Source organism: Lactuca sativa, chromosome 7 (assembly GCF_002870075.4).
Source record: "Lactuca sativa cultivar Salinas chromosome 7, Lsat_Salinas_v11, whole genome shotgun sequence".
Lineage (NCBI taxonomy): Eukaryota > Viridiplantae > Streptophyta > Magnoliopsida > Asterales > Asteraceae > Lactuca > Lactuca sativa.
In genome coordinates, this window is record NC_056629.2 from 23,146,328 (window position 1) to 23,218,416 (window position 72,089).

Below are 72,089 nucleotides of genomic sequence, written 5' to 3' on the forward strand. Positions count from 1 at the left end.
ACTTGTAACCGTACACACTTCAGCAGCAAACATCTACCGCACAAGCTTTAACAGCAAATATCAACAACACAAACTTCAACAGCAAACACCAACCGCACACAACAAATATTAACCGCACACAAGGTAACCGCACACTTCTTCAAAGGATACGCTCCACCGCACACACTATTGGCAGCAAACCTTCAACAGTTGGCAGCAAACCTTCAACAGTTCTTCGATCAAAATTCTTAAAAACAGTGAAATTTTTGCACTCTCACACTCAAAAATAACTTCAATTGATACCAAATTGGCTTTGATACCAATTGTTAGTCCCAAAACTGAGGATCCAATTTAGTAATCAATGAATTTAATTGCAATTAACTTCATTGATTACTAAATTGGATCCTTAGTTTTGGGACTAACAATACTCCCCCACTAGGGTCTCGAATCGTCACCAACTGACACTCGCAGTCTATCACAGCTCCATATCGGCTGAACCAATCCATACCCACTAATAACACACACATCCCCCATCGCAATCGGAACCAGATCTATCGGAAACTCCACACCGAAGATCTCAAGGACACATCCTCGAATCACATATGAAGCATACACTGCTCGCTCATCAGCTATGGAAACTCACAGAGGTCGATCCAACGCCTCTCGACGGATACTAATGTGCTGACTAAATGCTACGGAAACAAACGACCGACTCACACCCAAGTCAAATAATACCAAAGCAGGCACATAACTCACAAGAAAAGTACCAACGCACATCATCATATAAGCATAATAACTCAACTCAAATAAAAGACGAATATATAATACATACCAGCTACAACATCGGGCACCACGCGGACCTCCTCCGTAGTCAACTGGAAAGCTCTCCCACGAGCCTTCGGTGCCTAGGCCTTCACTGGCCGAACCTCGGTAGCCCTAGCAGCAGGCGCAAATCCCTAAGCTGATCCCTGAAGTAGCTGAGGGCACTCGGCCTTCCGATGGCCGGTCTGGTTGCAATGAAAGCAAACTGAAAATCCCTTGGGGCAATCCCTCGCGATATGCCCCTCCTTCCCGCACTTGTAGCATACTCCGGCCCTGCACGACCCCTCGTGATTCTTGCCGCACTTCCCACAAGTGCGACCCTTCGCGCCTCCAGATTTCGAATCAGTGTGTCTAGCCCGCTTTGCTGTTGGCTGAGACTAAGCCGGTCACTGATCCACCCTCTGTGACTCAGCCTCCTCCCTGGCCTGAGTCTCCAACTCAATCTCCCTCTTTCGGGCATTTGCCTGGAGCTCAGCAAATGTCCGGTAAGTCGAGTTCGCCACGAACTCCCTAATATCTCTCCCCAGAACAATCAGATAACGGCTCATACGAGCCTGCTCAGAAGACACCTACTCAGGGCAAAACATCGCCCTCTCATGAAACTTCCTGATGATCACTGCCATAGAATCAGTACCCTGCTTGAGGGTCAAGAACTCCTGAATCAACCGTTCCCTCTCCACCGGGGGAACATACTCGTCTCTGAACCTAGCGGTGAACCTCTCCCAGGTCACCTCAGAAATCTCTACCAAAGTGAAGTTCGCCGTCACGAACTTCAACCAATCCTTCCCTCCCAAGCGGAGTTGGTTCAGGGCGAACCGTACCCTCAAGTGCTCTGGACAAGAACACGTATAGAAACATCCCTCGATGTCATAGATCCATCTCATCGCAGCAGTCGGGTCCTGCGTCCCATCGAACTCTGGTGGCTTCGTGTTGCTGAACTCCCGAAACAACAGTGAGTCACTTCCCTGACGTCTGGCAGCAGCAACAGCAGCCATAGCTGCAGCTGCTGCAGCCTCAGTTAGTTCTGTGTACCGCTCATCAAAGGTCTCAATCAATATGGTCTTGATGTCCCCAAACATCTCAGGAATCTCAGCCCAGATGGCAGCAGCCACCTCCTCATGAATCAATCGACAGATCCTCCTCGTCGCTGACACCACTGCTCTCATGTGTGTGTCGAGTCCCAACCATGATGCTTTTGAAATACAACAATAAATATCAGAGACTCGATCGAGCATACTCATACTCGATGACGCAACCCTACTCGTCCTCCGTTGTCCAAAGGATTCTTACTTGGAATGCCCACTGATCCGGTGTCTTCAATAGTACGGGCCCTATACTACTGACCACACCGCATCAGCATTCACCCCAAGTCCTCCTCCTTGGATCCTGGATCACAGGTACTCTACTCTCATTATGCATTGGCTACCCTCCGATAGACCTCTCATGAACTCCTAACTGCTATCTATTCGCTCTCAAAGCAACTCAGCAGAAGAAATCTCCTAGACTAAGGCATCACAAATCAGGCCACTCTAGTCCTAATATGAATACCTAGCCTACTCTAGCATGCATAATGTAACATAGCATATCTCAAAACAAATAATGTAAGGGTACTTTTGGGGATTCACCGTTCGGGCGCTGGCTGATCGTACACACGGCTCTGCTCTGTTTGTCTCAAAACTCTTTTTACTCTTTTCAAAAAATTTACTTCATTATCAAAATTTTTCCTCAAATCCTCAGTTTGAGTTCAGATATGCCTGAAGATGCATCCGAATCCCTCAAACCAAGGCTTTGATACCAACTTGTAACAACGTAAATTTCAAAACAAATTTTTCATTTTTCATCAACCAAGTTCATATAAAAATATTCTCAAATATTTCCAACACTAGTTTTTTTAAACATAACATATCCCAAGATCATAAAAATCAAACTCTCTCTCTCTCAAGTGTGTACAAATCACGCCGGCACCTTTCCACAGTCCTCGCTAGTACCTGAAACACATAACACAATAACTGTAAGCATAAATGCTTAGTGAGTTCCCCAAAATACCGCATACAACACATACGCCACTCGAGGCTATAATACGACCCTCCGGTCGATGTGTCTCAGCGGGACCCTCCAGTCCCGTAGCTCTTTGGACCCTCTGGTCCGGTCATAGCTCGTTGGACCCTCCGGCCCGGTCTGTATCGTTGGACCCTCCGGTCCGGTTTATAACATCATACAACATACATATAACATATAGCACATAATCTCATATATAACACATAGGACCCTCTGGTCAACATATAATACCACTCTAGGTACGTATAGTGAGAAGACTCACCTCATGTGTCTCGGTAAGTCTCTGACTCGGTAGAAATATGATCTAGCCTCCGCCTAATCACATAAAGTAAATACTCTCATAAATATAACTATACTCAAACATTTCTTAACACCCTCAGAAGGGTAAAAGACCATTTTACCCCTCTCTTGGCTTAAAGGCCTCACTGTTGACCAAACCCTAAAAGTCAACAAAAGTCAACGGTCAAACTTTGAACCGAATCGTCGAGTGCACTTGGGCGACTCGGCGAGTCTACACGTGTCCACTAACTCTTTAGTCCCCCTTGGCACGTAGAGTTCCTTCCCTTGCTCGACGAGTCACACCTGGCATGAATCGCGGGGCCACCCCGACTCAACTCGCCGAGTCTCAAGAACAACTCGGTGAGTTCCGCCTTGAACTCCAGTCCTCTAATTCCCCCCTGACTCACTGAGTCATCCCCAACTCGGTAAGTCTACACACTGAGTGTTTTACGGGAAACCCTAACGCTACTCGCCGAGTCTGATCTATGGACTCGGCGAGTTCATGGCATGCACAAACTCCATAGACCTCCTGAGGTTAGATCTGTTCCTTTAATCCATAGATCTGACCTTCCGAAGCATGATAATCACGAAAAGTTCAGACCTTGACACTCAAATAGCATCTAGATGGTCTTACTTGGTGATTTAGTCCTAAAATAACATCCTAAGTTCATGACTCCCAAAATAACTCCAAAAAGCCCCAAGGGTTAAGGTCTCTGGACCTCTTTGAGTCCAGATCCAAAGCATGAACTCGAGAAGGGACCAATTGCTCCACAATCCATCCTCTAAAGGGGGGGGGGGGTAGAAAACCCTAACTCTAGGAAATCAACACCACAAATGAAGAAGGTCCAAAAAATACCTCAAGATGAAGTCTATGAGCTCTGAAATCACCAAAATCACACCTCCTTCAGCCTCCTCTTGCCTTGGTTTCCTCCTTCTTGCAATTTCACTAACAAAATGATCACAAATGGCCTTTCCTTCCTCACAAACGCTCTAGATCTCTTAGGGTTTCTCTCTAGGGTTTGGTAGCCGCAAATGACGGCCCTAAGGGTCTTTAAATAGGTCCCAAACCCAGGAAATTAGGGTTTCATTAAATAGCGTGGACTCGCCGAGTCCACTCATGAACTCGCCGAGTCCGGCTGTGAACCCGGATACGAATCCGCAACCATACTCGGTGAGTTTAAACACCAACTCGCCGAGTCCCCTCACAACTTCCAAAAATAAAGGAATAAAATATTATACCTGGAAATCCGGATGTTACAGTTGCGGATCCTTAGACCGTCTTCGATTTTTGCGGCTCAAAAGTCAAGTATATTTAAACCCTACATATTTTGTAACTCATTTTTTACACTTAAACTTTCGGATTCTCTCTTATGGCTGAAGAACGAAACAATGTTTTAAGTAACGTTTTATTTAGCTTTTTATCAAGTATACTCATATTTACTAGTTATATGTAAGTTTTTGGTCGTTTATTACGAAAATCGGAAAAACTAGTTAATATAAAGTATGAAACTGAGGATGACATTGCCATCTGTAGTGGGACAAGTTGGTAATGCACAGATTATACATTACAGACTTTTACCACCACATATGGCAATGTTATATTCGGTTTTGTTCTTAATATTATCTGATTTTTTTTCAATTTTCTTGTTGTTATGTGTTGTCCCTAAAGATGTACTAGTAGCTTGTAAGATTTTAGGTTATAATACAATAGTAACTTAGATTGGATTTAAAAAATAGAAAAAACCTAGGCCACAAAACCGAAGTTGAGATGAGAGGAAACCGTAGATAACCAAATGTCAACCGTGATTTTGTCATCTTAGAAATGAAAAAAAAAATTATTGAGTTGAATGAAATCGAAGATGAGGCCACAAAACTGCAACCCTGTAGAAGAAATCGAAGGTGTGTTTGTTTGGATCTGACGAAATCCAAGGACGGAGCTTCTATAGGGTCAGGAGGGGTTGTGCCCACCCCCCCCCCCCTGTTTATTTTTTCATAACTAACCCATAACTATTAAAATTTTTACATATTAGGCCTAAAACTAAAAAATTTGACTTTCGCCCTTTCTGTTTTTCAATTTTATACATATTCTATTTTCAACCCCTCCAAATCAACACTTCAAGCTCCGTCACAGACGAAATTGAAGTTGAATACACGAAACCACAGATAAGTCTCCCTTGTCTGCAGTTTTTATGACTAATTCGTGATAACTCCTAATTTTTTTACTATTTTATAAAAAAATTCAATAAAAAATTAAGCTAAATTTATAAATTTTTTTTGAATATATAAATGTGCCACTAAAACAATAAAAAAAAACACTTTATTATGATATAACTAAAAGAAACGTGGTCACGTTTTAAACCTAGCCCTTAATTTTAGAGTACAATAACTTCCAATCATTTATTGACTTTTAATTTTGACTTGGGAAAGCTTTCCCTATAAAATCTAACAAAACCTTCCAAGCATTTTTATATCTCATTACTTTTTTTTTTCTCTCTCACAATGCTTTGTACTGCGGTTTTTGCATAATTATTATATACCCTGAAGATTTGGAAAAGGTATGTCAGTTTTTAAACTAATTCCATGTTTAAAATTGTTTTTTATTATGTTAATGGCATCAATTATCGAATTTGTTATCAGAATTTTAATTTAAATCGGTAAATCTTGTCTACTTTAAGCTATTTTTAATTATGTTTATGTCTCATAATTTGAACATTCAATTTAAAAATAATAATAATAATAATAATAACAACATCGCTAGATTACAAGCAATTTGATAAACTTGTTGCGAGATAATAACCATTGTTTGTCATTTCACAACAATTGATGCTTTAAAATGTTGTATTATACAACTCTATAATGCATAAATTGTTGTGTATGGCAAAAAACTGTTGTGTACGAATCACTTCTTTTTCTTTTAACATCAATTTCGCTTTTATGTTTATTATATTTATTTTGCATTTTTGTCGTAATCGTTATTGACTTGCTTCAGTAATTAAACTACATCACATTATAAATTATGAGTAGTTTTATTCCTTGTTTGGAGTCAAGATTAAATAACTATCGGATATGGAAAATGGGTGGGTTGATAACGTTTAGAAATGGATTGGCCATAGCATCAATAATTTTATGAGTGTATTACATGGTGAATTGATACAAACACTTAGTCACTTTGTTGTTTGTTTTATAAAATTTGCTAATAATTAATGTAAAATGAATCCACAAAATGCAATAATACTATAATCGTATTTACAAAAGTATTTTTATCTTTTAATAAGTTGAGAGATCAAGTCTCATACTTGGACAAACATATAGATTATAAGTATGATTTAGAAAGTATATGTATTACTATTCTAAAAAAATTATAACCATATTTTAAAAATATCATATCTTCAACAAAGATTATTAAACGAACACTCATTTCATAAAATGAATTTTCCTATAATAAGTCAGTTTTTCTAATCATATATTTTCACAAATTGAAGTCATCTAATATGCTAATGTCGATTAGCAAAAATAAATAAATAAATAAAATTCCAAAAAATGAATTGGATACTATACATAAAACTATTTTAATTTATCAAAAAAAAAATTATTTGATATACATTTTGCAAAGCTAATTAATTATGTTTTATGATAATATTCAAAAAGTTGTTATTCAGAATAATGTATTGTCCATTTTGTTTATTATAGTAATTAACTTGGTATTAAAAATAAATAACAAGTATAAATAATTATTTTCACTTTTCACGTCAGAGATTGGTTAAAATAGGAAAATAGGCCATTGTTATTAATTTTTCTATGTTTATTTTCTATTTAATGTTGATAAAGTTTACTAACAAATAATGATATTTGTATGTATAGAGTTTTATTAATGTTCTTTTATACTGAACTCTTTGAATTTAGATAAATAACTAATTTCGTTAATATTTAGCATCAGATAACAAATAAAATGAACATTTATTTAATAATTCATATAAATTCAAATTGTATATTTATAATTAAATAGTCATATAAAATTAAATAATTCCAAAATAACATGATTTTTAACTTATATGGATGCTTACAAATATTACATTATAATAATCGATAGTTGCATGTCGATGAGAATTGATATTTATTCCTTTCTGTCTCTGCATTTAGCTTCTTGCCCAGAATAAGAATATTAAATTGTTGAAATCAATGAAGAAATGTGGATTGAAATCAGATATATATATATATATATATATATATATATATATATATATATATATATATATATATATATATATATATATATATATATATATATATATATATATATATATATATATATTGGAAATGGTTATATGGAAACAAAAAAACCCTAAAAATCATAAAAATGCATAAAAAAAAATACTTAAAGATTACAAAACTTTTTTTTAGTTTATATATGAAAAAATCGCTGAAAAAAAATTAAAAAATCGATTTTTTTTGTTTTTTTTTCAAAAAAATTTTCAACGAATTTGAAGAAAAAACTACGTTTTTTTTCATTTATAAAGTTAAAAAAAAGTTTTGTGATTTCTAATTATTATTTTATGCATTTTTATGTTTTTTAGGGTTTTTGTTTTGTATAGAACGAAAACCTATATATATATATATATATATATATATATATATATATATATATATATATATATATATATGAATGAGTTTATTCTCCCATTGACAAGTGACATAATATTACAAATCTTTATTAATATTATATGTCACCCGTCATGTTATATGTCAACCTATTAATTATCTATTTTAAATTTAAAATTTTAGATTCCCATTTTAATTAGATTTCATTAAATTAGCAATTTATTCTTCATTTCAAATTTCAAATTTTAAATTTCATACGTTAATTACATTGAATTATTTAACATTAGAATAATAAATAAAATAAAATGAATATATATATATATATATATATATATATATATATATATATATATATATTATAAGGTGATAAAATTCCATTTATTTATTTAAATCAACAATTATAATTTTATATAACAAAAATATATCTATTATTTAATAATTTATTTAAAATGTTTTATTTGAAATAATTGATTAATAATTTTAAGTTTTTACTATGAAAGTTTAATTAATTTTATAACTGTGGATCTCACGAGTTATAAACTAATATATATATATATATATATATATATATATATATATATATATATATATATATATATATATATTGTTTAGTTCATGTGAGACGACCTAATTTTATAAGAGTGAGACCGTGAGACCAATTTTTTCTAATGAAATATTCTAATACTCCAGTGTTCATAAAAATTAAATATGTGTAATATTCTAATATTTTAAAATAATAATTTTAACATATTTTACATTGAAACATTCTAAAACATATAATGTTTGAATATATTACAAATTCTATTTTTACGAACAATAGAATATCATAATATTTCAATCAAAAGAATTTGGTCTTACGATCTCACAAAATTATGTCCGTCTCAAATGAACTATTATATATATATATATATATATATATATATATATATATATATATATATATATATATATATATATATATATATATATATATATATATATATATATATATATATATATATAGCTTATGAAATTATACTTTTGTATCTTATCATTCATTGTATTTTCAAGATATTTCAAATTCAAATATAATACACCATATAAATTATTTATTTCGTTAACAATTATTATATCTTAAATTGTATAAACACCAAACTCAATTACAAAATAAGTAATTTATTTTATACCCTTGCTAATACAATCACAAAAGCATATACAAATATATTATACTATAAAGCGACGGTGATAGTATTAATGAATTATTAATGAATTTTCATTTTACTTAAAATTGAATTTCTTATTTACTTTCCTTAATTCTAGTTTTCAAATTTTTAGCAAGAATTAATGAATTATTTATACATAGTTAATTTGTACAAAAAGCTTTATAACTCATACTTCTTAAAATTCAATATATAACTAATATGTTTTATAATATAATATAAGATATAAAATAATAATTGATAATTATATTAAACTTTATAACGATTGTTATTTCTTTTCTGAGTTGCTCAAGAAGATCGAAAAAAAGAAGTTGCATACCATGGTGACAGAAGAAACAAATTGATATTGATACCAATAATCGAATATAAATGTAAGTTTTTGTTTTTTAATATTTGAACCATAATTATATATATATATATATATATATATATATATATATATATATATATATATATATATATATATATAAAGTAAGGTAAAGCTGTGTATTTTTATACAAGAATATGTAATTTTAATGTAAAAATACAGTTTAGATGTAAATAAACATATGAAAATATGTTTTAAATATAACAAAAATATATATTAACTAGCACGACATTTGTAATTGAATCATTGGTAATTAATGGTTGATATGGAACCTGTTAATTGCTAACTGAGCGATTGGTAATTAAACCGGTCATATACATTTTAGTTAGAGTAATTACTAAAATCGTCCATGTGGTTTGGTCAAAATTGCACGTTTGGTCCTTAACTTTTTTTTACACTAGGATCGACCCTGTGGTTTGATTTTGTTGCGTTCTTCGTCCCTATGGTTTGGTAAAAATTGCATGTTTGGGCCCTAACTTTATGTATGTAAGGGACAAAAAATACAACAAAATCAAAGCACAGGGACGAAAAACGCAAAAAAATCAAACCACAAGGATGACCCGAGTGCAAAAAAAAAGTTAGGGACCAAACGTGCAATTTTGACCAAACCACAAGAACGATTTCAGTAATTTACTCTTTTAATTATGTTTTTATCAATATAATTTACATTTTCACTGTTATTTTCTACTTTTCATTATTAGTCGATTAATCTATTTATGATATCTAGCTGTAAATTATTCAAATTCAATAACAAATTGTAATATTTAACCTAAAAAATCATATTTCATTTAGTATATGTCGTGTGACTTTATTATTATTATTATTATTATTATTATTATTATTATTATTATTATTATTATTGTTAGATTTCTCTTTTTTTATTTGTTTTTTATGTTAGAAAAGAGGTTAGCGAATATCAATTATAACTTAGATATTTCAAGGATCGTCTGTGAAAACATTTTCAAAAATTTGTTATTTCGACCATAATTCATGAACTAATATGTAACCATATTTAGGATAGTTCAAGAAAACTTAATTCGGATTTCATGCAAACTTTGAAATTGAGAACCACATAATACTTTTATTTGATGTTCTTTAAGAGAAGATTTTTGCATAGTAATGTTAAGTGAAGAATAAGTATATTTGCAAGAACCAAAAACCATGAATATATATATATATATATATATATATATATATATATATATATATATATATATATATATATATATAATCACGAACTCTTAGTAATTAAAACAACCATGAATATATATATATATATATATATATATATATATATATATATATATATATATAATCACGAACTCTTAGTAATTAAAACAACCCCTAGACCCTCATGTTTCCGGCATCAAATTAGTTTATTTTGAGTGTGCACTTTGTACCTCCAATCTCATATTAAACTTGTGTATCTAATGAAAAATATGATTATAATACAATTAATACATATTTATACATAACATGATGGTTTAAATATAAAAAAAACCTTGTATTTATACAAAAATAATTATGATTTTTCTATGTAAAAAAAGTATTTATACGATTTCAAATGTCATATATATATATATATATATATATATATATATATATATATATATATATATATATATATATATATATATATATATATATATAACGATTTCAAATAGGAAACTGTTAACATTGAACGATATTGGAAAAAATGATATTCAAAGTGAAAAAAATGAAGTATCAGAATTGAAAAAATAAAATAAAACTTAATGTCAAAATTGAAGATAGTGACATTGTAATATCTTATGTGGTACATTTTTTCAATTTTTACGTGTCATCATATCAACTTAAGACCATATAATTAAATAGTGACATATCATGATGTCACGTCATCAAAGATTGACACGTCAGTATGTCATATCAGCCGATAACTGGATTAACTGATCAAGTGGCCAATATTTTAAAACATTAAAAGCTTAGAGGGTGTTTGGGATTACTTTTCAAAAAGACTTTTTAAACTTTTAGCTTTTCCAAAAATGTAAAAGTTTGAAAAGATGTTTGATAATTCTAAAAGTCTTTTGAGAATGACTTTTTGACATGAAAAAAAAAATGAGTGATTTTAAAAGCTAGAAATTGTGATTTTTTGTGACTTTTGGCTTTTTAGGTTTTGTTCCCTCAAAAGATAATCCAGATACATTTTAAAACCTTTTTTTGCAAAAAGCTACAAGGCAAAAAAATCCTTCCGTTGAAAAGGATTTTTTAGGCTAAATTGAAATAAAAAGGATTTACGCAATGTCAAAACTGGATTTTTGTGAAATCATGGTGACTTTTGAGCAATTTTTTCTTTTATATAATTAAATCCAATAAGTATTTTGTATATTAAGTACATTACATTAAAAAACATATTTAAAATTTACTATTGAACTTACTAGTTACTAACCAAAAGTAGGATCTTAAATATTGTTAGATGATTTCTAATTTGTTTAAATAATTAAAATGCATATTGTTAAATTTACTTATATTAATAACTTATGATAAAAAAAACTATTATAAATATTTTTATTTAAGTAAAGTTACTACTTTAATAGTTTTAAAGTAGTAAGAGAACTGTAAATTCAACAAACTGTTGATTAACAATTTGACGGGAAGTTTATTTATTAAACAAATGGCTGAAAATAAAAATTATTTAGTTTAGTTAAACGAATTAACACAAAAAATGTTCTCGGTTGTTAATTCATGTTTATAAACATTTATTCATATTCGTTCGTTTGAGTTTGTTTATGTTCAATATTTATATTACATTATACATTAAGTATTATAAACATCACCGTAAAACTTTTGGATCCGAAGAAAATATTAAAACGTCACCGTAAATTACAATCAAATTTTAAAATTAATTTTAAATGTGTAATTATATTTTTATGTTGTTTGGAATATAATTGTTAATGTTTACTGACATAAACAATATAATTTATTAAAGGAACAAAGGTTAACAAAAAAAAACTCATTTATATTTATATTTGTATTCGACTTATGTGGTTGGGTTGTCACTTTCTTAGGGTTTTTTTTTGAACAACATATAAATAGATCAAGTAGTCACTTAAAGAGGCTTCGATTTAAAAGCATTAAATGATCAAAATCACTTTTTGAATTAATTATAACTTTATGATATCATATTTGAATAGACAAAGCAAATCATATATAAAAAGGAATTTCACTTTTTAATTTTAGTTTTTTTTTAATATATAATACTTCTTCCGTTCCAAAATTATAATACATCTTTCCGTTTTGATTTTTCCTAAAATAATAGTCAACTTTTAAAAATAAATAATATTTTACCAAAATACCCCCTCATTATTACTTAACCAACTAAGTTACTGATAATTAATGCTGTCATTTTATTGTATAAAGTTACTGGTAATTAATGTTTCTTTAATCTGTTTGTTTTTTGTCTGTGGAAAATACTTTAGGGACGGACGGAGTATATGAGATAACGATTAAAGTTTTTTTTTTTTTTTTTTTTTTTTTTGTGGAGAATAATTTCACTTTTTTTTGTCCGTGGACATTTCCATATGTTAACAATTGTGAAAATTTAGGTAGCATGCAAAAAAGTTTTTTTTAATTAATTTTTTTTTCAAAATTTTGCATCTACATAACTGCAAAAATTTAGGTAGACTGTGTTTATAATTTTTTGTTTAATATTTTTACATGTCACCTTATGACGGGAAGAACTCAAATGGTATAATGATTTTTATGAAGTTTGTATACGAATATTATGCACTTGTTTCTTATATAATTTTCACTAAGGAGCCTAATTTAAAGATAAAAATATATGATTTTTCGACATCTAAATTGCGAGTGTAATATGTCTATTGATGACACTAGTTACAAAATAACAAATAAAAAACAGGTCAAACAAATTCTACTATGAAATTTATGAATGATAAAAATTAGGTTTTGTTTCATACTTTTCAAAGAGTAATCTATTTTGGAGCTAAAATAGTATATAACATCCGAACATTCAAATATGGAGTGTAATATGTCTACGGAAAAAATGTAAAAACTTATTTGGGGTTTTTTTTCATCACGTTATTTGTACTGATTGTCATCCATAGACATATTAGACTCTCAAATTGGATGTATGGACATCATACATTTTTAATTTCAAAATAGGTTTTCCGACAAAAATGATGAAAAATAACATCATAATAATCATTTACGACTTAACTTCTCTTGATCACAAGGGTGACCTGTAAAAATCTCAGGAAAAAAAACATTTTTGTAGCCCACCTAGATTTTTGGAGGTGTTGAGTTGTGGAAATATAAAAATAATTCGCAACCACTATGACTTTTACAAATAGAGTATGTGAAAATTATGGCTATTTTGTGGGAAAAATCTTTAAAAAGGCTATTATGTTTATTTCATATATATATATATATATATATATATATATATATATATATATATATATATATATATATATATATATATATATATATATATATATATATACTTAAAAAGAAAACATTTTTTTTTCACAACTTCACCACATTCATTTAAAACTCTCATGATTTTTCAATTTCTTTCTAATAATGATTATAAGTTGGTTAATAAGGTTAAATAAATATCAAACCTAAAATGTAATCATATATAAACTAAATTTTAATATTAAAAGAATATTTTTACTTCTACTTATTAAGTTATATTTTTTAACTTTTATCATATTATACTTAATTTATTAGTTTTAATATATTGTTGGATGTAAACCATTATCATTTTAAAGCTACAACCTTTGAACAATTTGTATAAAATACTTAAATATTAATTCAAATATAACATTACAGAGTCAACTTAAATATAAATTTTACTTGAACTTTAACAACCTAAAGAATATTTTGTAAATAGTTAAAAGTGATAAACTATAGAGTATTTCTAATAATGATTATAAGTTGGTTAATAAGATTAAATAAATATCAAATTTAATATGTAATCATAAATAAACTAAATTTAAATATTAAAATAATATATTTTACTTATATTTATAAAGTTATGTCTTTACCTTTTAGCATATGATACTTAATTTATTATATTTAATATGTTGTTGTATCTTGTATGTAAGTCATTATCAACTTAAAGCTACAACCTTTGAACAGTTTGGACAAATACTTGAACTGTTAATTTAAATATAACATTAATATAGTGTCAACTTAAATATAAATTTCATTCCAGTTAAAAACCTCAAAGAGTATTTTGTGAATAGTTCAAAATGATAAATTGTAGTGCTAAATACAAAAAATAGATTATAATCTCAATTTAACTAAAATATTTCCTAAAGATATTTTTATAATCGTTAAAAGTTTTCAAGTAAGTAGCTTAAAATAACTTACAATAACAATAGTTAAAAATAACTATATATAAATGATTATATTGTTACGTTTAAAATAAAAAACAATGTTTGATGTTTTAAATAATTATAATGATAATAATTAAAACGTTAAGCAAATAAATTTTAAAAAATTAATTAACAATAAGAACAACTGTAAATAACATTAAACTATATATTATATTTAATTTTATTCATGAGTAACTCACGGGTAGAAGTCATTCAAACGATTAAAATTATGTAGTTATGATAGATGTACATATTATCATATAATTTAAAATAATCAATATATTATATAAATTTAACATACGAATCATTATATCAAATTTAACAATGTTATTGTTATATTTAAAAAAAAAACATATATTTATAAAGATTTCAATTATATAGGTGTTTCTGCACAACGCGCACGCATTCGTCTGGTGTGTGTGTGTGTGTATATATATATATATATATATATATATAGAGAGAGAGAGAGAGAGAGAGATAGAGAGAGAGAGAGAGAGATAGTGAAATGCTATTTTGAGAAATAATATTTATATGTGAATTTGAGAAGGTTTTTTTTTTTATCGAAATCTTTTCGCTCCAAATATCACCGCATGACGTTATCTCCTCGTCTAGCTCATTTGAAACTAAAAAAATGATATAAAAACGATCTTTGTTTTTGTAATGTTCATATGTGCACATTTTCAAATGCTTATGTACACATTAAAATATGTTGGATTTGTATATGTGTACATTCAAATGTAATTGTAGGGTTCTAAGATCACATTATTCAAAAATGTGTTGGATCGTAATATGATTGTTCTCGATATGAGATCGAATATGGGATCATAAGAATAAGATCTGATCCTACAACAATAGAAATTTTAAATTCGATGGTCCTGAATTTTTACCTAATAAATTATAAGGTTTTTAGTATTGACTTTGGAATTTACCAAAAAGGACTAAAGAACACTCTGATTTCTTTCTTGTTCAGTAGTTCAACACTTCACAAGTGTGATAAATCAAACTATCACACCTTCAAAAATAGTTGATAGAATTTGAGAAATTACCTTACAATTTTATTAATTTCTTCATTTAGTGGTTCAAAATCAACAAAAGGTATGTCCCTTTTCTTTTTCCTTTCCATATTTTTGTAACTTAATATTATTTTTCTTGTTCTTGTGACTAAAATTGTATATTTATATCATCATCTAATACATAGAACTCCCGAATGATTATATGTTGGCAGAAAATAAGACAATGACTCAAAATGACATACATGTAGGGATGTCAACGGGGGCAAATGGGACGGGAAGTGCATCACCCACCCCCGCGTCCGAAATTTCCACGTTCTCTCATCCCCGCCCTCGCCCCCAAAATGTCCAACCTTCCTACCCCCGCCCTTGAATCCCCCTTATTACCCCTGCCCCCGCCCCCGTTCCCCCGCTCCCGATTGATTTTGGGATGCATTTTTTGGGCTAAAAGAAGTTGTTGTTTGGGCTAAAAGGAAGCTACTATTTAGGTAACAAATAATTATTTATAGCATAATTTTACATGTTAAAAATAAAAAGGTTATGTCATCTTAAAAACATTATACTAACAACATAAAAACATGTTTTTTTTATTGAATTATGAAAGCTCAAAATCATGTTATTGTTTATTATATTTATATAATTAATATATGTAAATATATGTATAATTTATTAACGGGGTCCCCATGGGGGTTTCGAAACGAGATTGTTGACCCCTGCCACCGGCCCCGAAATTAAAACGGGGGTTAACCTTGTCCCCGCTCCCGATTTTTTTTAATAAATACCCCCAAACGAGAAATAGCCCCTATGGAAACGGGGTCCCACATGACTTTTTGACAACTCTACATACATGTAGGCATAAATTCCTATATTTTAACAAAAAAATCAAGAAAATTAAATTTGGCTCCTAAATATATGTAGTCTTCAAAGCACAAACAAACAATCCCATATAGAAATAGAAAATAAGATGGTACCAACAAAATACACTTTTACTACCAATTTTTATGACTTTTAGTGGTATGCTTTTTATTTAAGTTGTAAACGAACCCAATGAACACAAACAAAAGTTTTTTTTATGTTCGTTCATTTAAGTTAGTCAAACAAATAAATGAACAAGAACGGATACACAAATACATTTTCTTATTCATGTTCATTCGTTTTTCAAATTACATTGTTCATGACTTTATTTGACCTAATATGATTGTGTTGAGTGTATAATGTTGTCAACATGTGTTATAACTAATGCTATAAACATTTTATAAATTTTGAATGATAACTGATTAATGAAAGTGTATTTCTCATGTTCTAAATTTAAAATTATGTTATTTTGGTAGGATCTTAAGATCCTCATCTTGAATATATATATATATATATATATATATATATATATATATATATATATATATATATATTAACTATATTATAAAACATATTTCACAAATCTTGAAATTTAAGAGGTATATAATTTAAAGCTTGATATACAAACAAATGAAGCATAGACAAACAAGTAATATTTTTATGGAATGTTGAAATCACCATTAATTTTTACCAAATTTGGATAGAGTGAATTGAGTAATTGATTATGAAATTTAAATTTGTCAACAAAATATCAATTTGTTTATCTTTTCGTTGATGTCAAAAATTAAGATTTTGTAATTTGTTTTCTAAAATGTTTGGTTGCGCGAGAATTGGTAAATTGAATTCTATTGTGTATTATCAAATTTTGGGAAGGCTACTTATATCACAATGAATTGCTAATTCGTAAATTAAAAATTAAACCTCCAATTAAGATGTCATTTAGAAAAGTTGATAAATATAAACTTTGTTGAAATTAGGAAGCAGTTAAGTTTTCATTGGTTAATATTGCTTAAAAATAAAATTGTTGTTAAGTTTTCATTAATCAATATTGCTCGAAATAATGTCATTGAAAGGGAAACGATATATTTTCAACACCATGTACGATTGATATTTTTTTCTATCTAGCATTGTTTAGAAAGAACGATTGATAGTTTTGTGTTACAACATTACCGTTAAATGTATATTACAATAAATATTAATTTTTAAATTATTTTTCTATTTTATGGTTATATAGTTTTACTAAGATCATACTTTCTTCCCTATTTCTCACATCTCACGGTTACCTCTTTTAGATTAGAAGTAGTGATGGTGAGCGAGGCGGTTTAGGAAGAGAAGAGGCAGGGGAAGGTCATTTAGGAAGAGAATAGGTTAATAGAGGTGGTTTCGGACGAGGGGAAGGGTAGAGACGAACATATCTGAAAAAAAGAAAAATGGTCATGATTTGATGGTTCAGCGGTGGTGAGGTGGTTCCAAGGGTAGTCTAATGATCAATATGGTAGGTCTCTTATACGATGATAAGATGAGAGAAGTGGTAGAGAAAAAATTAGAGAGAAATAAAAGATATTTATAAGATAGGTGAGTGGGTAGAGGATAAGCGGAGTGAAGTTTTTTAACTGTTGTTTTATTTATATAAATATTATTGTATGATTTAAATTAAAAGATAAAGTGGCCTAGATTTGTTCTCACGTTCTCAAATTTGATAATTATTCTTATTTGATATATATATATATATATATATATATATATATATATATATATATATATATATATATATATATATATATATATATATATATATATATATATATATATATATATATATATATAAGCTAAGAAATCAAATAGGAGTTTTGTCGTCCAAATTCTATGTATTGTTTGGAAAAAAAGTCAAAATTCACTTCAACAAAATCTAACTAAAAAAATAAATACATTCACCATAGTTTAATATAACATGATGTGGTTGTCCTTCCATTTCTATGCAATCAAGGGTTTAATTAACAACTCAATATAATTTCCAATTTTTTTTTCAGACCATACAAATGGAACCTTTTGATCCACCCTTCCAAGAATTTTACAAGAAACTATTTGATGATAATTTCTTCAATGGACCATGCCCTGGAGGCGATGAAATAGAATTTTCCCACAATGCCAAAGAGTGCAAGTTTGAGCTGCCATTAATCGATCTAAGCCACTTGAACATATATGGCTTCAAGCGTGAGGATTGCAAACGAGAAATTGCTAAAGCTGCGCAAGAATGGGGTTTTTTCCAAGTAGTTAATCATGGAGTTTCGCAGGAAATTCTGGAAAAGTTGATGAGTGAACAAGTGAAAGCATTCAAGAAACCGTTTCAGGTGAAGGTTAATGGCCTCCCTGAGCTAAATTTTCCTACAGGAAGTTACCGATGGGGGACACCCTCAGCAAATTGTCTCCAACAGTTGGCTTGGTCGGAATCATTTCATGTTCCATTGATTGATCTCTTAACAATAGGTGCATGTGCTGCCGCCGACTTTAGGTAAAATTCACTGATTTATTTAGTTCAAAAAGTATTGATTTGTTTGCATGCTTCTCCAATTTGAACTCTTATCATAACTCTTATAACATTTTTAACAGTTGTTCCTAAGGTCCCTTATATGTCCCTAAACCATCAAAGCATAGTTGAAAAGTATTTGTTTCACATTCTCAACCAATTAAGACAATATACTTATCCATTTTGTTATTTCCTTCTGAATCACCTCAAGATTCAAAAGTATATAACTTCTAAATTGTAACGAACCAAAAATCAAGGGTAAAAATTTCATTTTTAAATGTAGCTAAAGCATTGATACCATTTATTTAAAACATTTCGAATCATCATTAAGTAAAATATATATATATATATATATATATATATATATATATATATATATATATATATATATATATATATATATATATATATATCAGAGTTTATCCCAAAATCATTCTTTGCGGAAATCATAGGTGTGTGCACTGCGATCAATCCGAGTCCTTCTTTTTCCAAATCGATGATACCTGAAACTATAAACAAAACTATAAGCACAAAGCTTAGTGATTTCCCCATGGCATACCCCACACAATCCACATAACCATATAGTCCATATCAGCTATAACAACACATATATCGTAACAATCGCATAAGCATGCATATACACATATAAAGATGCCATGGAAACCCTACAAGGTCTTATTCACATACTCACATAAATCATATCAACTACACCAGCCATGCACATAAACATATAGGGAAGCCCTGGAAACCCTCTAAGGTCTTACATCGGGTGTCATGGGAACCCCCACATGGTCTTAGCCCAATGCCTCATGAACCCCCCGAGGTCTTTGACCTAGGATGCCAAGGAAACCCTCCAAGGTCTTACACCTAAGTGCCCCAGGAACCCCCCGAGATCTTCCATGCAAGTATCACAAAGACCACTAGCATATCACGTACCACATAATCAATTAGCATACCACATAATCACTAGCATACTCCCTATCACATAACCAACTAACATGCCACATAATACAACTTCAACTAGTGTATCACATATTATAAAATGGGTCGACATTGGTGCCTTAGACCCATTGGTATGGTGAGGAGACTCACCTAGCACTCTTGAAGTCCCGTGGATGCAACTCCAGCTGCTGGTTGACAGATTCCCGAACTGAGAACATCAAACAATACCCTACTAATATTTGGGTCCAATGCATAACCACAACTCTATACTTGGGGTAAAAGACTACTTTACCCTAACTTAGCTTCATTCAGCACAGGGCCCAATCCAAAGGCCCAAAAGTCAAACCATGGACCAAAGCCAAACATATGGCCCAATTTTCCAAATTGGGCCCAAACCTTTACATGGTCTCACTTTAAGGCCCAACCATTTATCTCAGTCCAACATTTGACATTCTAATGGCCCAATATCATATAATCATTAAGTCCCAAACTATGGCCCATCTATGGCCCAATTTTCCAAATTAGGCCCAAACTCTCATATGGGCCTTACCTTAAGACCATCAACATATTCTAGTTCATATAATTATTCTTGGATGGCCCATTAATAATCCAATCACCAAAGCCCAACGGAAAGACCCAAATCAAGACCTAAGTGAAATTAGGGTTTTCACATAAGATGATGATTAGGGTTAAGTTTTCTTTCTTAACCCATTAAGGACTTAATCCATTAAGTCCCACATGGCCTTAGGTTAATTTGCAATGATTATTAATTAATATTTTAAGTTCATTAAATAATTCTGTTGCGGTTGGCATTAGGGTTTTCCAAACCATAATTAGGGTTTCTAACCCATCTTAGCCTAATAGGCCCAATAGCTAATCCTTCGACCATTTAGGGTTCATTAGGCCCGTTATGATTTCACTAAGCCCATTAGGGCTTCATTGGACCCATTAGGGTTTCAAGCATCCTAATCAAATCAAACATGGCAAGGAAACACACACCGCCACCCGACACGACGGTTGGTGGCAACAAGAGGCGGCAGCCACCACCCTACGGTGGTGGTTTGAGATTTCTACTATTATTCGGTACCATTTACAATATACAACTCGATAACACACACACACACTAATATAAACACACACACACAACCACCTAGTGGTGGCCGGCGGTAGCACATGGCAGCAGCCACCACCTCACGATCGTGGCGGTGGCTTTTTCGGCTAGACAAAACACCTACAACACATCTTAAAACCAAAAGATTGGCTGAAGCTAAGACATACATGTATTGCACACACCATGCGTCACCTAACAACAGTGGTTGGCGGCAGCTTGATGGCGGAATTCCGGAGGGCGGCGGATGGTGGTTGTCGTTGTCGAACACGACAACAACAACAGTTAACAGCGGTGGTTGGAATGGCCGGGTGTGGCTGTGAACGACGATAGAAAAGAACGAAGAAGAAGGAATGGTGGTAGCGGCTTCAACCGAGGGTAGCGGCTCCTCCATAGCTCGTTTCCCCGGCAAGGAAGTTAACGGTGATCTGCGGCGAGCGCGTAATCCAGCAGCAGCAACCACAACGGCATAGCGACTGTGACTCGTCCCTCTTTACGACCGACTGCACAATGCCTCTGCTGTTCTTCATCTTCATTCGTAACGACAAAGGCAACGGCGACACTTGGCTCGGCAGCTAACGACCTCGATACGGTGGTGGCGATGCCGAAACATAGGAGAAGGGAAGGCGACGGCTGGGAAAGGGAAGGTATAAGGAGGGTGGTGGCTGGTGATACCTTCTAGGGTTGGGTTTATGCAACGACTAAATACCCGACACCCTAAGCTAATTTACGATAATGTCACAAATGGTCCCTCTCCATACAAAACTTTTCAAAACAGATCTCATATTTACCCAATACACCCCTATTCTTGTAATTCTTTTCATAATCAATCCAACAATTACCAAATAGCCCCCCCCCCCTCTACAATTTATTTTCAATTAAATTCCATAATTTACCCTTCAGCCCTTAGTTTTCCAAAATCTTTTCAAATTAAGTCCCAAAAGTTACCATATAGCCCTTGCCTTCATAAATATTTACAAAACTAATCCGGAACTGACACCTTGCTACATAATTATTGATTATAAAATTGTTACCTTTGGCTCCCAAAAACCAACACCTTGCTACATAATTATTGATTTTAGGGCTATTATACAATAAGTAATTAATTAATTTATTTATTAAATAAATGGGGTGTTACAACTCTCCCCCACTTAAATTAGATTTCGTCATCGAAATCATTCCTTATCATTACTTACACGCTCAACAATTCTAGTAACGCGGTCACCATCTTGGGCACACCCTAGTCTTCCCAGGGTAGCCGTAACCAATCTTCGCAAAGCCCTAAAATCCACATATGAACGAATTTCTTGCAACGGAATCATGTCTACTTTATTTGAAATCTAGCTAGAGTCTCGAGGTGGTCAGACTCCCTGACAAACCGTTCATACTGTATTAGTATCGTTGAACCCGGCCCGATTATCCTTCAACTGACTACTCGACTTCTGATAACTCAAGATCCCCACTATAAAACAGGGTCACAAACCCAATCATCCTTGCAGATCCCTCATACTTGGCCAAGGCTCAGCTAATCCCGCTATGAGTGACTTGTCACTTCGCATTCAACTAGCTATTCCGTTCGTATATGTAACCTAAAACACCACTACTAATACTGCCCAGTCTTTGAAATTGTCTGAAACAACATGCTGCTACATGACTGATTTCCAAAATCGACTGAGGCCTTCCTGGTCTCAATTTGTTCGACAATAATCTGAAATACCAGGTTCCAACCCGATTATGGAGCCAAAAGGCTCACACATAGTTGATCCATGCAACTTCTGAGCGAAATCCTCCTCTGGAACTAGTTGCCACCAATTATCATGTCGTTGTGGCTCTAACAACCTCCCGATCCAACTGATCGGGTCCATGCATCAAACCCTGACGTCACCAAATCCAAGGCTAAAAGTGATTGCTACCCGACCAATGGTAGCCTAATATCCCATCGGCCTTACGCAGTCCATTGATTCCCTGACCTCATAACTGTAGTGGCGTTCCTACAGCCTCATCATTGGCTCAATCAGGTCTAATCCATCTGGGAAATTCCTGATGGGTTTTGAGCATTCTAACACTTCCAGAGTGTACATGCAACCCTAATAACCTTGAATCTATGTTTTCTCTATATACATGCAAATTTCTTTTTCAAGGTTATTTCCTAACTAGCATGGCATGGGGATTACATAAAACATAAAACTAGTAGAAATACATACCTTGTTGTTTCTTGGATTCCTTCAAGACTTTGTGAGCCTAGCACCCCAAATGTTGTGCCTCAAATGCTTCACACAACACCACAAAACTTGGAATAACTTGAGAGAATACTTCTTACACTTGAAAATCGGTTATGCCCTCTCTAGAAACACTCTAGTGCCGATTTTGCATGCTATAGGGTTTCTTTTATAGTGTGTCATAATTAAGAGTTACAAATGTAAACCCTAATTGTCATGACTCTTCATTTCTCATGACCCATGGGTTTGTAACTCCCATGGACTATCCATGGAGCTCCATATGGTTATAACCAAACCCATAAACCATGGATCATTAATCCACCATAAAAGAATTGATGATTGTCATAATCAACCCTATATATTTAATTAGTCTCACTTTGATCACCAAATTAATACTAGATTAATACTTGATCAATACTAATTAAATAATACTATTATTAATATATTAGAACTTATAATATATTAATGATCATAAGTGCCTTATTCTCTCATCTAGTCTATCCAAGTATTGCAATGCCATGCAACCCAAATGGACCATGATGGGTTGGGTCAAGTACATACCAAATAAAGTTATGGACTTAGACACTATATCCAACAATTCCGAAATCCAACCCGTAGATTTCCATATCCTCACTGCTACACCCGAACCGGTAGGTACTACTCTTCCTTCCGCGTCCTATCAACGCACTCATGATATCTACCAACCAAGTGAAGGTTGCGGCTACACCCACAAACTTACATCACTTTAGCACTATTTACTAACCCTATGAATGCTACGGCTGCACCCGTAGACTTACAACACTTCCAACATTATCTACTGCTAGTGAATGCTATGGCTACCCCCACAGTCTTACAAAAGTTTCCATACTACCTGATCGCTAGTGAATGCTACGACTACCCCTACAGTCTTACAACACTTTCCATATCGGTCAAACATGCACTCGACCTAACACTCAACTAGACTTGAACTCTAACCTGGTTTCCGAAACATGCTATCTGATGCCAAGGAAAAGTGTGACCCAAACGTTGGAACGTTTTTCTAAACTCCCAACTCACCCAATCCTTAATCTAGACGACTACTCGACCGCCTTCCTCCCTGACGGGGATACAAAACTCATCCTAGTCTCACACCTATTTCTGCTCTTGAGTACCTGATCGATTCTCCCCCACTTAGCTTCGGCTCTTCACAGCTCGTGAGAATTGAAGGATCACCAGTCCTTCTTTCTTTCCAGTAATTTGATGATGACAATTTGTGCTTACCAATGCTAGTGATCAATCACCAGTTAAACCCTAAAATCGTCCATCCTCTGAAATCTTGAAGAGTACTCTTGAAATCTGGTCTAGTCTAACACCTCAAACCATATACCATGCTAATAACTGGAGGCCTTAATCTTCACCCTAGCTAATGAATCCTCGTTCCTACTTCAAATCTTGCAACACCACAGAACACAACCTATGCAAAAGTACATTTCTCTTGAACATCCAATGTTCGAACACTTATACATCTAACACCCGCAACTGACTCCACTATCTTCATGCTACCAGTCCTTCCCTAGCAATGGTAGTGCCTTGAACTCCAAAGTTCTTCCATAGACAGCTAACGGCCATACCCAACAATGACAGAACTATTGAACTCTAACTTCCTTGGAGAATTATCGCTTTAACTCTAACGATATCATCTTAACACTACTCCTATATAGATCCTGACAAAATCCGGAATGATAACGGTACACACGGAACCCACTTCACAAAATACATCCCTCTGTAGGTTCATCAAGGACTTTTCGGCATGCAAAATGGCATATTACAATCCTTGATAACCCAAGTAATAGCAGAGAACCGACCCGAGATCTAACTTATCCCCGCTCACTCATAATTCTGAGGCGATTCAGGTTCCCAATTTTTCTTACTTTCTAATAGTCCACTGTCAACAATCTGGAGAAATCCTGATCACCTTCTGCTGACATGATCAACCCCGCTACCCTGTAGCAACCTAAACCCTTGGAGCGACAAACTCCCTTGTGCACTTTCCCGTACGTTCTGCACTGACTCCGACCCTGCTGGCCTTTCACCCAATGATCAGAAGTCATGGGTCTCTTCCCCAGACCCTCTACTATACACACCTAGCGCGAACCTCTCTTCTCAAGGTGCTTCAACTCGATCTCGCATCTGCAACCTCTTGGAAATCATATCCTTCAGGGTCTGACTCCTTGTCACGCTCACTAACTCACTTGCCAATGGCTAAGCTTCAACAACTGGAATTCTGGAACATCCTCTATCCCTAAACCGGGTCACAAACTTCTCCCCAAACCTTCTCAGATTCTCCAAGACTCTCACCGATTCGAGTATGGATCATGTGCTTTCAGTAGTATGGGCCCAATACTACCTTCCACACCTATCCATACTTTCCTCGACAATCCTCCCGAGTCCTCCAAGTCACTTCCTCAAACTGATGCACCCAAGTCCTAATGCTCACTACTAACCTGTTGAATCCTATCCTAGGATTTTCTAGATTCCCGACCTCGCCATGCCATCAGCTGCTAAAGAACTCCCCATGATGCCAGCCATCCACCTCCCGGATATAGTCATATCCACTTAGTAGCTGACTCTCATCACTCAAGAGTTCCACAAAGCACAAAGCAAGCAACATTCATGCAGTAGCACTCCGATCCAAAGAACTATCATAGAACATTCCGTCCACATGTCGCGACTCACGTTGTCCACATCCATCCATCCTCACTGTCGGCTGCCTTATGCATGCAAATTATACACATAACAGGATCTAATAGATTGTCGAATAATAGACTCTACCCTAGGACTATAACCAAACAAGGAACAGGAAATAAGGCCAAATCTATTATTCTAAGGCTATAAGATCCTAACCGTGTACAATTTTAAAAGCATACACGTAGTAGTTACTAATACCAATAATCATTCTCATTCTAGCATGGCATAAAATATTCCCAAGGCTACAAGCATCACATATCAGGCCAATCTATTGTTGACTACTCAACACTAGCATGCAAGTCTACCAGCTCATGCAACATATAAAGGCATCTCCCCTAGCCCTAACTAGCTTGCGATTCTCGGATTCATTAATCAATTCATAACAGATAACATACATGGGTATTCTGGGGAAACTTACTTGAGCTCGGTTGATTGCATGCACCACACCTTTTCTTGTCTTATAAATTCTTTACTTAAAAAATTTTTTCTTTTGAAAACTTTACATATCCTCAGTTTGAGTTCAGACTCACCCGAAAGTATGTTCGAATCCCTCAAACCAAGGCTCTGATACCAACTTGTAACGACCAAAAAATCAAGGGTAAAAATTTCATTTTTAAATGTAGCTAAAGCATTGATACCATTTATTTCAAACATTTCAAATCATCATTAAGTAAAATATTTATCAGAGTTTATCCCAAAATCATTCTTTGTGGAAATCATAGGCGTGTGCATTGCGATCAATTCGAGCCCTTCTTTTCCAAATCGATGATAGCTGAAACCATAAACAAAACTATAAGTGTGACATCCCCAAAATCTCGGCCAGAAAAGACCGATTTCATTTATGCTTTTTAAAACATTTTCAGAGTAAATCCATTTGATTTTTAAAAGAGATGCGGAATTTGTTCCCAAAAACAAAACATGATAAGATAGATATTTATCAAAACATTTCATATAGAAATATGATTTCATTTCATAATCAAAAGTCGGGATGTCATGTTCCGATACAGATCACAAAGCATAAACGATTACATTACAAGTCATTCAACAAATATATACATATGCAGACTTGTAAACAAAAATGACTTGATGATTCGCCCATCTTAAGCTCTTGCGCCACTTCCTGTAATACAATTAAACTGAGTGGGTCAGGCTTGGGAGCCTGGTGAGCATATAGGGTTTTCAAACCCACAATAATTATATTTAATTTCATCAATCAACAATAAACCCGATTACCCATTCCCGTTATCCTCACCTTACGTTCCTAAAAATAACGTCTATTATAAGGAACTTATTTCAGGATTTTCATCGGGACGGACATTACTGCAGAGGGGCTTCCTCAACAATAAGTGTCCTAAAGGCAACCATGTGGGGGATAGAGTACACCGGTGAACACGTCGTTCACAACACCTACAGGTAATGAGCCTGCTAGTGTTCCACAGGACAGTCTAGAATAGTCTATGGTCGTCATCCATACTCTGTTGAATGACTAGAATAACACCAATAACACCGAGGCCTCTCATCTGTTTATTACACACCAATTATCTACCCATGTTCTACCCAACATATTAGTAGATAAAAATATACATTTTTATACACTGTTTAAAAACCTGTATAGCATGCTTTAATCAATACATATTCCACATAACAGATGAGGCATACACACATAACACGTATTTCATAGAGAATATACATTCACACATATAACCACAAAATATATACACGTAGCACGTATTTTATATTAAATACTTCATAATATTGCGTTGGAGAGAAAATAACTACACACTCACTTGATCAGAAGATGATCCGACAGTACTACGGCTTATAGAAGTAGCGTCTCTCCGTAGATCTGGAAGACCTTCAAAAAAAACCGGCTCCTCCCGGGCAGGGCTTCGGCTCGGGAATAACGCTCTTCGGGATTCTCGGGGCTTCGGATCTCGCTTCGGGGCTCGGGAATAATACCGGGGCTTCGGGATATGATTGGCACGCAAATCGAGGCAAAACTTAGAGAGAGGGAAGAGTTTGAATAAGAGAAAATGGCTGATTTCGAGTTCTATTTATAGGCTGAGGGTCTGGGATTACGCGGGGCGTAATCTCAAATTACGCAGGGCGTACTCAGTACGCGGGGCGTACTCGGTTACGCGGGGCGTACTTTGACGTCACTACGTGCGTCGACTGGTGGTACTCGAGTATTGGTCAGACAAGTTGCATCCGACTGAGTACGCGGGGCGTACTCAATTACGCGGGGCGTAATTGACTCGTCGAACTTCTAAATTGCGTAACTTTCGCATACGAGCTCCTTTTTCGACGTTCTTTATATCCACGCGAAGGTCAGACCATACTCTACAACTTTCATTTAGACTCCGTCGGCTAATTTTGAATTTTATTTTTATTATTTATTTTTAGAAGGCCGGGACAGAAAAACTTCGTTATAAATTCATAACTTCTTCGTCTGACGTCCGTTCTCGCCTAACTTTTCATCGTTTCGCTACTAACAACGAGATCTTCGATTCTCATTTAGATTGTTTCGGCTAAAAATCGCTCGATCTCAAATCGAGTATTTGGGCTGCATACTGCTAATTCAAAACTTAGAAAAATCATAACTTCCTCATACGAAGTCAGATTTGGGCGTTCTTTTTATGCACGCTCTCGGTTTAACGAAATCTACGACTTTCGTTTAGATCGCTAAGGCTAAATATCGCTCTATCTTAAATTCATATTTTACTCACTCGACGTCGTGCCGGTTCTGTCGTGAAACTTCGACAGGTCATAACTTCTTCGTTATAACTCGGATTTTGGCATTCCTTATATCTCCGGAATCCTTGTTTCAACCACTACAACTTTATGCAAAGATATCGGGCTTATCTCACACTTTAATTTTGACGCTTATTTTATTTTTAATTCATTAAATTATAATAATTAAGAAAATAAACACATAAATCACATAATTCACATAATTCACAAATAATTCATTTTTATTATTTCAAATTGGGGTTACAATGGCTAACCTAGACTATTACATTGCTAAAAATGGCAAGCCTAGAAACACGGTCGTTACAATTCTCTCCACCTTAGAATGATTCCGTCCCCGGAATCACACACCAGCAAACAAATGCGGATAGCGACTCATCATGTCACTCTCCGTTTCCCAGGTGAGATTCGGCCCATTCGTGTGTTTCCATCGGACAAGCACTAACTCAACCATCTTACGTTGCAATTTCTTAGTCTTTCGGTCAACGATTGCCTTCGGTTCCTCAATCAACCTTTTGTTCTCATCGATCCTCAACTCCGAAAGTGGAATTATGTCGGGAACTTCTCCCGTGAACTTCCTCAAATAACACACATGGAAAGTGTTATGAATTCCATTCAGTTCTTCTGGTAGTTCGAGCTTGTAAGCTTGGTTCCCAATCCTCTGAAGAACTTTAAACGGTCTAATAAACCTTGGACTTAACTTTCCCCTTTTACCAAATCTTATAAGTCCCTTCCACGGCAAGACTTTAAGTAAAACCGAATCTCCAACTTCAAAAGTCATCGGTCTTCGCTTTTTGTCAGCATAGCTCTTTTGACGGTCCTGAGCTGCTAACATTCTTTCCCTAATTATTTTCAACTTTTCAGCCGTTTGATGGACTATCTCCGTTCCATAAACTGCTTTTCCCCAGCCTCAAGCCAACAAGACGGCGTACGACACTTCTGTCCATACAACGCTTGATAAGGTGCCATCTTTATGCTCGAGTGAAAACTATTATTATAGGAAAATTCTACCAAAGGCAAATGTTCATCCCAATTACCTAGGAATTCCAAGGTACACGCTCTCAGCATATCTTCAAGTGTTTGTATCGTCCGTTCGCTCTGACCATCAGTCTGCGGATGGTAAGCTGTACTTAGACACAACTTGGTACCCAATTCCTCTTGTAGACTTTTCCAAAATCGTGAGGTGAAACGACTATCACGATCCGACACAATCGTTAACGGAACACCGTGAAGCCTCATAATTTCCTTTACGTAAGAATTCGCAAGCTTTTCCATAGACCATTTTTCATTGGCTACTATGAAATGCGCACTCTTAGTGAATCGATCAACGACCATCCAAATCATGTCGTGACCACTTTTTGTTCTGGGTAGTTTAGTGACAAAATCCATAGCAATGTCTTCCCACTTACCCATAGGCACAGGTAATGGTTCTAAACTCCCGTATGGTTTCTGATGTTGTGCCTTGACTCTTTCACAAGTCACACACTCGGCCACATACTTCGCGATGTCAAGCTTCATCGTCGGCCACCAATAATAGGGTTTCAGGTCCCTATACATTTTTGTGCTACCGGGATGAATCGAGTACATGGTTTTGTGAGCTTCTTCCATCAGAAGATCTCTGACTCCTCCTGTCTTAGGTATCCAAATCCGATCTTGGAACACCTTCAGTCCATGACTGTTTACACCGAACACCAACATTTTGCCCAAACGTTCCTCCTTTCGGTCATTTTTCTCAGAAGCTTCGCTTTGAGCTTTCTTTATACTTTCCAAAATAGTCGAGACAACTTCAATTCTCAACGCTCTTGGCCTTTTCTTTTCAAGATTGACCTTCCGACTGAGAGCATCAGCAACAATATTGGCCTTACCGGGGTGGTAAAGTATCTCACAGTCGTAGTCCTTAAGTAATTCCAGCCAGCGTCGTTGCCTCATATTCAATTCTTTCTGACTAAAGAGATATCGGAGACTCTTATGATCAGTGAAAAGTTTGCACTTCGTGCCATAGAGGTAATGCCTCCATATTTTCAGTGCGAAAACTACCGCTGCCAACTCCAAATCATGAGTCGGGTAGTTCTTTTCGTGCTCTTTCAGCTGTCGAGACGCATATGCGATCACCTTATCCCTTTGGGTCAAAACGCAACCCAATCCAACCCTAGACGCATCGCTATAAACAGCGAAGTCTTCAACCCCATCGGGTAGAGAAAGTATCGGTGCCTCGCATAGTTTCTTCTTTAGTCTCTCGAATGCTTCTTTATGCTTATCACTCCAAGCATAAGTAGCTCCTTTGTGGGTCAAAGTTGTTAATGGACTAGCGATCGAAGAAAAGCCTTGGATAAACCTTCGGTAATATCCGGCTAATCCTAAAAAGCTTCGGATCTCCGTGGGACTTTTCAGTTGTTCCCACTTCATCACAGCTTCGATCTTTGCTGGATCAACCATTATCCCTTCTTGGTTGACCACGTGACCCAAGAATTGGACTTCACGAATCCAAAAATCACATTTGGAGAACTTTGCATACAGCTTCTCCTTCTTCAAAACTTCCAACACTTCTCGCAAGTGTCTGCCATGCTCCTCCTGGCTTTTCGAATAAATCAGAATGTCATCTATGAACACTATCACAGATTTATCAAGGAACGGATTACAAACCCTGTTCATTAAATCCATGAATGCTGCTGGAGCATTGGTTAGTCCAAACGACATAACCAAAAACTCATAGTGTCCATATCGGGTTCTGAATGCAGTCTTCTCTATATCCTGCTCCCTTACTTTCAGCTGATGATATCCTGACCTCAAGTCGATCTTTGAGAAATAACTTGAACCTTGTAGTTGATCGAATAGGTCATCAATCCTCGGCAACGGATATCGATTCTTTATTGTTGCCTTATTCAGCTCTCGGTAATCAATGCACATCCTCATGCTTCCATCTTTCTTCTTTACGAATAACACCGGAGCTCCCCAGGTGATGAACTAGGTCTAATGAAACCTTTGTCCAATAACTCCTAAAGTTGCATCATTAGCTCCTTCATCTCCGTCGGTGCTAATCGATAAGGTGCTTTTGCAATTGGCGTTGTTCCAGGCAACAAGTCGATACGAAATTCTACTTGTCGATCAGGCGGTAATCCAGGAAGATCTTCGGGAAATACTTCCGGATAATCACACACAACAGGAATATTTTGCATCACCTTCTTTTCTTTCTTAGCATCGATCACAAATGCTAAGTATGATGTACACCCCTTGGTCAAACATTTTCTGGCTTTCATTAGAGAAATGATTCCAGAGTTTACTCTGCGTTTATCTCCGTACACCATAAACGATTCCTTCCCAGGTGGATTCACTTTCACTATTTTCTTCTTGCATAAAATTTCAGCATCATTGGCGCTAAGCCAATCCATTCCCAAAACGATGTCGAAACCGTTAAGTTCGATAGGCAATAATTCCTCGTGGAACTTATTCCCATTCAAGTCAATTAAGATGTTTTTCATACGATAGCTAACAGGTACAAACTTTCTACTAGCAACTTCGACTAATAAAGCATTATCTAGTCTATCAACAGGCAAAGCTAGTTTTCTACCAAATTTATGCGATATAAAGGAGTAGTTGGCTCCAGAATCAAATAAAATTTGGGCAGGTAATTTGTTAACGAGAAAGGTACCTGAAGCGACATCAGCTTCGTCTTTAGCAGCTTCCAGTGTCATCTGGAATGCTCTCGCCTTTGGCTTTGGCGGAATGTTGGGTCTTGTTGCTTCCTTCTTTTTCGGACAATCCCTTGAGATGTGCCCCTCTTCACCACAACCATAACAAACATTCTTGGTGAAGGTGCAGTCGTTGGCATAATGCCCTAGCTTTCCACATTTGAAGCATGTGGTTTCCCCGCCACACTTCCCATAATGCTTCTTCTTGCACTTGTCACACCATTTAGCTTCTACCTTTCCTCCACTTCCCCTCGAACTAGACTTCGAGAATTTACTTTTCTTGCTGGACCCTGAAAATCCATCGATTTTCCTTTTCTCGCCAACCTCTGACCTTTCCAGACCTTTTTCCCTGATCTGGGTCTCAACATTTCTAGCAGCCCAGATGGCGGCTTTCAATGTGGTTGCTTGCTTAACCATTGGACCATAGTCCGCTGGTAGTCCAAGGGCAAACTTGTTGACCTTAGAGAGTTCTGTAGGCACCAAATATGGGATAAACTTCATCTTTTCTGTGAAACTTGCAGCGTATTCAGTAACGCTCAATTTCCCTTTCTTCAAATTCTGAAATTCATTACTAATTTCCAGAAGTTCCTGCTCGGAGCAGTATTGCATTTTTAGTTGTTCCAAAAAGTCTTCCCAAGGCATTTTGCTTGCTTCTCCCTTGGGCATAGAGTCAGCTAACAGCTTCCACCAGCTCAACACGCCAGATTTTAGCAGAGGGATCGCAAGAGCGGTCTTCTGCCTGTTGCTACATTCGCAACTTTCAAACATAGTCTCCATTTCGGAGACCTAGTCCATAACTTGCACCGGCGTCGGGCTTCCGGATAGACATGGTGGTTTGGATGCCATGAAATCCTTATACTTGCACCCACGACCATCATTTCCTCCATACTAGTTATTGCGTCTAACCACTGGTTGTTCGTCTTGACCAATGATTCCACTAAAGTTTTCTCCTTCAGACTGCCCTCCATTCTCCTCGGGCTCTTCCGCTTGAATTGACGGTTCTTCACGATTCTGCCTAAGCAGGCGTCTTGTTTCTTCCATCTGACGATCCAACATCATTTGAATCATCATTTGTACACCAGCCATTGTTATCGGCTCAGGTGCATCAGCTACAACAGGTACTTGTTGAATTACAGGCGGTTGATTCCTGTTTTCATCAGCATTTCCAACTCCGCTTCTTGTTCTCACCATTTTTGATCTACACACTGAATAATTTCACCTTATTACTCCAAACGATTACATGCTAGTTCTAATATCGTATACATACGCTTAGAATCCTAAACACAAAAACTTCAGATCCGGTTGGCAACAAACCGTAGATCCGAACAAACAATATCATATATGGCAACATATAACATTTAGCACATAAAAGCATTTTAGGCAACCTTCCTAAAATAAACTAGTGCTCGTGTCTAAAATTTATCAGACACACATCTCACAATCTCCACTTAGCATACTAAGTTTAAGTCTAGAAATCCTACAATTTCCTAGTTCGCTTAAACTAATGCTCTGATACCAACTGTGACATCCCCAAAATCTCGGCCAGAAAAGACCGATTTCATTTATGCTTTTTAAAACATTTTCAGAGTAAATCCATTTGATTTTTAAAAGAGATGCGGAATTTGTTCCCAAAAACAAAACATGATAAGATAGATATTTATCAAAACATTTCATATAGAAATATGATTTCATTTCATAATCAAAAGTCGGGATGTCATGTTCCGATACAGATCACAAAGCATAAACGATTACATTACAAGTCATTCAACAAATATATACATATGCAGACTTGTAAACAAAAATGACTTGTACTGTAATCGTTTATGCTTTGTGATCTGTATCGAAACATGACATCCCGACTTTTGATTATGAAATGAAATCATATTTCTATATGAAATGTTTTGATAAATATCTATCTTATCATGTTTTGTTTTTGGGAACAAATTCCGCATCTCTTTTAAAAATCAAATGGATTTACTCTGAAAATGTTTTAAAAAGCATAAATGAAATCGGTCTTTTCTGGCCGAGATTTTGGGGATGTCACAATAAGCACGAAGCTTATTGAGTTCCCCAGGGCATACCCCACACAATCCACATAACCATATAGTCCATATCAGCTATAACAACATATAAACCGTAAAAATCGCATAAGCATGCATATACACATATAAAGATGCCATGGAAACCCTCCAAGGTCTTATTCATATACTCACGTAAATCATATCAACTACACCAGCCATGCATATAAACATATAGGGAATCCCTGGAAACCCTCCAGGGTCTTACACCGGGTGCCATGGGAACCCCCACATGGTCTTAGCCCAATGCCTCAGGAACCCCCCGAGGTTTTTGACCTAGGATGCTAAGGAAACCCTCCAACGTCTTACACCTAAGTGCCTCGGGAACCCCCGAGGTATTGACCTAGGATGCCAAGGAAACCCTCCAAGGTCTTACACCTAAGTGCCCCGGGAACCCCCTGAGGTCTTCCATGCAAGTATCACAAAGACCACTAGCATATCACGTACCACATAATCAATTAGCATACCACATAATCACAAGCATACTCCCTATCACATAGCCAGCTAACATGCCACATGATACAACTTCAACTAGTGTATCACATATTATAAAATGGGCCGACATTGGTGCCTTAGACCCATTGGTATGGTGAGGAGACTCACCTGGCACTGATGAAGTCATGCGGATACAACTCCAGCTGCTGATTGACAGATTCCCGAATTGCCAACATCAAACAATACCCAATTAATATTTGGGTCCCAATGCATAACCACAACTCCATACTTGGGGTAAAAGACTACTTTACCCTAACTTAGCTTTATTCAGTCCAAGGCCAAATCCAAAGGCCCAAAAGTCAAACCATGGACCAAAGCCCATATGGCCCAATTTTCCAAATTGGGCCCAAATCTTTACATGGTCTCACTCTAAGGCCCAACCATTTATTTCAGTCCAACATTTGACATTCTAATGGCCCAATATCATATAATCATTAAGGCCCAAACTATGGCCCATCTATGGCCTAATTTTCCAAATTGGGCCCAAACCCTCATATGGGCCTTACCCTAAGCCCATCAACATATTGTAATTCATATAATTATTCTTGGATGGCCCATTAATAATCCAATAACCAAAGCCCAATGGAAAGGCCCAAGTGAAATTAGGGTTTTCACATAACATGATGATTAGGGTTAAGTTTTCCTTCTTAACCCATTAAGGACTTAATCCATTAAGTCCCACATGGCCTTAGGTTAATTTGCAATGATTATTAATTAATATTTTAAGTTCATTAAATAATTCCGTTGTGGTCCCGATAAGTCCCAAATTAGGGTTTTCCAAACCCTAATTAGGGTTTCCAACCCATCTTAGCCTAATAGGCCCAATAGCTAGGTCCTTTGACCATTTAGGGTTCATTAGGCCCGTTTTGGTTTCACTAAGCCCATTAGGGCTTCATTGGGCCCATTAGGGTTTCAAGCATCCTAATAGAATCAAACATGGCAAGGCAAAGCACACCGCCACCCGACACGACGGTCGGTGGCAGTAGGAGGCGGCAGCTACCACCTTACGGTGGTGGTTTGAGATTTCTACTATTATTTGGCACCATTTACAATATACCACTCGATAAAACACACACACACACACACACTAATATAAACACACACACAACCACCTAGTGGTGGCCGGCGGTAGCACATGGCGGCAGCCACCACCTCACGATGGTGGCAGTGGCTTTTCCATCTAGACAAAACACCTATAACACCAAATGATTGGTTGAAGCAAAGACACACATGTATTGTACACACCGTGCGTCACCTAACAACAGTGGTTGGCGGCAGCTTGATGGCGGAATTTCGGAGGTTGACAGACAGTGGTTGTTGTCGACGAACATGGCAACGACAGCTGTTAATGGCGGTGCTTGAAACGAAACTGGAAATAGTCGGGTGTGGCTGTGAAAGACGACATAAAAGAACGAAGAAGAAGGAATGGTGGCATCGGCTTCAACCGAGGGTAGCGGCTCCTCCATGGCTCGTTTCCCCGGCTAGGAAGGTATGGTGACTGTGACTCGACCCTCTCCACGACCGACTGCACAACGCCTCCGCTGGTATTCATCTTCATTCGCAACGAAAAAGGCGACAACAACACTTGGCTCGGCGGCTAGCGACCTTGATACGGTGGTGGCGATGCCGGAACATAGGAGAAGGGAAGGCGGCGACTGGGAAAGGGAAGCTATAAGGAAGGTGGTGGCTGGTGATACCCTCTAGGGTTAGGGTTATGCAACGACCAAATACCCGACACCCTAAGCTAATTCACCATAATGTCACAAATGGTACCTCTCGATACAAATCTTTTCAAAACAGATCTCATATTTACCCAATACACTCCTATTCTTGTAACTCTTTTCATAATCAATCCAACAGTTACCTAATAGCTCCCCCCCCCCCCCCCCCCCCTACAATTTATTTTTAGTTAGAGTCCATAATATACCCTTCAGCCCTTAGTTTTCCAAAATCTTTTAAAATTAAGTCCCAGAAGTTACCATATAGCCCCTGCCTTCATAAATATTTACAAAACTAATCCGGAACTAACACTTTTAACCCCCGACTTCTAAAATTGTTACATTTGGCTCCCGAAAACCAACACATTGCTACATAATTATTGATTTTAGGGCTATTATACAATAAGTAATTAATTAATTTATTTATTAAATAAACGGGGTGTTACATAAATATAAGTACATCATATTAACTTTTTTATGACACTTACTTAAACTAAAATATGATAAGTAATAGTATAAGCATACCGTCAACATTAGCAAAATTATAGCCTTCATTCTTTTCAATTAAGCCTGAACCTCATGTTAGGAATGTTTTCACGAAGTGTCCCAAGATGATTCACAATGAAAACATATATATCCAAAGTGACTAGTTTTGTGACTATCACAAGTAGTCACTTAGGATATATGGGTGTTACACAGTCACAATGTAAATGATCTATATATCCAATTTTAATAAAAAGATGTGAATTAGTTAGTTGGTCCTTTAACATGAATGATCAACTCATTTTAATGATCAAGTCCTTTAACATGAATGATCAAGTCAATAAACAAGTTATTTTTTTTTTTTTAATTTTCATTTTTTCATAATGTAAATATAATAATACTAAAAAAAACAAAAAGAAAATAAGTTGGACCGAAATTACAAATATAAACATAACTATTTTATTTACTTGGATAAAAATAAAAAAAAATTACAAAAACTATAAATTATCAAAATTATAATATACTAGTACATTTAACATTTTTTTTGAAAAAGTTCAATAAAAAATTAAAAAAAAAAAATAATAATAACAAATAATTGGAAAACAAATAAGAAAAATTAATAAAAAATTAAAATATAATACGAAACGAAATATGAAAAAAAAACAAAAAAAAATCCTCTTCTATACTCTATATATACACTAAAAAATAGAAAAAAAAAGTTAAAAAGGTAAAAAAAAAATCAAATTGTTGAAAAATAAAGTTAAAAAATGAAAATAATAAAGTATATATATATAAAAAAAGAAAATAAAAAAACGTATATATATTTATAAAAAAACCGAAAATAAATAAAGTATTAAAAAACGAAAAATAAATTTAAAAAAAAAATATGGTGTAATTTTTTGCAAACCTCAATGACCAAATTTGAACTTTTTACGACTGATTTAGCAAAAAAGTTAACCAAGTTAATCATGAAACTCGTTAAGTGGACTAGAGTTATAATTCTACGAGAAAGTTGTGGCCATAGTAATTATAATAAAAAAATATTAGGGCTTTTACCAAATACACGTTAAAAATTTAGGGATTTTATAATATATATATATATATATATATATATATATATATATATATATATATATATATATATATATATATATATATAGAGAGAGAGAGAGAGAGAGAGAGAGAGAGAGAGAGTTTAATTGAGAAAAAAAAGGTTGAAAATGAGGAATCATTCTCAGTCATACATTTATTTTGCCACAAAACACCTAGGCATACCGACGGAAATGGATAACGGATAAACTTCTGTTTTCCAACCAAACATGTTTTCTTAAACTATGTTAATCATTACCTTAGTATACACAAAACATATTTTTTTGTTTTTTTTTTAATTTTTAGAAAACTATTTTTATCCAAAAATTATTTTAAATATATCACAATTCATAATTTTTTATTCTCTATAAATAGACATTAATATTGATATAGTCTTAAGATAAAATAAAATTTGTTTCGTTTTTAGAGTTTCAACTCTCGTTATTCATAAGTGAAAAAAAAATCCATCAGATTTTTATTACAGTACATTTGTTATTCACTCATGAATAAAACGTATGCTTAACTTTTTTTTTTTTTTTTTTTTAGTTTGAGTATCGTTCATATATGAATATAACACGTAATAAAGTTTTCTTACTTCAAATATATTTTTTACGTCATCTGTCGTCATATATTATATTTATATATGAATAAAACGTGTATTAGTTTTCGTTATATTTTATATACATATATAAGTAAAACATTTATCAGATTTTTGTTACAGTTAATTTGCTAATTCACATATAAATAAGTAGTAAAAATGATACTTAAACTGTAAAAAAATCAATCATATTTTTTTTTTTTTTATAAGTGAATAACGAATGTACTGTAGTAAAAATCTGATGAATTTTTATTTATTTATGAATAACGATAGCTGAAACTATAAAAAAAATTAAATTATTTTAAAACTATATCAATATTGATGTTTATTTATAGAGAATAAAAAATTATGAATTTTGATATATTTAAAATCATTTTTCGATACAAATAACTTCTTAAAAATTTAAAAAAAAAACTATGTTTTTGTGTATATTAAGGTAATGATTAGACCATTTCCAATGCATTGAACTCATATGAGTTCAATTAAACTCACTATACAGCTTTACCAATTAAACTCTATATTCCATTAAATTGTATACAATTTAATAGATTGTCTCATTTATCATTTTCTTTTTAATTATTGTTATTTTTTAAAAATTAATTAGCATGAAATTAAAAATTAAAAACTACAATTAAAATTAACATTAGTTAAAAATTTAAAATTTAAAATAATATATATATATATATATATATATATATATATACAGAGAGAGAGAGAGAGGGAGAGAGAGAGAGGATCTATACTAATAAATAAAACATATTTTCTGCCACAAGTCATGTTCTCATTGATTTGGACACATGGCATTTTAATAGATTTTTAGAATTTATTTATTTCCACATGTAATTTTCTGATTTGTTCACCTATCATAACTTATTTTGCTTATAATATTGAAAGAAATAAATGCTTCCTTGAAAAAAAATTGATATATTTATAATGTAATAAATGTCATAATTAATGATAGCTCTAAAATTGATATTGATATTAAATTTAATGTTTAAATATTGATATTAAATGTTTATTTTTAATAAACTTGTGTATTACACGGGTCTTACACCTAGTAGGGAATATAAATTAAAGTCCCACCTAAGCTTAGATACTAAACATCTAAATTATACAGTTTTATCTTAGTAATTTTAACCGATTCCGTTTTCATTTGGTAAATATATGATTCCCCATTGTATTTCTTTTCTCTATTATCGTTTAACCATCAATGTTTCTTTCCTCCATTATCGTTTATTACTTCACGTCAGTGAACATTACTGTTTTCCACCATCACAAAGGTTAAAGATAATTGACATTTTTACTTCCATGTTAAAATTATTACTTCAATATTGACTCTCCAATATCAAGTGTTAAACATGAATCCGCTAATTGCAATTTTAAATAAAACGGTGTAGTTTCATGAGGTTTAATGCCTAAGCTTAGGTGTGGCTGTAATGTATATTCACTTTTCATATATATATATATATATATATATATATATATATATATATATATATATATATATATATATATATATATATATATATATATATGGAAAAGTTCAATAGAAAACCATAATTATGGGTTCTTAGAGGAACCAAATCTTTTTTTCAATTTCTAGAGCTTATTCTTTATCGAAAAAAAAAAATCTAAAAATATCTAAATTCATATATTAACATTGTGAATGTAAAAAAATATTTTTCGGATTCACCGTGTGAATCCGGATTCACGTTGTGAATTTTCGAAAATTCACATTGTGAATTTGACGTAAAAAAATTGAATTGTATATCATTGGAAAAAGGATAAAAAGTTATGAATTTCTGTACTTTTAGTTTTTTTTTTTGATAAAAAATAAGTTCCAAAAGTTGAAAAAAAGATTGGTTCCTTGGTTAATTATGGTTGTCTATTGAACCTTATCTTATATATATATATATATATATATATATATATATATATATATATATATATATATATATATATATATATATATATATATATATATATATAAACTACTTTAGTTTTACATGTTACAGACTTTTTCTTTTTTTTTTTTTTTTTTTTTTTTTTTTTTTTTTTTTTTTTTGCTTTAATCTAGCAAGATAGTGAAACAATGTGCAATGATAATTTCCAAGCTAGCAAATGAACTAGCAGAGATTTTGGCCGAAATGCTAGGCCAAAAGTCCGACTTCTTCAAAGAAAATTGCGTGCCTAGCATGTGTTATATTCGCATGAGCCGATATCCAGCGTGCCCTTTTTCTCCAGAAGTGTTTGGATTGATGCCTCACACAGATAGTGACTTCCTCACGATATTACACCAAGATCATATTGGAGGCTTACAAGTACTTAAAGATGGAAAATGGATTAGTGTGAATCCTAAACAAAAGACCCTAATCGTTATTGTTGGGGATCTTTTTCAGGTACGGAATAATATTATCATTTTACATCTTTTCTTATAGTGTTCAATTAATTTTCAAATTCACTGCTAAGCCACTATGGTGGTGGTTAGTATATTAAAAATAGTTCAGATCTCACATGTTTCAACATTAAGGTAATCTGCCACTAATCAAAAATCAAATAAATAATCTTAGTTAGTAGCCTGCTAAAGCTATATATGCTCATGGTTCTTCAAAAATGATCCTTTTATATTTGATATCATCGACATTTTTATGGAAAAACAAAGTATAAAGTTTGACGATTAAACATTTGAAATACCTCAGTTGAGTCCCACTATCACTTTAAGGTTATTTGTGCAGTGAAATATCTCATGCCTAAACCATTTATAATTAAAGAAAACATAAAACTATTGTTAATTTAAACAGATTCAATAAAAAATTACATGACTAATTAAAAAGTAAGAAAAATACAATACAATATAAAAAATACAGACATTTCATTCCAACCATGTTTTCTTTGATATTTCATTCTTGTATGGTTAGAGCGTAGTGAAAGTCGAAACAAACAAATAATCATGTTGGCTTGGGTTTCATCGCTATATTCGTCGGATTCTTGGGTTGGGGGTTGAGGGTAGGATATGTGAGTGTTGTGGGTTTGGAAGGGATTCAAGAATGAGTGATCTTGCTAGAGTGGAAATTTGTTGTATAAATGTTGTATCAGAAGTCGTGAAAATCATGAAAATTAGGTTTGATATTGCGGGAATTGTGAGAATTAAGTTTCGGGAATTGAGGGACGGAGTTGGTTTTATTTATTTATTTATTTTTTATTATTATTTTTTTAGAATGTCAAACTATCATACTCCTAATCTATGCAACTTTTATTTCATCCTTTATCCCCAGGCTTGAATTCTTTATGATTGTGAAAATTGATGTAATAAAATGGATGTTGTGAAAATTGGGCTAGTAAAGTGAGAGGATACATGATATTTATACGAGTTTTTTTTAAATAGTGAAAAGAAGAAACTAGTCGCTGAGAGAGGGGTTCTAGCCATTAAGTAACAATCAAACGGAGGAGTGACGAAAATCATTGGCTCACTTCAGTATCGTGACACCCGATGTGGTGTTTCTGGCGTTTCAATCCTTTCCAAGAGAATTTCTTGAGCCAAATATTGTCGATATCATCCACCCTTATTAGATGAACAATATTTGTCCCATCACATCAAATGCATTTTTTAGTATTTACAAAGTATGGTTTTATTAGGACAAATAGTTAGTTTTTCAAGCTGTCTCCATTGACATTTTATTATAATATAACGCCATTACTTTGTGCATTACCGAAATCACATTTCACGCTTATCTACACCTTTTAAAAGAAAATATGTTCATGGTTTCATTTTACGTTCGACTAAAGAAATCTGAACATTTCTTTTGGAAATGCATGTAAACTACATTTGAGGACACTCATTAAACATTTGCTACCTGTCATTTTGATGATTTGAAGTATATAATCTTTAATGATATTTGTATATTGTAGGCATGGAGTAATGGTGTTTTCAAGAGTGTGGAGCACAGAGTGATAGCCAACAAGCAATTTGAAAGGTTTTCAACAGCATATTTTTTATGTCCGTCCTTTGAAACAATGATAGAAAGTTCTGAAAAAAGTTTGATTTATAAACGGTTTAGTTTTAGAGAATTTAGACAACAAGTTCAAGATGATGTCAAGAGACATGGTCATAAAATAGGCCTTTCAAGGTTTATTCTATGAACCCATCACTTTTTTTTACATTATTAGTTTCATCTATGTGGGAAAAAAATAAAGATATTGTTTTTAATAGAAACATAATAATTACTTTATAGAATAAAAATGAAAGTATATAAACATATCTTATAAACAAACTCTTAATAGTGGTTTTCTTTATTTACGATGCTTCGTGTATCTTTTGTTGTTAGCTTTCAAAGTTATCATATACTTTTAAAAGTTTTCACCAGGTCATTGACCTTTTTTTTGCGAGTAATATTTATATCATATGTTGGACATGGTTAAGGGTGTCCAAGCTTCTTTAAAGCTGTTATGGCCTTGGTTACACTATAATTTAAAGCGGTTATGGCCTTTTCATTAGGGTTACACTATAAATAGCAGAAATCAATCCGATCTATCCAAATCCAACCTTATATATATTAACGGTTGGAATTTTCAATCCATTTTAAACAAAAAAAAAATACAATTTTTTAAACCAGTCTAATTAAATAAAATGTGTTAATGATCAAATGATGTAACACCCGGATTTTTAAAACAAGGTATACATAAAAAATTTTCAATTACTGTATTATTAATAAAACACACCGGTGTATGTTTACATTAACCAATCAACACAAATTGTTATCAATAGGATCAATTCATAGAAAATAAAATATACTTTCTCAGTGGGATCTCTCTCTCTCTCTCTCTCTCTCTCTCTCTCTCTCTCTCTCTCTCTCTCTCTCTCTCTCTCTCTCTCTCTCTCTCTCTCTCTCTCCAATGCTTACTTCTTAAATAAAGTTACTTGCAAAACACATATCAACATAAAGACAAGCTACAAAGAGTTTAGTGAGTAATCATTAACAATAATACACATAATAATTATGACATAAAAATACACCACTCATGGATGTATAGTTTCTCCAAACTTGTTTATTGTATTAAAATTTACATTTACTCATTACTCAACTCATCATATTATTTTGACAAAACTTCATAAATGGTCTTTGTGGTTTCATAAAATATGAAGTTTAGTCCTTAAGTTCAAAAAACCTCACAAATGGTCCATGTGGTTTCAAAGCTTTTAACAGAAGTCCTTTTAGTTGTTGTCGTATCTTTTGGCCATTAATAGAAGGACATTTCCGTCATTTCACAAAACATGTACCATTTATGAAGTTTTGCTTTATTTAAAAAAAATGCAAAAATAAAAAAATAATCATTTAATATTGTAACACTCCGTTTATAAAATAAATAAATAAATGCATAGAAGCCCTAAAATCAATAATAGTTGACCAAGGCGTTCGTTTCGAGGGTTAATTGTTACAATTTTAGAATTTGGGGGTTAAAATTGTAAGTTCTGGATTTAATTTGAAAATGATTTCAGAAGTCAGGGTGCGGTTGGTAGTTAATGGACTTAAATTGAAAAGATTTGAAGGTTTAAGGGGGCTGGTTGGTAATGTTGGGACTTATTATGAAAGGAATTTATGGGACCAAGGGCTAAAGGGTAATTTCTATACTTAAGTTGAAAAGATTTCGAATGGGAGGGGCTATTAGTGTCAAAACTGCATGAAGATTGGATGGGCACGGTATTAACCGGTGCCATCCTTTTTCCTCCCGTTGGAGCATCTAAACCCTAGACCAAGCAAGGACTTCAGCCGCCATCATTAAGAGCTCCCTCAACTGCCGCTTTCGTCGCCAAGCCAGTGCGCCGCCCCTGATGCCTCGTCATTGTAGCGCCACCACTGCAACCTGTTTCCAGAGTCGATGTGTGCAATTGGAAGATCGCCGAGATCGATGGAAGGAAGCCGTGAGGCTGTGAACGAAGGGAAGGCCCTTGGTAAGGTTAACTGTGACTTATCTCTCCCATCCTTCGTTCATTTTGGCAATTTGACGCTATGTGCGACGACTGTGGGTACTGGTGGCCCTTGCACCGCCATTTCTACTCGTTCCAGCGACCTTGGCCTTCTAGTCGGTGGCAGGGGAGCCTTGGTCCTGTGTTTTTTATACGCTTGGGTTGCTGCCACGAGTTGAATGCGCAAATATGGGTGTTATTTGACTAGAAACCCACCGCCACCACCTCATGGTGGTGGTTGCCATCGTTTTCTGCCGCCACAGCCACCGTGAAGGGTGGCTCTGTGTGTGTGTGTGTTTGGGTGTATTGTGAGCCTAGTTGTGAGTTTAATGTGGTTTGGATTTTCTTGGATAGGGGAAACAAAGAGAATTCGTTAATGCCGCCTTATGCCACCAGGTGGGTGGCTGGACTTCCTTCATGAATAGAAGACGAGTGTGGATGTGTGATTTTATTGGCCGGAAATGCCACCACCACCGTAGGGTGGTGGCTGCCGCCAAGCACCGCCGCCGGCCACCATGGTGTGGCTGTGTGTGTTAGTTAGTGTCTGTTAGTGTGTGTGTGTGTGTTTATGTTTGGCTTAAACATTGTAATTGTACTTAGCTTTGGTTAATAATAAAAAAATAATGATCACCACCACCGTAAGGTGGTGGCCGCCGCCGTAAGCCGCCATAAACCACCACTACCCGAGGTGGTAGTGGATGGTGCCCCACTAGCAAACCCTAATGGGCTTAGAGATTGGTGTTGGGCCTATTGGGCCATGTTTAGGTGGAAGACCCTAATTGTTAGCATTTGGGCCTTAAACCTATTTGGACCCACTTTTGGGCCATGGGTTAAGTGAGAAATAGTCAACCCTAATTATCATTTTATGTGATACCCTAATTTCACTTGGGCTTTGTGTTAGACCATCCAAGAATAATCAAATGGACTAGAGTAATTAGTTGGGCTCTAGGGTAAGGCCCATATGAAGGATTGGTCCCAATTTGGAAAATTGGGCCATAGTTTGGGCCTAGTTGGTTGTATGATATTGGGCCCTTAGAATGAGACATGTTGGACCAGACTGAGCAATTGGGCCTTAAGGGAAGTCCATGTAGAGGTTTGGGCCCAATTTGGAAAATTGGGCCATATGTTGGGCTTTAATCCCTAGTTGACTTTGGGCCTATGGATTGGGCCTTAGGCTTGGGTAAGCCAAGCTAGGGGTAATGTAGTAATTACCCAAAGTATGTATTTATAGTTATGTGTTAGAACCCAATTATTAATTGGGTGTTATTTTGGTGTTGACAGTTCGGGAATCTGTCATCCAACAGCTAAGGTTGAGTCTGCGGGACTTCAGCAGTATGAGATCGTGTCTACGGGACTTTAGCAGTATGAGATTGTGTCTATGAGAATCCAGCAGTGTGAGGTGAGTTTCCTTCCAGTAGGAACGGGTCTACGGCAACAATGCCGGCCAGTTACCAGTAGTTCCGGACATTGGTCTGATGTAGTAGTTAGATTGCTTGATGTCTTTGTCATTTAAGCATGTTTTGTGTTATGTGTTCCGTACCGTAGTCTGATGCAGTATGCAGTATATGTATTCATGCTAGTTGATATGTCTATGATATGTTATGTTCAGTCAGTTCTAGACTTCAGTCCGATGCAGGGGACGGGGTCCCAGTCAGTTCCAGACTTCGGTTCCATGCAGTCAGTTCCGGAATTCGGCCCGATGCAGGGGACGGGGTCCCAGTCAGTTCCGGACTTCGGTCCGGTGCAGTTAGTTCTGGACTTTGGTCCGATGCAGGGGACTGCGTCCTAGTCAATTCCGGACTTCGGTCCGATGCAGTTAGTTCCGGACTTTAGTCCGATGCAGTGGGCAAGGACCAATATGTGTTTATATGTTATTGTATGGTATGTGGTAGATTGGGGGAGGTCACTAAGCTTCGTGCTTAGAGTTTCAATTTTGGTTTCAGGTACTTCAGTCCGATGCAGTGGGCACACACCATTTGTTCAGCCTAGGATGTTTATACTCTGATATACTTGACAGTCGTTATAATATTTTCATATACATTGCTTATGATTTTTATATGAGGTTTATTGACTATGGTTTTTATCATTAAATTAAACGAAAATTTTAAACTGTATTTTTGGGATGTTACAAGTTGGTATCAGAGCCTTGGTTTGAGGGATTCGGGCACACTTTCGGGTGTGTCTGAATTCAAACTAAGGAAGTGGTATAAAATTTTCAAGAGAAAAAACATGTTTACAAAAGGATTTTGAGAAAAGAAAACAATTTTAGAAAAGTATAAAGAAAAGAGTTTTAGAAAAAGTGAAAAGAATTTTGAAAAGAGAAAAGGGTGTGGTGCATGCAATCATCCGAAAAGTAAGTACTCCCAAATTACCCATACAAGCTTATGTTATGATTATCAGTTTCAGTTTCATTAGAACAACATGCTAGAATAGGATTGAGGATCTAGGAGGATGCCTTATGTGCCTGCTATATGTGTTTCAGCTTTATGAGAAATGCATGCTAGTATTGAGTAGACAACAGTAGGATAGCCTGGTTAGGTTATGCCTGATAGTATGAGCTTAGCATTGTATGCTAGTGCAAGTTAGTCAGTATGATATCCAGAGTGGTATATGCTTGATTATGTACTCGATGCCCGAATGTTGCTTGCTTTGTGCTTTTAGGAGTTCTAGTTGTCTTTCATTAACTAGTAAACGAGTATGTTAAGTTATATAATTGCAAGGACTAAATAATTTCAGAAGGTTAGGTCTAGCTCTATTTCGCAGCTGTTGTTTGAGTCCAACCGTTGTAGGGTAGGATCTCTCATTCGAAGAATTATCTAGTCTTAGTAATATGTAATAGTATTCACGAGCTAGTTAGGGGAAGATAGCAGGGACTTCTTTTGCAGCTGATGGCGGCGAGTGGGCTAGTGATTATCCTAGGGCAAGCCTAGGATGAGATTAGCGAGAGATCAGTAGTAGTAGTAGTAGTAGAAGGGACTTGGTGGAGTCGAGGCAGTACTTGAGGAAAGTACGGATAGATGTGGAAGGTAGTATGGGCCCATACTACTGAAAGCAGAGGATCCGTACTCGAATCAAGGAGGGCTGAGATAAGACCAAAGAACTTGTAGTGTGTGAGATCCCTCGAGTTTTGATGAGAATTGTGATGTTAGTGATGGTATGTTGCCAAGTATAGTGACACTACGTGATGGACACCAGATGGTAGTTCTGGTGTCGACGAGGGATCAGGCTCGGACTCTGGAGCCGAGCAGATTGATGATCAAATGAGGGAGTTCATTCCATCTGAGAATTTCACGTAGTATCATTGACCAGACTCTTGTGATCCTCAGTGTGATCAAGGAAGGCATTATAGAGATTTGTGATGAGAGGTCGAGTGCATTATCTACTAAGATAGCAGTCATGATAAAGACTCGTACGTTGATGTTTTGGGAATTCAGAGTTTGTGAAGCTTCAGATTGTCATGGGGATTAGGGACCCCATTGTTAGCAGCAGATGGTTGGCAGATGTCACCAACACTTTTAGTACCAAACGTTGTCTCGAAAGGAGACAATATCTGACTTACTTCCTATCTCCTGAGGGATAGAGCACAGGATTAATACGAAGAGGTTAGTAGTGAGTTGAGTGATGATGCGGTTGATGCTGTGTCATGGGATGACTTTTAGACCATATTTTGGGCAGAGTTTGCCCAGGAGATTGAGGTGCAGCAGTTGGTGAGTGAGTCGTTAGATCTCCACCCGACAACTGAGATTGTGGCCGAGATCACTGCCAATTCTTGGGAATATGGTGCCACGGTATGCATCAGATGAGGAAATGAAGAAGTTAAGTTATCAGAACATACTGTAGAATGATAGCAGGGAGATTGTGAGTATCTCGGGGTGCAAGACCCTGAATGATATGACTTCTAGAGCTCGAGAGCGGGATATTGACTTAGAGCACATTGGTAAGAGGGAATCAGATCAGTTGCTTATATTAAGGGGTCTCGGGAGGGGACCCTAGATTTTGGATCAGCTTTTAACGGACCACCAGGGTTAGATTCAGTACAGCATGTGCGGGAAACTGCACGATAGAGTCTTTTGTTCCAGGGTTTGAGTAAGTGTGACTCTGGGTTATCCTCCGTTTGTGTTTGAATTATACTTCCAAGAAAATGGCATATGCCAATTGTATACCGAGAATTATTAGCGGATAGCGAAATATCATATCCCTAAATCACGAGATTGGGAGAGAGGACATCGTTATCTTGGTTTATTCCAAGACTGAGGAGCAGCACGAGAAGCACCTGAGGAAGGTGCGAGAGACTTTGAGAAAGGAGAGACTTTTTGCAAGGTACTCCAAATGTGAGTTATGGTTGCGCGAGGTGCAATTTCTTGGGCACCTTGTCAATCAGAAGGGTATTCTAGTCAATCCGGCCAAGATAGAGGCTGTGATGCAGTGGGAGATTCCGAGGTTTCCAATTGAGATTTTGTAACATCCGGATTCCCAGGTATCTTGTTTTAAGTATGATCGTTAAAATTTTATAGAAGGACTCGGCAAGTAGGCGCTCAGACTCGCCAAGTGGAATCACGCATTGCCAGTCTGGATTAATGAGTGGATTCGGCGAGTCCATGCATGGACTCGGCGAGTCTGCACTGTTTAATGAAGCCCTAATTTTCAGGGCTTGTGCCCTATTTAAAGGCCCTTATGGCCGTCATTTGCGGCCACCTTGTTCCAGAGAAACCCTAGAGAGAGAGAGAGGAAAGGCTTGAGTGCAAGAAAGGGCTTACAATCTCCATTTTGGGGTGATTTTGCTAGAGAAAGAAGAGAGGATCCATCTAAAGCGAGAAGGGAGCTTGGATTGGAGCTGTTCATCTTGAGAATTCACCTTGGGAGGTATAATTCCTTCTATTTCGTGTTGATATGATAGATTCCATGATTTTAGGGTTTTTATCTTCCTTTTTTATGAGATCTAGAGTATGAGGTCTCCTTTGTGTTGATGATATCAGATCTGGGCCTTGAGAGGTCCATAGAGTCACTACCCTCTAGCTTTTTGCAAGCAAGTAAGCAATTGGAGACTAGGTTGCCATTTCTAGAGTTATTCCTCCATTTGAGGCTTGATATGGGTTGCATGCACGTAAAGGTTGCACCTTTACGTGACTTTTGAGTGTTAGAAGGATGGATCTACTGTTTGGTGAAGCAGATCTAGCCTCAAGAGATCTTTTGAGAGTTTTCATGGGAGAAACTCGCCGAGCCCATAAGGGACTCGACGAGTCGAGTCGGGTTGCCCCGAGACTCGCGACCTGTGACGACCCGAGGAGTATAGGGTTGACTCAACGAGTCAAGAGAGGACCAAGGGCAAAGAGGACAGGCGTGTACTCGCCGAGTCACCCTAGTGCACTCGGTGAGTCTGGTTAATGCTGACCGTTGACTTTGTTGACTATTAGGGTTTAGTTAGTGGTTGGATTTATGAGTCACTAAGGGGTAAGATGGTCATTTACCCTTCTTAGAGGATTTATAGAGAGCGGATGGCCTAACCTTTAGAAGTTGTATTAATTAGAGTAACTATTTTGTGAATAGGTAAAGGCTAGTGTAGTATTTCAGAGTTCGAGGTTTACCGAGTTATCCGAGGTGAGTCTTCTCACTATAATTTACCTAGAGTGGTAATTAGAGTTATGAGACAGAGTACTTGTATGTTGCTGCTTGACGTGATTTCTATGTGCTTTATGCTATGTATGTACAGAGTTAGGATCGGAAGGTCTACAGAGTTAGGGCGAGGAGGCCCACAGAGTTATAGGACTGGAGGGTCCCATTGAGACACATTGAACAGAGGGACAAACAGAGTTATAGCCTCGAGTGGCTAATATGTGCTGTGTGTGGTATTTTGGGGAACTCACTAAGCGTTTATGCTTACAGTGTTGTGTTATGTGTTTCAGGTACCAGTGAGGATCACGGGAAGGCGCCAGCTTGATCGTTACACACACGAGGAGTTTTATATTTTGATCTTGGGGATATGATGTTATGTTTTGACTATGTGATACAATGATGTTTTTATAACAATTATGAATGAAAATGTGTTCTATAATATGTGAAAAATTATTTTAAAATTTTGGGTGTTACAAGTTGATATCAGAGCCATGGCTTGAGGGATTCGGGTACACCTTCTGGCGTATCTGAACTCAAACTGAGGATTTGGGAGATTTTCAAAATAAAAATGTACAAAAATTTTCTCAAGAGTAAAAACTTTTCGAAAGAACAGAGCAAAGCAGTGTGTGCGATCAGCCATCGCCCGAACGGTGATTTCCCAAAATACCCATACATTATGAGTTATGAGATATGTTATGATATAATATGCATGCTAGAGTAGGCTAAGTATTCTTATTAGGACTAGAGTGGCCTGATTTGTGATGCCTTAGCCTAGGGATTTTGCTGCTAGGACATGCTTGAGAGTGAATAGATAGCAGCGAGGAGCTTATGAGAGATCTGCTTGAGAGTAGATTGTGCATAGAGGGAGAGTAGAGTACTTGGGATTTGGGATCCTAGGAGGAGGACTTGGGGTGAATATTGATGCGGTGTGGACGGTAGTATTGGGCTCGTACTACCGAAAGCACCGGATCAGTGCGCAACCCAAGTAAGAATCCTTAGGGTACCAGGGATCAACTAGGATTGGGATATCGAGTGTGTGTACACTTGAGCGTGTCTCTAATATTTTTGTGTTGTATTTCAGAGAGACATCATGGCGCGGACATGCCACAGACCAGGGTCTAGTGAGGGGGTGTGAGTGATGAGGAGCTCCGCTAGATGATTCATGATGAGGTGGCTGCTGCCATCTGCTCTGAGATTCCAGAGATGTTCGGGTCTATCAAGACCACCCTGATCGAGACATTTGATGAGTGTTATGCTGATCTTACTGATGCTGCAGCCGTTGCTGCTGCCAGGCCGCAGGGGGGTGACGCGTTGCTGTACTGGAAGTTCAGCAACACGAAGCCACCAGAGTTTGATGGGACTCAGGATTCGATAGCTGCGATGAGGTGGATCTCTGACATTAAGGGGTGCTTCTACACATGTTGATGTCTGGAGCATCTGAGGGTTCGGTTCACGTTGAACCAGCTTCGCTTGGGGGCGAAGGACTGGTGAAAATTTGTGACAACGCACTATTCTTCTGCAGAGCTCGCTGCGGTGACCTGGGAGAGGTTCACCGCTATGTTTCGTGATGAGTACGTTTCCCCGGTGGAAAGGGAGCGATTGGCCCAGGAGTTCTTGACCCTCAAGCATGGTACGGAATCTGTTACTGTGATCACCAGGATGTTTCATGAGAGGGCAATGTTCTGCCCTGAGCACGTGTCTTCTGAGCAGGTGCGTATGAGCCGGTATTTGAGCATTTTGAGGAGAGATATCTGCGAGTTCGTGGCGAACTCGATGTACTGGACATTTGTCGAGCTTCAGGCAAATGCCCGAAAGAGGGAGATTGAGCTATAGACTCAGGCCAGGGAGGAGGCGAAGTCTTAAGGGAGGGATCGGCGACCGACGCAGTCCCAGCCGGCCGCTAATTCGAGATCTGGGAGCCAAAAGGGCTGCACTTGCGGCAAGTGCGGAAAGAGTCATGAGGGCGTGTGCAGAGCAGGATCTTCCTACAAGTGTGGCAAGGAGGGAAATATGACCAAGGATTGCCCCAAGGGGTTTGTGGTGTGTTTTCACTGCAACCAGACTGGACACCGGAAGGCCGAGTGTCTGCAGTTGCGAGGGTCAGCTCAGGGAGCTTCTTAGGGGTCTGTCCCTACTGCTGTTCGAGCTACAGAGAGTCGGCCGGTGAAGGTTGAGGTGTCGAAGGCTCGCGGGAGAGCCTTCCAGTTGACAGCGGAGGAGGTCCGCGTAGCACCCGATGTTGTGGCTGGTATGTATTCTTTCTTATGTTTATTCTGAGTTTGTGGTGTTATGCTTATATGTTATGCGTAGGTACATTTCTTGTGTCTTCTGTGCCTGCTTTGGTGTTATTTGACTTAGGTGCGAATCGGTCTTTTGTGTCGTTAGCCTTTAGTCAACACATCAGTGTTTGTCGTGAGGCGTTGAGTCAACCTTTGCGAGTTTCCATAGCTGACGAGAGAGCAGTGTATGCCACTGATGTGATTCGAGGATGTGTACTCGAGATATTCGGCGTGGGGTTCCCGATTGATTTGGTCCCGATTGCTATGGGAGATGTCTGTTTCATTGTGGGCATGGACTGGTTGAGCAGATTTGGAGCGGTTATCGATTCTGAGCGGCAGCTGGTGACCATTCGAGAACCTAGTGGGGGAGTTCTTACGGTTTATGGCGTGGGTACCCGTTTTGGGTCGGCGTTTTATTCAGCCGCGAGAGCGAGGCAGAGTCTATAGCAAGGCTGTAGTAGGTATGTGGCTTTTGTGATGGATACGAGGATAGGTGCAGAGAGACCTAGTGGGGGAGTTCTTCCGGGGGCAGCGCCTATCGCCAAGGTGCCCTACCGCCTTGCACCTCCAGAGATGCAGGAGTTGTCCTCGCAGCTTCAGGAGCTGCTGGGGAAGGGGTTTATATGGCCGAGTAGCTCGCCGTGGGGAGCGTCGATCCTTTTTTGTCAAGAAGAAGGATGGTTCACACCGGATGTGCATTGATTACCGGGAGTTGAACAAGCTGACGGTCAAGAACCGTTACCCCTTACCGAGGATCGACGATTTGTTCGATCAGTTGCAGGGAGCGTCTTGGTTCTCCACGATTGATTTGAGGTCTGGATATAATCATATGAGGGTGCGTGATGAGGATATCCTGAAGACCACGTTCAGGACTCATTATGGGCATTACGAGTTCGTGGTGATGCCTTTTGGGCTCACTAATGCACCGGCGACATTCATGGATCTCATGAACAGGGTGTGCAGGCCGATGTTGGATCGTTCGGTGATCGTGTTCATTGATGATATATTAGTGTATTCGAGGTCCAGAGAGCAGCACGAGGAGCATTTGAGGGAGATCCTTGGAGTTCTGAGATCGGAGAGGCTTTACGCCAAATTCTCCAAGTGTGATTTCTGGTTACGAGAGGTCCAGTTTCTAGGGCACCTCGTCAATCAGAATGGGATATTGGTCTATCTAGCCAAGATTGAGGCAGTGATGAGTTGGGAAGTGCCGAGATCCCCTTTGGAGATCAGGAGTTTCCTGGGGTTGGCCGGATATTATCGGAGATTCATTCAGGATTTCTCCAGGATTGCGGTTCCTCTCACCAGGCTGACCCGGAAGGGCGTGACTTTTAGTTGGGGCCCGGAGCAGCAGGCCTCATTCGAGACATTTCGCCAGAGATTATGCGAAGCCCCAGTGTTGGCCCTTCCGGAGGGAATGGAGGACTTTGTGGTATATTGTGACGCGTCGATATTGGGACTGGGTGTGGTGCTGATGCAGAGGGGGCATGTGATAGCATGCGCATCGATGCAGCTGAAGCCTCATGAGACGAGGTATCCTACGCATGATCTGGAGTTGGGGGCTGTGGTGTTCGCCCTTAAGATCTGGTGTCACTATTTGTATGGGGTTCGGTGTACCATATACACGGACCACAAGAGCTTGAAGTATCTGATGGATCAGCCCAACCTGAACATGCGTCAGAGGAGATGGTTGGACGTGGTAAAGGATTATGAGTGTGAGATCGTGTACCATCCGGGCAAGGCTAACATGGTAGCCGATGCTTTGAGTCGCAGGGCGGAGAGTTCCCCTTTGCGAGATGTTTGTATGAGGTTGACAGTGATGACTCTGGTGTTGGAAACGATTCGGGAGGCCCAGGTGGAGGCCATGAGGCCGGAGAACCGTAAGCGAGAGCGGGTGACTGGGCAGATATCTGAGTTCATTATAGATAGTTGGGGGCTTATAACCTTCTAGGGTCGGATTTGGGTACCGTATGAGGGTGGAGCACGTGCCATTTTGATGGAGGAGGCGCACAGGTCGAGGTTTTCGATCCATCTCGCGGCCACTAAGATGTATTTGGACATGAAAAGAGATTATTGGTGGCCCTGTATGAAGAGGGATGTGGCTTGGTTTGTAGAGAGGTGTTTGACCTGCCGTAGGGTTAAGGCTGAGCACCAATGTCCGCATGGCAGGTTGTAGCCGCTTGAGGTTCCCCAAAGGAATTGGGAACAGATTTCCATGGATTTTATCACCAAATTGCCGAGGACCGCGAGAGGCGTCGATGCAATTTGGGCGATAGTCGACCGACTGACGAAGAGCACTCATTTTCTTGCTATCAGTGAGAGCTCTTCTGCAGAGAGGCTGGTAGAGGTGTATGTGAGGGAGGTGGTATCACAGCATGGCGTACCGATCTCGATTGTGTCAGATCGGGATGTGTGTTTCACTTCCAGGTTCTGGAATAAATTCCATGAGGATTTGGGTACTAGGCTGCATTTCAATACTGCCTACTGATGGGTTTTGAGCATTCTAACACTTCCTAAGTGTACATGCAACCCTAAGAACCTTGGATCTATGTTTATCTAATTATCATGCAAAGTTGATTTCCAAGGCTATGATCCTATCTAGCATACATGGGGAACAATTTTAACTTAAATAATAGATAGAATAACTAACCTTGTTGTTGCTTATGTTCCTTGAAACCTTGTGAGCCTAGCACCCCAAGTGTGATGCCTCAAATGCTTCACACAACACCAAATGCTATGGAGTAAACTTGGAGAGAAAGTATAACACACTAAATCGGCTCTAGCCCTCTTGTTTCATGTCCAACCGATTTTGGGACAATACTTGAGCTTTATATAGTGTTGACACATCTAGGGTTACACCATGTAAACCCTAATGTGTCATGACTCTTTAATTCCATGACCCATGGGTTTGTAACTCCCATGGAGCCTCCATGGAGCATCCAATGGGTTTAACCCAACTTGATTATCCATGGAGCCTCTTAGCCCACTATATAAGTTATGAATGATTTACATAATCAACCCATATATTTAATTAGTTATCTTTTGATCACTTAATTAATTCTAAATTAATTCTTGACCAAACTAATAAAATAATATTATTAATATATTAGAGCTTATAATATATTAATAAACCATATGTGTTATTTCTTTCAATTAGTCTATCCAATTGCATGGTGCCATGCAACCCAAATGGACCATGCCGGGTCCGGTCAAGTACATACCAGAAATAGTTATGGACTTAGACACCTTATCCAATAGTCTCCCACTTGGATAAGTCTAATAACTATAACTGCAAGTATGACTTCAGGAACCGATCTGCAATCGTAGCTCTTTTAAAGGTTTCTTGGAACTGAGAAGATGATGGTACGCCATTTCAGATAAGGAATCATATAATCCTCTGTTCTAGATATCAGCCGGACAAACACATGGAACATAGTCTTGCTTATTGTCCAACAGTTTGTTTCCCGATTTCCAATTTGTTTGACATAAGACTTAATTGAACACATCAACTTAGTTCTGACCGGACCCGGTACATAGGTCAAAACAAAATCATCGAGGGGCCCAGATATCAGCTTCTAATCCAAGAAGGAACAGATAAACTTTGACTCATATGCTTGTTCTACTACTTGTTAAATTACACACAAACGCACGTTTTATAACATTGAGTTACCAATGCGGTTTCGCACGTTCAATGCATAACTAACTCATAGTTAACAAGTCATATCTCTAGGTTTGAAGACTTATATGATATTACCGTCTCGCGATCACTCGAGATAAATTCCATGAAGTGATACCAGCGAGCGTGGGTTGAATCCAATACTCAGAACTTATGAGCACTCATGAGTCTTGAGGCCATGTCCAACATCTTAGACCTCTACAACCAACTCATGACAGTCTTACTTCATATCTACTTCCAACATATGACTGACTGTGGATAATTTTGAATAATAAGTAAAACAACATAAATATTCTGGAAGTCAAAACATGCAAAAGAAATAATAGTAAATGATTGACAAAAGATAGTAACACTTTAATCATAAATAAACATAACTTTTATTCATCATTAAATGTCAATTACATTTTACAAATTTCAAAAATTATCTAACTGCTAAAACTAATATCATCCTTCAGCCCTATGCTCCTAGCATGCTGGAGATGCTTAACCCTACCCAGTCCCTTCGTGAGGGGATCTGCGGGGTTCTCATCCGATGATACCCTCTTTGCCATGAGGAGTCCTTCTTCTATACGATGTCTGATGAAATGATATTTTCTGTCAATGTGTTTGGATCTCCCATGATCCCTTGGTTCCTTTGCTAAGGCAACTACACTTTCACTATCACAGAAAATCTCTATGGGCTCTGATATAGTTGGTACAACTCCAAGGTCTCCAACGAAGTTCTTTAGCCACATAGCCTCTTTTGCCACTATATACTCTGATTCGCAAGTTGAATCAGCCACTGTCTCCTGCTTGGAACTTTTCCAAGAGATTGCTCCTCTGTTTAAGGTAAAGACCCAGCCCGACTGAGAGCGGAAATTATCCCTATCAGTCTGGAAGCTAGCATCACTATACCCTACAACTCTCAAGTCATCACTCCCACCGAGGGTAAGGACCCAGTCCTTAGTCCTCCGTAGGTACTTGAGAATGTTCTTTACCGCTGTCCGGTGAGCCTTACCAGGATTCCCCTGATACCTGCTAACCATGCTTAAAGCAAAGGGTACATCAGGACGAGTACAGGTCATAGCATACATGATCGAGCCTACTGCCGAAGCATAAGGTATCCGACTCATTTATGCTATCTCATCCTCAGTACTTGGGCTCTGAGTCTTACTCAGTCTAGTGTTACTCTGGATGGGTAACTCTCCTTTCTTGGAATCTTGCATGCTGAATCTCTTCAACACCTAGTCCAAGTATGTACTCTGACTAAGTCCAATTAGTCTTTTACTCCGATTTCTCAAGATCCTTATCCCTAGGATATAGGCAGCTTCTCCTACGTCCTTCATAGCAAAACACTTCCCAAGCCAGGACTTAACTTCCTGCAGAGTTGGGATGTCATCTCCTATGAATAGTATGTCATCCACATACAGTACCAAAAAGCTAACTATACTCCCACTAGCCTTGATATATACACAAGATTCATCTTCACTCCTAGAAAAGCCAAATTCCTTGATTTTCTCATCAAAGCGAAGATTCCATCTACGAGGTGCTTGCTTTAATCCATAGATGGATTTCTCAAGCTTACACACTCTATTAGGGTACTCTGTGCTGACAAAACCCTCTAGCTGATTCATGTAAACATCCTCAGCCAACTTCCCATTAAGGAAAGCGGTTTTGACATCCATTTTCCATATTTCATAGTTATGAAATGCAGCTATGGCTAACAATACCCTAATAGAATTAATCTTGGCTACTGGAGAAAAGGTCTCATCATAATCCACTCCAGGAGTTTGAGAGAAGCCCTTTGCTACCAGTCTACCATCCATGCCGGTCTTCTTCTTGAAGATCCATTTGCACCCACCTGCCTTACGACCTGGCACATTGTCAACCAAGTTCCAAACTTGATTGTCATACATGGATTGTATCTTGCTTTCCATTGCCTCTTTCAATTTAGCAGACTCAGGGCCTGCCATCGCTTCTGCATAGATGTTAGGTTCATCTAGACCTACTAGTGTCTCATCACTAATAAGTGTCTCACCTTCCGCAGTAATATGAAAACCATAGTAATGCTCAGGTACATTCCTAACCCTTGTGGAACACCTCAGAGGTACAACTGGAGGTATAATTGGATCAACAGGAGGTTCCTCCTCAAGTTGACAGCTAGGGTTTGAGGTTCCTTCACCACTTTACTCTTGAAGTTCTTCAAGGTCAATTTGCCTCCCACTGTCTCCTTGGCTTATGAACTCTCTCTCTCGAAAGATAGCCCTTCTTGCTACAAAGACCACATTCTCACTAGGTCTGTAGAAGAGGTAACCAAAGGATTTTTGTAGGTAGCCAATAAAAATACACGTCTCGCTTCGAGGTTCGAGCTTGTCATGAGTCTCGCGTCTCACGAAAGCCTCACACCCCCAAACCTTGATGTGGGTTTGACTAGGAATTCTTCCAGTCCACATCTCGTGAGGTGTTTTGGCAACCTTCTTTGTAGGGACCAAATTAAGGATATGGGTGGCAGTCTCTAAGGCATACCCCCAAAATGAGATTGGTAGCGTAGCTCGACTCATCATGGAACGAACCATGTCCAACAAGGTTCGATTACGCGTCTCAGCTACACCATTCAACTGTGGTGTTCTGGGAGGTGTCAATTGTGAGACAATCCCACATTCCCTTAGATAATCGAGGAACTCAGTACTAAGATACTCACCCCCACGATCGGACCGAAGCATCTTAATGTTCCTGCCCAATTGATTCTCGACTTCCTGTTTAAACTCTTTTGTAACACCGTAAATTTCAAAACAATTTTTCGCATTTTATAAAAGCGTAATTCATTTAATATTCATAAAAACATCAGTGTTTTAAACTCAATCCATAACACATAAAAATCCCAAGATCTCATAACATAAAAATCCCGTGTGTGTACTGATCAAGCCGGCGCCTTCCCACGGTCATCACTAGTACCTGAAACAAATAACACCAAACACTATAAGCACAAAGCTTAGTGAGTTCCCCAAAATTATGACATCCCCATTTTTCACGGCCAGAAAAGACCGATTTTGTTTATGCTTTATAAAAATCAGAGTACTTCATTTTATAAAAATGCTGCGGAATTTATTCCCAAAAAAACACAATAAATACGTTATTAAAACATTTTCGAAGAAACGTATTTTATTTATTTTAAAACATTTGGGATGTCATTGTCGATACAGAAACATAAGCTTAAACAGAACTTACATTTATTTACACTAGTGATCTACATCTCTTTAATCTCTTAGTGTAACGTGACTTCATATCAACACCTGTGATATACATAAACTGAGTTGATCAGGTTGGGAAACCTGGTGAGCACATAGGGTTTTCAACCCACAATAATATAATTATTATTTTTAAACATCAAACAATCAACCCAATTACCCATTCCCGTTATCCTCACATTACGTCCCTAAAACATCTAACACAAGGGACCTAGTCAAAGGACTATCATTGGGATGGAGTATACCTGGTGAGCACACAGTTCACACAGTTCAAATAAACACACAACTCGAATAAACACACAGTTCGGTTAAACACACAGTTCGAATAAACACCTACAGGTTGCGAGCCTGCTAGTGTTCCACTGGACTGTCTAGAATAGTCCGTGGTCGTCATCTATACTCCGCTAGATGACTAGATCATCAAGAACAGCTACAACGAGGCATCTCATTATTTCATTTTATCACACATCAACTAATACATCTACCCATGTTTTACCTAACACATTTTGTAGATATAAAATACATATACAGTTTAAATCATTGAAAACATGTATAAAACGTTCATCCAGCATAGATAGCAAGTATACAGATAATATACACACACAGCACGTAATTTATATAAAATACTTCATATCTATGTGTAAGCTGAAAGTAACTATGCACTCACTTGATTAGGTGGTGACTCAACACTCGGACAGCGCTTCAATACTCTCAAAACGATATTCCTTCGATAAAACCTAGTATCGATACCACTAGGGTTTAGTTTAACGATAACCGCGACAAATTAATTAGTCTGACTATTATTAAGCGTTAATAACGCTCAATATAACTCATAATAATAGCCCAAATAATTATTTTAAGGACCTAATAACATTCCTATAATTATTTGAAAGCTATATTAAAAATTGCGTAAGCGTAGCACACTTACAACGAATTTTATCGAAAACAGGGACTTAATTGGAGCAGCCTTTCGAAACCGAAAAACTCCTTTTTCTCGGGACTCCGGGAGCCTCGGGGCTTCCCTAGGGTGCTAAGGGTTTAACTAGGGCTTAGGGGACTCCAAAAGGGTTAGAGAGAGAAAGTAGTTTAGAGAGAGAAGTGAAAATGTGTGAAAAATCCGGAAGAATTCGCATGGTATTTATAGGGACCGAAGCTCGGATTTACGCTGGGCGTACCGAGGGTACGCTGGGCGTACTCCTCGGATAGGATCACCAGCTCGGACCTAACTGTCTCGCACCCATCGGATGGATCAGATCGGACCTACGCGGGGCGTAACCTCTTTGGACGCGGGGCGTACTACGAGGGTGGCGTGTCACAATCTGAAGCGAAGCCTTGATCAACAAGCGACGACCCAGATGCAGCCACGTCATCCATCTCGCATCAGATTTTGCAATTTCCACTCCCGACTACTAAAAATCATAACTTTCGCATACGAGCTCCGTTTTCGACGTTCTTTATATCCACGCGAAGGTGGGAACGTACTCTACAACTTTCATTTGGACTTTGTTGGCTAATTTTGGCTCGATTTTAAATTTTATATTATTCACGGGCCGGGACACGATTGGTCCGTTAAATCTTCATAACTTCTTCATCCGACATCCGTTTTCGCCCATCTTTTTCTCGTTACGCTACTCTCAACGAGATCTTCGATTCTCGTTTAGGTCGTGTCGGCTAAAAACCGCTCGATCTAATATTCGAATTTCGGGCTGTACACTGCTAGTCCGAAACTTTGAAAAATCATAACTTCTTCATACGAAGTCAGATTTGGGCGTTCTTTTTATCGATGTTCTTAGTTTAACCTATTCTACGATTTTCGTTTATATCACTAAGGCTAAATCTCACTCTATTGTAAATTCACTATTTACGCTTCCCGGTATCGTGCCGGTTCCGTCACGAAACTTCAACGGGTCATAACTTCTTCGTTATAACTCGGATTTCGGCGTTCTTTATATGTACGGAAACCTTGTAACATACTCTACAACTTGGTTAAGATTATTTATTCTAAATAATCTTTTGTCGAAAATTCGTTTTCGACCCCTATTGCCTCTAAATTGACTAGCCCGGATTTGCGGGCGTTACAATTATCTCCCCCTTAGGATGATTACGTCCCGGAATCATCAACGAAACAGGGCCGTATAATGACTCCATACGTCATCTCTTCATCCTAGGTAATAATTATCACTTCTACATTCCCTCAAGTCTATCTCCTTGACTCATTGACTGCAAGTAGTACTTGATCGTGCACCTGCTCTCTACCTCAGGCTAGACTCCCAATTATGACCTTCAAGTCACAATCTCAATCCTTACTGGATACGAACTTGAGATGATTTATTTTATCACTACTATGGATCGATGTGTCATATTCTAATGACCTATCATCGTACGTTGCAACACTTAGACTTAGGTCTCCTAGAGTTAAATTCTAAAATAGACTATGCCTTCCTTCATGTTCTAATGTGATATAATCACACATTAACATTAGGCATTTCTAGCTATCAACAACGAGCGCGATATTTCTATTGATCGCTTTGATTTAAATCGTTTGGTTTAAGTTGGATGCTACATCAAACTTGGTTCTCTGAACCACACAACATACTCATCGTAGTCGGACTCGATTCGATATGACCACTCGGGTCGGAATATCAACAATCTTTTTAGTCATTACCGAAACGATGGTAACGACATACTTGAATAAAACGGAATCAATTATTGGCTTCTTGGTAACCTTGTGACTTTCCCTGATCCAAGTGTGAGTCCTGTGCTTCCGGTAGTATATGCATCTACTACCTTTCACACCTACTCATACTCGTCCCAAGTATTGTCTCGCAGTTTTCCAGGTCACCATACAAGAAAATCACATAACAGTTTAACACATCAGATAACAAAACGAAGGCTTTATTATTTCTTGAAACTATTACATAGATGTTCAAGTTCACCCTAGATCGTGCCTCTATTACATAGATGTTCAAGTCACCATACAAGAGAATCACATAACAGTTTAACACATCAGATAACAAAACGAAGGCTTTATTATTTCTTGAAACTATTACATAGATGTTCAAGTTCACCCTAGATCGTGCCTCTATTAGGCTACCCCTACCATACTATGTTTACATTCATAGCTTGATCTCCGGATATCAATCCTCACTTTTGATTACCTTGTCAGCTGCTTCATGTCTCTTCGGGCAGTCCCTACGTAAATGTCCTTCTTTGTTACATCCATAGCACACCTTACTCTTAGACGTGCACTTGCTGGCGTAATGCCCTATCCTTCCACATCTGTAGCAAGTCACCTTCTCATCATATCCCTCATAGTGCTTTAGCAGTACATTTGGCGTTGTTGCTCTCATTGGACAATCTTGATTGAAGTGTCCCACTCCACTACACTTGAGGCAAACTTCCTCCTTGGTTGAGCATTTATGGGTATTATGACCAATCTTCCCGCATTTAAAGCAGGTCACTTCCTTAGGGCATTTCCTGTTACACCATTTTGCTTTGCCTCTTCCTCCTCTAGACTGTGAAGATAAGTTTTTCCTGTTGGACCTTGAAGATCCCTCAAATTTCCTCTTCTTGCCAACTTCAACTTTGTTGGCGATCCTATCGTTGATCTTCTCTCCGACAGACTTAGCAACCTAGATGGTTGCCTCAAGAGCGGGTGCCTGGCATACTGGCACAGTAAGTTCGTCCTTACTTTGTTGAATTAAGCACCTTGTTTCTCTCATCTGTTGATCCAACATCATCCGCACCATTGCATGTACTCCTTCCATTGTGATTGGTTCGGGTGCAACTTCTACTTCTCGTGTACGTTCAATCACTTGTGGCTTAGGCTGCGGGTTACCATCTCCGAATCAGCTTTGAGTATTCATCATGTCGATCTATACATCAAATTTAGATGTCCGGTGTAGAGTGACGAGAATTTAGATAGAGAAGATTTTATTTACGATCGACGTATAATTCTCCTTATCTCTCCGAAAAATTATATGCCAGTTCTAATATCGTAATTAAACGTTTAGAAATCTGAACACATAAAGTTTCCAGATCCGGTCGGCAATAGACCATAGATCTGTTCATATATTTCATATCATAAAATATTTAGCACATAAAAGCATGTTAGGCATTTTCCCTAAATAAGCTAGTGCTCACACCTCACAATCATCGCTTAGCATTCTAAGTTTAAGTCTAGAAATAAATCCATATTCCTAGTTCGCTTAAGCTAATGCTCTGATACCAACTATGACATCCCCATTTTTCACGGCCAGAAAAGACCGATTTTGTTTATGCTTTATAAAAATCAGTGTACTTCATTTTATAAAAATGCTGCGGAATTTATTCCCAAAAAAACACAATAAATACGTTATTAAAACATTTTCGAAGAAACGTATTTTATTTATTTTTAAACATTTGGGATGTCATTGTCGATACAGAAACATAAGCTTAAACAGAACTTACATTTATTTACACTAGTGATCTACATCTCTTTAATCTCTTAGTGTAACGTGACTTCATATCAACACCTGTGATATACATAAACTGAGTTGATCAGGTTGGGAAACCTGGTGAGCACATAGGGTTTTCAACCCACAATAATATAATTATTATTTTTAAACATCAAACAATCAACCCAATTACCCATTCCCGTTATCCTCACATTACGTCCCTAAAACATCTAACACAAGGGACCTAGTCAAAGGACTATCATTGGGATGGAGTATACCTGGTGAGCACACAGTTCACACAGTTCAAATAAACACACAGCTCGAATAAACACACAGTTCGGTTAAACACACAGTTCGGATAAACACCTACAGGTTGCGAGCCTGCTAGTGTTCCACTGGACTGTCTAGAATAGTCCGTGGTCGTCATCTATACTCCGCTAGATGACTAGATCATCAAGAACAGCTACAACGAGGCATCTCATTATTTCATTTTATCACACATCAACTAATACATCTACCCATGTTTTACCCAACACATTTTGTAGATATAAAATACATATACAGTTTAAATCATTGAAAACATGTATAAAACGTTCATCCAGCGTAGATAGCAAGTATACAGATAATATACACACACAGCACGTAATTTATATAAAATACTTCATATCTATGTGTAAGCTGAAAGTAACTATGCACTCACTTGATTAGGTGGTGACTCAACACTTGGACAGCGCTTCGATACTCTCAAAACGATATTCCTTCGATAAAACCTAGTATCGATACCACTAGGGTTTAGTTTAACGATAATCGCGACAAATTAATTAGTCTGACTATTATTAAGCGTTAATAACGCTCAATATAACTCATAATAATAGCCCAAATAATTATTTTAAGGACCTAATAACATTCCTATAATTATTTGAAAGCTATATTAAAAATTGCGTAAGCGTAGCACACTTACAGTGAATTTTATCGAAAACAGGGACTTAATTGGAGCAGCGTTTCGAAACCGAAAAACTCCTTTTTCTCGGGACTCCGGGAGCCTCGGGGCTTCCCTAGGGTGCTAAGGGTTTAACTAGGGCTTAGGGGACTCCAAAAGGGTTAGAGAGAGAAAGTAGTTTAGAGAGAGAAGTGAAAATGTGTGAAAAATCCGGAAGAATTCGCATGGTATTTATAGGGACCGAAGCTCGGATTTACGCTGGGCGTACCGAGGGTACGCTGGGCGTACTCCTCGGATAGGATCACCAGCTCGGACCCAGCTGTCTCGCACCCATCGGATGGATCAGATCGGACTTAAGCGGGGCGTAACCTCTTTGGACGCGGGGCGTACTACGAGGGTGGCGTGTCACAATCCGAAGCGAAGCCTTGATCAACAAGCGACGGCCCAGATGCAGCCATGTCATCCATCTCGCATCAGATTTCGCAATTTCCACTCCCGACTTCTAAAAATCATAACTTTCGCATACGAGCTCCATTTTCGACGTTCTTTATATCCACGCGAAGGTGGGAACGTACTCTACAACTTTTGTTTAGACTTTGTTGGCTAATTTTGGCTCGATTTTAAATTTTATATTATTAACGGGCCGGGACACGATTGGTCCGTTAAATCTTCATAACTTCTTCATCTGACATCCGTTTTCGCCCATCTTTTTCTTGTTACGCTACTATCAACGAGATCTTCCTCGTTTAGGTCGTGTTGGCTAAAAACCGCTCGATCTAATATTCGAATTTTGGGCTGTACACTGCTAGTCCGAAACTTTGAAAAATCATAACTTCTTCATACGAAGTCAGATTTGGGCGTTCTTTTTATCGATGTTCTTAGTTTAACCTATTCTACGACTTTTGTTTATATCGCTAATGCTAAATGATGAGATTATAAACCTTTAATCTATGAAGATCGATTAGATCTCAAACAGGTAAGTAAATATAAAACTATAAGAACACGAAAATAAGAACGAGACAAGAGTGAATCAAACGTGTCGAATGATTAAACAAAATCCTCAGAAGAGCTCGATTAAGAACATCAACTGTAGAGGATTGGTAGGTTACAAGAACGATCAAAGAAATCTGTAATACTATCGTTACGCTCTAGAATTATCGTTAACCTAATATGCATGCAAGCATATACTTATATATTAAACATAATGGGCTCTCGGTTGGATAGGCCCAAACCAGAATACAAATAAAATGAATAAACATTCGAGCCCAAAGACGCAACACTTGAGCAAATCTTCAATCCAACAATCTCCCCCTTTGCGTCAATTGGAGCGAGACCTTCATTTGTTACTTGGGCCAGCAGCGGAGCCAGGTACCTTCTTCTTCACAGTGTTAAACATACGAGAGATCAGTGCCAGAATCGTCTGCCTAAACCTGATGTACCACTGGATCATGTCATTGAAGTACTTAACATCATCAGCTGTATTCTCTTTACGCCTTCGAATGATCGATAGTACATGCTCTAGACAAGCAGTGGTGTAGAGATGTTTGTCAACTAAAGCAAAGAGACATTTCTGTCCTTCTGCTCTAGTGAGCATGACCGAATTGCGTCTCGGGTCGATCTTGCCCATCTTCATCTGATTGAGATCACTGGCCGATCCCACAGGAGCTATCTTCGGTTTCTTCTTGAAGACAGTAGCAACCTCCTGATCCATCAGGGCAACCTCCATGATATAACAGACAATCATCCTCTTGATATGGTCTATAATCGGACCATATTCAGCTTCATTCATCAAGAGGATGTTGTGCAGAACAATCCAATCATGAGGATTTAAGTTCGGTAGATCCGCCAGGGAGATATGATGTGCAGTTCTTGCAGATCCCCGAATCACCTTGAACCGAACGTTTATGAATCTACCTTCGGTGTAAGGCTTCAGTACCCGAACGCTTACTATCTTCTGGGCGCTCCAAGTTAGATATTGAGGACGAGCAGCCTTCAGATAGAAGTCGATGAGCTCCCTATCAAGCTCAGCGTTCGGATGAGGGACTTCAAAGATATTTGAGAAGGCATGGAAGATGAATGCCTTTCAAGTCAACGGCATGTCGAACTGCGAATCGACAGAATTATCGCAGTCGAACGAAATCACTGGCTCGAGCCATAGTATGCTGGGAGTGTCTATGGCCTCTTTGATCATTCTCTCCCGAGTCCATGTAGGGAAGAGAGTCTTCCTGCTCTCGAGGAGATCGTGGGCTTCCTTCTGCTTGCGTTCGGCTTCTTCAGCCTCTCGCGCCACACGATTTACGTCTTCATCCACATTGCGACTGTTCTTTCGTTTCAACATGTCCGCAATGGTCTCCTTGTCTTCATCTTCATCTTCTTCCTCAGCTATATTTTTCCCTTTGTCCTTCACACCCGAACCCGAAGCTTGACCAGCCGGAGGTGGTTCGGTTGTGTGAGTAGCTTTGGAGGAAGGAGGTGGTTTCGATCCGGTCTTCTTCTCTTCTCCCCCTTGTTTCGGAATGGACACGAAACTAGGTAAGCCTTCTATTTTGCTGAGAAGGTCCATGGCCGGAGAGAGCTTTTCAGCAAGGGTTCGCCTCACCGAATGGTTTAGAATCGGATCATGTGCTTCTAGGATGTTGGATAAGGCAGCGTGTACATCCGAAACACATGTCTTGATGACCTCCCTTTCGGATCGAAGAGCTTCCAGCTGTTGTTGAGAATTGGATAGCTGCGTGCTCTTGACCTTTAGGGCGGTGGTTTTGCTTGCGAGAACGTCCATCAAAGAGTTTTCAGCCGCAAGATCCTCTTGTAGCTTAGCAAGACGCTGATCGATGGAGGCACGAAGGGCCGAGTTGTCGTCGCTTATGGTTTGGCGAAGGGCAGTGAACGAAGTCAACTCCGTTGAGACGGACTTTGCCAATTGCTGAACAATCGGTTCCAAAGTTGTCTTGGTAGAATCCGCACTCTCATGTAGTGACTTCAGCAGAGAAGAGGCGTCTGAGAATAGTTTATCGACTTTTGCGGTCGCAGCCTCACAGGCTTTGGTAGAGGCGTCGATGGCGGCAGTTGTTGAGGCTACCGAATCATGCTGAGCCCTGGAGAAGGCATCAACAATCTTCTGAAGAGCAGCTTCAGATAAGGAGGACTGTTGGTTGGAAGAGGAGGCGAGAAGTAAGTCAACCTTCTCGTTGAGCTCCTTAAGATGCTTCTTTGTCACGGGAGCATCATCCTCTTCATCACTCTGAACCTGAAACGGACTGAAATAGACCGAATCAAAGGTCATGTGATCACCGCCAAGAAAAGGGTTTTCTCCATCAGAGGCATTTTCTGGAGATGGAGGGGGTGGTGAAGCTGGGGGTGTTGTGGGTTTTGAGGATTCAGGTTGAGTATGGGGTGGGGTAGTTTCGGGTGGTGGTTGAGTGTGGGTATGTTCGGTTGTATGGGTTTTGGTTTGTGGTGGTTCGGTTGCGGGTGGGGTTTCGGTTGCACTGGTATGAACCCCCGTATCAGATACGTTGGTTGTAACCTTTGCAGTGGTTGTTGTTGTAGTAGTGAAAATGGGTGGTGGTATAGGGAAAGAGGTTGGGGGAATAGTGGTAGTGGGGTTTATGGTCGGAATGGAAGTAGGGATAGTTTGTGTGGGTGAAGGGATGGGTGAATGATGGATTTCCATGTCTGGAGTAGGGGATCGGGGTGGGGTATTGCCTCTTTGAGGGGTTTCGCCTCCTTGAGAGCCGTCCGAACCCGAACTCTCACCTTCCGATTCACTTGAAGAGGAAGGGATGACAAGCTTGCGCTTCGGTTGAGTCTTCCTCCGCTTCGGCTGTGGGGACTGAGCAGGCTTTGTCTGTTTCCTCTTCTTGGGAGAAGGACCCTTAGTAGCTTTGGTCGCTTGCTTCCCTTTGTCCGCCTTTTTACCCCTTGGCACCGGTTTGTCCACATCGTGGATGGACTTGAGCATTTCCGGTGTGAGTTCCCTTGGCCCTGACTGTTTGAACTCCTTGATCGTCCTGATGATCCTGCTGTCAGAAGGAACATCGCCATACATTGTCTCCGGAATTGAGCCAATGAAGGAAAATTTGGACGCATCAGAGACGATTATCTTGGTGGTATGAAAAGTACCAACCGAAGACATCACTGCACCAGCAGCAGTAGGGATATCCAGCTTATCCATCGCCCACTTGGTGATGAGAATCCAGAACCGGGCCAGTGGCACCTCAGAATGTCGAGATGAAGAAGAAAGGCTCTGGATGAGCTGTTGCCAGAGGACCAACCCAAAGTCCAAGTTAATCCCGTTGTAGACCGCATACATGATCGACAAGAAAAGGCGACTGGCACCGTCGGATCCTGAGCTCCGTTCCGACAAGCCCTTGAAGAGGACTGTGAACATGCCATTCCACTGTGGCGGCAAGCATGACTTCTTGAATTTTGCAACGGAGACGAGCGCCTCCGTGTACCCCATGTTATAAAACATGTTGTAAAGATGGCCCACTGGAATCGATTCCGGATGGATTCTTGAAGAGTCAGCAGCAAACCCTAGCAGAGTGCAGAATCGCTGCCTTGAAATCGAGGTCTTGTGATCGACAACTTCAAAGAATACCCGCTCAACTGCTTTGTCGTAATACACAGTTGCATACACCTGTGAGAGAGCCACCATTGGTACAGACTCAATCCTTGAGAGAGCTGGAGCTATTTGGGAGTACTTCAAGCACTCAATGATCGGCGACATGTAGGAGTCGTACGCCAGAGGGTTGAGATCAATCACCAAACATTGTTGTGGACGGATGGGAAGGATTTGTGAGGTAGCATGGACGGAAGAAGATTCTGCCATTGTTGAAGGTATGAAGAAGATGATGAACGGGAAAGCTTTTTGGGAGTGTTAGTTCTCTTGAAATTTCGGAGTCAGTAAAGAGGTAAATGGTGGTGAAGACTGCCTTTTATAGTGGATGATAGGAGAGAGAAAAATCGTTTCAAATCTGCTAAGGAAATACGAAAAGGTTTGCTGAGTGACAGATGGATGACAATTGAGGCATGCGATGATCACGTAGGAGAGAGAGTTTCAGATTCCTAGGATCACGCCGCCCAACAAGCGCCGTTTCAGGGAGAAAACCGTTTCAATTCCTCACGTGCCTTTAATTGCTAGAGAGATGACGCTTGGATGTCGCACACGCGTCCACTTTGTCAGTAAAAGTATGGCCGTTTCAAATTCCCACGCGCCCCTTTTGAATTTTTACCACCGGTTGAAATTCAATCCTTTTATTTCCCGCCTGAGTCAGCAACTCTTCGTCTTATCTTATTGAATCGCATTTTTTGAATTAACTGCCCACGTGGAGGATTGTTGACCACGTCTTAATTATTAACCACCAATTCAATAAATCAGCCTGAAATTAATTAGCAACGGAATTTTGGAAAATCAATGATTTTCGTGCAAAGAGTGTAAAATGAAAAGAAATAAAGCAACTCTTTTTAGGATTAACGGTGATGTCAATAATGACACGAAACTGATGATCCCGGGCACGAATCTCTTCCTTCAAGGTTAAGAGAGACCTTAAAGTGTTAATGTGGATTCCCGTTGAATTACGATCAAACACTTTTTAAGAAATGTTGAAAGGCTTCTTTTAATTAGGCTACTTTATGGTGGGTTTCGCTTTGATGCAACAATTCTAATCTTGAAATAAGAATGAAAGTGATCAAAGTACTTGTGAGACCGGTGTAGTCTGTTGAACAAGTAGGTAGGTATTTATTTGAAATTGGCTTGGAAAATATAAAATCTCAAAAAAATTAAAAACTGGATCCCAAGGGAAGAAATGTTATGGCGTTTAACAATTTCATAGGAATTACACAAAATAAAATTTGAGATTTCAGGAAAGGTTATCCGTCAATTCTTTGGTGAAAACTTGAGCAAAGTAATTGATCACCGTCAATTCAGATTTGGTGTTGAATTTTGGGTTTCACTCAGCTCGTAGTGACACGAAACTAAGATCATAAACACAGATGTTGTGTAACCATAAACCTCAGTGGTAATTTCTGAGAGTCTCAAGGGTTACGTTGATGAAACGAATGTAATGGAGAAGTGTAATGGAGATGGTGTAAGAAAAAAAAATACCTCTGCAGCGAAAATAAGGACCAAGCAGAAAAACTCTTAGCTCATGTGAGAAGAGAGTGAGGTAGCTCATGATTAGAATAAATGAGGTAGCCTTATTGGGAAGACAAGGTTTGTGTATACCAGGTCATGAAGGCTGTTATTCAAAATCTTATGAGACTTGGGACACATACAACAGCATGCTTCTAAGGACACTTAAGTAATTCATCAATTATAACCCCATAAACGAACGAACACACATCAAAAAAAAAAAATATATTTTTGGAGTTTTTGAGATTTATGAAAGAAATAATAAAGAAATAAAAGAAAAAAAATTGAATAAAATTAAACAAATAGTAAGAAAAAAATAAGTCTTAAAAAAAAAATGAAAAACCGAACCCGAACGTTCGGTTGGTTTCGGTTGGGAAAAAGTTGAAAAACCGAACCCGAGCGTTCGGTTGGTTTCGGTTGCAGAAAATTTTGAAAAACCGAACCCGAGCGTTCGGTTGGTTTCGGTTCCAGAAAATTTTGAAAAACCGAACCCGAACGTTCGGTTGATTTCGGTTCAACAAAATTTTGAAAAACCGAACCCGAACCTTCGGTAGGTTTCGGTTCAACAAAATTTTGAAAAACCGAACCCGAACCTTCGGTAGGTTTTGGTTCAACAAAATTTTGAAAAACCGAACCCGAACCTTCAGTAGGTTTCGGTTCAACAACATTTTGAAAAACCGAACCCGAACCTTCGGTAGGTTTCGGTTTTGGAAAATTTTAAGAAACCAAGGATTTTAGACATGCAATTGGAAAATATTTTCAACTCTAAGAAAAACAATTTTGTACAAGTAACATACAACCAAGAAAAACTACCTTTGAAGTGATGAGCGAGTCAGATGGTTTAACCGAACCCGAG

The 72,089-nt window shown here is 37.4% G+C and overlaps 1 protein-coding gene across 1 annotated transcript; it reads left to right on the top strand.

The window, feature by feature from the left end:
- The first annotated feature begins 5,572 nt into the window (after positions 1–5,572).
- Positions 5,573–43,385, top strand: LOC111898951 (gibberellin 2-beta-dioxygenase 8). Its single transcript, XM_023894831.3, has 4 exons — positions 5,573–5,693; positions 18,577–19,058; positions 41,045–41,366; positions 42,877–43,385. The coding sequence occupies exons 2-4, from the start codon at positions 18,586–18,588 to the stop codon at positions 43,105–43,107; spliced, it is 1,026 nt and encodes a 341-aa protein (XP_023750599.1). The 5' UTR covers positions 5,573–5,693; positions 18,577–18,585; the 3' UTR covers positions 43,108–43,385.
- The last annotated feature ends 28,704 nt before the right edge of the window (positions 43,386–72,089 follow it).

Bases quoted from the DNA above. Each gene is read 5' to 3' on its own strand.
- LOC111898951 (XM_023894831.3), top strand. From the start codon at position 18,586: ATGGAACCTTTTGATCCACCCTTCCAAGAATTTTACAAGAAACTATTT. The intron at 19,059-41,044 runs GTAAAATTCACT...GCTTTAATCTAG, and splicing joins TGTGCTGCCGCCGACTTTAG to CAAGATAGTGAAACAATGTG. The intron at 41,367-42,876 runs GTACGGAATAAT...TGTATATTGTAG, and splicing joins TTGTTGGGGATCTTTTTCAG to GCATGGAGTAATGGTGTTTT.